The 60,948-nt window shown below is 42.9% G+C and overlaps 2 protein-coding genes across 5 annotated transcripts in view; one reads left to right on the top strand and one right to left on the bottom strand.

The window, feature by feature from the left end:
- LOC112553380 (neo-calmodulin-like) overlaps window positions 1-16,334 on the top strand; it is a 31,778-nt gene extending 15,444 nt beyond the window's left edge. The window contains exons 1-6 of one of the 3 annotated variants that reach the window (XM_025220553.1): window positions 1,565-1,885; window positions 10,048-10,126; window positions 13,162-13,305; window positions 13,699-13,874; window positions 14,270-14,333; window positions 14,500-16,334. In XM_025220553.1, coding sequence (XP_025076338.1) covers window positions 1,883-1,885; window positions 10,048-10,126; window positions 13,162-13,305; window positions 13,699-13,874; window positions 14,270-14,333; window positions 14,500-14,528 — 495 coding nt within the window. In that variant the 5' untranslated portion in view covers window positions 1,565-1,882 and the 3' untranslated portion in view covers window positions 14,529-16,334. Of the gene's footprint in view, window positions 1-1,564; window positions 1,886-6,723; window positions 7,139-10,047; window positions 10,127-13,161; window positions 13,306-13,698; window positions 13,875-14,269; window positions 14,334-14,499 lie in introns of those variants that run through there. The other 2 variants (XM_025220552.1, XM_025220554.1) reach the window with 2 other exon arrangements.
- A 1,104-nt stretch (window positions 16,335-17,438) lies between these two features.
- On the bottom strand, window positions 17,439-60,710 carry LOC112553390 (carbonic anhydrase 2-like). 2 transcript variants are annotated; one of them, XM_025220578.1, is made up of 8 exons: window positions 60,494-60,710; window positions 47,238-47,466; window positions 21,429-21,623; window positions 21,040-21,161; window positions 20,650-20,745; window positions 19,901-20,015; window positions 18,917-19,026; window positions 17,439-18,715 (listed from the first exon to the last, which is right to left on the bottom strand). In XM_025220578.1, exons 1-8 carry the CDS (start codon window positions 60,551-60,553, stop codon window positions 18,602-18,604), a joined length of 1,041 nt encoding a protein of 346 aa, XP_025076363.1. In that variant the 5' UTR covers window positions 60,554-60,710; the 3' UTR covers window positions 17,439-18,601. The 2 variants fall into 2 exon arrangements, with proteins under 2 accessions (XP_025076363.1, XP_025076362.1); XM_025220577.1 differs by lacking the exon at window positions 60,494-60,710 and adding an exon at window positions 51,571-51,736.
- Between the last annotated feature and the right edge of the window lie 238 nt (window positions 60,711-60,948).

Raw genomic sequence — 60,948 nt, forward strand, 5'->3', positions numbered from 1 at the left:
TCCTCTCGCAAACAACAATCATAGAAAAGGCAGGTGCGCATAGGTACAGATATAGATCAGGTCATGCCGGAGTGTGCTTTACCAGGGCCTCGTGAGTGTGAGTTTATTTTAGGTACGAAGCTATTGATCAGTCGACTCCGGGGGTTGGTGAGGCCAAGTCAAGCTGATGCCAATTAGAGAGGGAGTGGAAGGCTTGTTAAAAGAGAACCAAAATAGGAAAATAAGTACTTTTCTGGATGTACAAATATTTATATGGTTGGTGTACATTCATATATATATTTATCTAAAATACATTCGGCTCTTTTTCCTATGTGACTAAGCTTTTATTTAAGGGTCTCGCCTTTTTGTTTTCTATGCATGTAATGTGTTTAATGCTTGTATTGAGCATACACGTATGCTTCAAGAAGTCAGTATTTTCTCTCTGAAAACCATCGATCAGAACGAAACATGTTGTGGGGACGATCTTACCTGTAGTTTAGACATAGAATGTCTCAATACATAGCATTCACTTATCAATTAGATGTCTCTATCGTCCACATTGCAATGCACACACACACACACACACCATTAACCTCATTACATCCCATCACTTCACATCTACAATATTGACACAAAATCCAAAATCGTGTCACTGCCCGGACGGTATTCAGATGGATAGAAAGGATTATAAATACATTTTGGAGCGACCTTCAGTATCTGAATGTTTTGCAGACAAAAATATTTTGCTCCTGACTGGAGAGCCAAAGTGAGGAAAGGGCGATGTCACTGATTTTTTTTTTTTGAGGGAGAAATCAGATAAAGAAGTACCTGATATATACACACACCCAGAGCGGGAGAAAGAGAGAAAGTATATCGTTAATAAAATAAGGAGTGGTCTGGTTGATGACATAGAAACACAGGGTACATTGTAATCTATTCATTGGATGGTAGGGGGTGGGGTATGGAACTAAAGCAACTGTACAGGTATAGAGGTGAAAATGGCCTCTTTTGGGTATGCTAAAGATCACTCTGGTAATATAGTTCTAAATTGAATTTTTTTTGTTTTGTTTTGACGAGATGATCATGAAATAACAACGAAAAGGGATTTTCCGTAGCCAAGATGTAACAGAACTACAGAAAAAACTAAGCACAACTCACTCTCGGAGCATTAAACAACCAGAAATTGTAAATTCAAGTCGCACTAACCGCTCGGATCCAAGGCCAAAAAAAAAAAAAAAAAAAAATCATTCTACATCAATAACTCCTGTAAAAAGATATATTACTTTATTTCAACTATTCAACTATGATTGTGTATGTCCTACATCGACTGCCTGCAAAATATGCTAACATATTCAGCGCGTGCAGCTCTGAGATACGATCTAAAATTAGAAAAACTGTTTTTTGAACTCGACTGTTCTCTGCGATCTCAAAACCCAACCCCCCACCAGCATCATGACAGTGTCTGCACGCTTCTGTGGCGATCATCTTGCTTCTCCGGGTCTGCGATGCCGTTATTTCAGTACCTGCACGTGCCGCTACCGTTCTCCCTGCCGACACGAGGCTGGCACGCCCCAGGTGAACGCGCATGCGCACACGTGCAGACTGGCGAGCGTGCGAGTGGCGTGTCGGTGTGTTTTCGGTGGGACTAATTGAGTTTTGCTTCTTGTGCAGCCTCGCCGCCTGTTGTCGGGAAAGCTGTGCAGATATGTTTGCAGATGACATGACGTCGATGTGTGGAAGCTGCACGGCAAGTCTTCGAGCGACTCGGTGTCCCGGATGTGTTGATGAGATGTCCGGATGTACATATGAAGCGAGGCCCCGCGCGCACACAGTCAGCAGCACAAGACTTCAGCTGCATCCTTTCAGCCGTGTTCTTTGATATTTGCTGTTGTTTCTACCACCAATGGTAAGTCGGCTTACCTTTTCTCTAGTCAGCACCTTGGGGAAACCATTCTTGCTTTAGTGTGCATCGGAAACATGTTTTAGTACTTTCTAAATTGCACACTAGAGATGATCCATTCCCCCCCCCCACTCTTTGTATTGTTTAATGGGGACTCCAGTGGCCGCTTGTCACCCAAAACAGTGACAATGGACCCTCGAGTACAGGTCTCGGCCAAGTTATTTTTTTTCTGTTTATGCGACACCTGTTTACATGGTAGGTTTCTTGTCCTGAGTTGATGACCCAGTCCGCTGAGTCAGATAAGTATATGAACAACATTGAGAAAAGAACAAGAAAGGACTTTAATACCATTGTTCGTCATCAAGCAAAACATAATTACAATTATTTCACTCTATGATCACTAAAGGAGGTTTTAGCTTCTCACTCCCCTCTCTCTCTCTCACACACACACAGTTTAAGTAATGATGTGCTTTCGTTCTTTGACCCTAAATACAAGTATCGACTTTCTGCTCTGTAATGTAAATACACTTAAATATTATTTTTCTCCAGACCTGGGATGAGTAAGCCTCTTGGCTAAGTGTCAATGCTGTGTTTAGCTTTTTCATCCTTCTCCAAATCCCCTAGTAATCAAAGACTTTGCCGAGAGAGAAAAACTAAAAAAATGTTGGGCTGAACAGCAAGTGAAGAAAAACTGCACTGAACCCTGACAGCCACGTGCAACAGCCTCCAGTTTCACAGTTACATGCGAGTGGGAGGGAGAGAGAATGGAGAAGTAAAGATCAAAGAACCTGGGGTGAATATTATCATAAGTAATTTTCCTTCTCCCCCGCCTCCACCTTTCCTGCACTCTGTTCGAGTATTTCCTGTCGTCTCTGGAAAACACTCCACCCATAATTCTTTGCTCGTTACTTCGTGTCTTCATCCGCCCACCGATCGATTCCTCTACCCACCGGTAGTCACTCACAAATCTTTCTCGTCGATGCAAACAAGCAACATCTAAGATGTGTGATAGTACAGGCGACACGTTGTTGTCTGTTTGCACCTGAGATTGTTTCTTTGTTTACCTGCTTGGTTGATTGGTTGGTAACGGTTTTATTCCCTGCATTCGATCTGGGGCTGTATGAGCCTTGATATTATTATTTCCACTCTTTCGGCTGACGCTACCAGTTCTATATATATTGTCTTGTTGGCAGCTTACATCTACGCAGGTAGTTATGCGCTCGGCCTCGCGACGTGAAAGTATAATGTATGTACAGGGCATGACGCCCTCGGCAGCACCAAAACTTAAGTGCTCTCCGTTTGACGGTCGGGATAGAGTTGAACTCATTCTGAGCCGCCAAGAACCAGGCAACCTGCAGATTACTGCTCGTAGGAAACAAGTCGCTAACTGCTTTGTGTAGAGTGCTTGTTCTGAAAGCGTACCCGGCTTTAAACGTGTATGTTAACGCCAGAGGGTAAGTCATGATGGACCGGGAGGAGACATGAACAGGCCGGATCAACCCCACCGTAGTCATAAAAAGGGTAATTACTGTCAATCGCAAATTCGTGTTGCCATCATTGCAAGACATTGGATTGCAACGTATTGTAGATCGGGTAGCTATCCGCCTCTCACTCTGTTCACAACACGACAGCAGGTGTGTTTTGTTGACATGACAATCAGAGCAAAATCCTCCTCGGTTCACTTGACGTGTTTGGAATAGAAACAGTGGACAAGCCAGTGTGAAACAGCCTGTCTACTCGAGCTGTTTGTGCCACAGCCACCAGCACTGCTACAACGACTAACAAACAAACAGAGTTCATGAGAAAAACTACATGTATTCGACTATTGACTATCTCATGACCTTCTCTGTTCCCAGGTCAGTGAGGTTACACCTGCTTCATGGCTAAATATTTCTCGTGTGGCACAAACTTGGCATGGCCGTGAACTTTCAAGCAGGGATTAGGATGTCAAAATAAATAAAAACCTCTAAAATTTAGTCGGTGTGTTGTGTGCTACTGTTATTTCGACAAACTGTGACATCTTAGATACATGTGCTGTAGTTATAGAGCAGGCTTAAAGAGACGAGAGAAATGGTAAGCTGGGACAATTATTAATTAAAATTTTGGGCTTCAAATAAATCGCTTTCTTACGATCGCGTAAAACACAGCTTTGGGGCATCATGAAGGCTGCACGTGTTTGTGTACTCTTTCGAAAGAAAACAAGACGAACTCTACTGCGCGACGAAGGCTAACACAATCACCTTCCCCCTTAAAAAAAAGTCCATCAATGTCGCGATACCGTTAGCACTACCATGATTTACAGCTTGAGTGTGTGAAAAATACGGAAAGCTTACAGTTTACAGAAAGGCATAATTTACAGGAAATATGTAAACAGACTTGGCTTGCTTGCATTCAATCTTTAAAAAAAAAAATTAAGGTTACGTGCTTTCTTTGTGTGCGATTATATTACAAATTTTGCTCCCAGTTCAACCAATGTCTGTGCAAGGGACACCAGAGGAGGTTCATTCTACATTTCATTTTGTTGTTGTTATTGTTGATGTTGTTGTTCTTGTTGCTTTTGGCACACAGTGATCGTTGGTCCGACTGATTCTGCAATTGATATATCGAAGCAAGCAGTAGTTGTATTATAACACTTTCTTACTATTTGTAACATTATTTTCTGCCGTGCATCTAATTCACTCTACTTTGCATCCAGCGATGCATGGCAAACATTGTGGTGCCTCATTCACCTTTTCTGTCGTACATATAAACTAAAAATAGTAACAAGAACCATCGGCAGGCTGGTGTGTACCTGTGATGTCAGTCTTCTGCATCGTTGTAGTGCTAAGAATGATAGAAGACAGGAGACACCGATGCACGGTTTTGTAGCATGGTGCTAACCAACCGCCCCATCGTGCCTGGCAGACTTCCAGCGGAGTGCACTGTGTCAGTCTTGGGAGAAATGTACTTTGTGCTCTGATTACACACTGAATGCACCGTGGAGTGGTAGAATCTGTTTCTCAAGGAATGTCTTTACTTTGGGTGAGCGCGTAGTTTACGAGCAGCGCCTGCGTGAACAAGAGAAGCACAAGAAGACACACCCACAAACATTTAAACCACAGACACATGCTACTAACTCAGATACATGCACACGTAAACAGGTGCAAGGCACATATACACACACACTCAGCCCTCCTCCACACATACTCATATTATTCTCACGAAAAGATAAACAGAGATGCACACGGAGAGTTTAAATGCGTGTAATTGCGCCGCAAAGACCTCGGACCATTCATCACTCCTGTCAGTTTTGTACAGCTCTTCCCCTCCATCTCATTAATAACTGAAGTGGAAGCAAAGACGAACACAATTGTGCCCCGATGTCTGGTAACTCTCTATCGGAATGTTCCCATGGAAACTCGTCACCACATCAGTCATGCTCTTCGGCAGGCTCTTGTGCGTGTTTTCCTTTTCTTTTTTTCTTTTTGCCAGTGAAGTTACACCAGCGACCCACAGGAGGCAACACACCGCAAATAAAACCGTTAGTTTCATCTGTCTCCATAAATGCACTGAAAGTGTTTTAGGAGAAGAAATGAATGAATTAAACAGGAAGCACATGTAGCACTCGCTATTCAGGTTATCTAAATGATGTCGGTGCGGGGAAGACTGCGGGTAGAGAGATGATAGTGACGCAATTGAAAGATAGTTCTGTTAGTTTGCACTCGTGTGTGTGGGGTATGTGTATGTGTGTGGTGAGCAGACTTCAATCATTGCAGCATTCGTTGAACCGCGAGGCAAGCAGCTGCCTCCTCGTTGCTGCCACGTCTTTCTTCTGCTGCTGCAACATTATTTATAGGCAGAGGTATCCCAGTGGGCCCTGGGAAAGTATCTTGTAACTAGGGGAGCGCGACACTTTACGTCCTCCTCCTTCAACCTCCCCGATAAATCAGAAACTCATCACTGGCCTCGGTGAGCTCGATTCACCATTTGCTTGGTCTACAAGACTTTCTCTCTTCACACACACACACGCACTGAGAAAGGAAGAAAGGGGGATCACATGAATACACCCGACTCATGATCGCAAGAAAAAAAATTCTTTTTATTTTCAACTTTGTGATGCACCACCTCGCAACGTGATTCAGTACCATCGTTCGCGCGTAATCTCACAGGGGAGGTAAGCACGACATTCTGGGCGCGGTTAGCATCCCTGACATAAGAAGTAAGGGAGATAAGCTCGTACATCTCCACGGACCAGCCGCTGCCAGAGGAGCGCCGCGGATTATTTTTAGCGCCTCAACATGGAATCTTCCTGAATTAGTTGGGTTCCCCACTCCCGCCAACAGAGAACGCGGTACATCGGAGGGGCTGGGGCTTTCTTCTGCTTGATTCTTCTTTAACGAAATGCCGGCCGTCTTGATCCAGCCCTTCCTTCCTTCAAATTAATTAACCAAAAGGCAGCGGCTGCGTGACAGTAGAAGTATGTGCACGAGTTGTGTGCCTTTTTACACGTGTCCGAATTGACACAGGCGTGTACGCACGCACCACACGCACTCGCACGCGCGCGGCAGCAGATATTCACAAACATAGGCCAAATACAAATATTGCGCACATTACACAAACAAGCGACACATTAAAATAATTAATCCTATCATCCCCTCCACACTCACGCGTACACTCACACTAAGGGAAATAAATTTAGTCAGTATACACTACATATTTTGTTTCAGTCTTGATATATATATAAAAATTTGAGTGTGAGCATCAAACACATGCTATGCGTCATCAAAACTCCAGACTTTATTTAAATGTATAATTAGCATATATTAAAGAGAGAGAAAAAAACTAAGAGTCGACGGGAAGTGGATTATACCAACATTTAAGAGAATCAGACAAACGCACAGACAGACCCTTAACCGCATTGCCAATCCTTTAAATTAAGACCCCGGCACACCTGTGGCGCCCTCCCTGCCTTCACCGCTTTTTTCAAGCCCGAGGTCGTGTCACAGGCGATGGCCAATCAAAACGTTCTTGTCTGAGAAGTGGCTTCAGTCTGCGTTTGAAATCTCACACCAATCACGGAACTACCGGCGCACAGGATGTTGCTGTTACAAAATGACAGGAGGAAGGGTGGTGGAGCATCTCTGGTACACATGTCGCCACTTGACTAAACAAGTCTCTTCTCGTAGTTTGGAGACCCCTCATCTGCATCTTTATCATTAGGATTTTTTTCGAAGAAAATTTCAGCGTTCTGTGAATGTTATGGAGGATTCTGATGGCCAGGTGAGTGTTGGCACGCGTTTACAATACGTCGATTAGTCCTAGCTGCGGAAGTTTGAAATTCAACAAGTTGTTTCCCTCTGTACATGTGCATCCCAGTACAGACCTAACCTGAGCATTATTCAGCAGCTACAGTTTTTAAAATATCCTATTCCTTTGCGAGCCACGAACGAGGTTATTCCGTTTACAGGCCGATAGTCAGTGCAGCTCCCGTTACGCATCGAATCTCGCTGGCAGCAATGAGGTTCACCGAGACAAATTTATGTCTTGTTGATGCAGAAATAACTTCAATATCACAGAAACTCTAGCCAGATACTCGTACCTCTAAACTAGGGTTAGGTAAACTAGGTATTTTGCATGACTGTACATTGAAATTAATACTGTCTGTGATCTGTCCTGTATTGCAATATCGTCAGAACTACTAAATAAGTTATGTTTACCGGCTAAGGACTTAAGCTCAGAAATTTTCTGCCATACAATGTTAGACATTTAACCCTTATCGCAGACTTCAAATCAAACTTAAAAACACACCTGTTTCACTTTTACTTAAAGTGGTAAGTCTGGTATCGTTTTGCTTGATTGTGTAATGATTGTCATATCTGGAAGGTGCTGTGTTCATCGCATTTTATGAATAGTGTGCGTGACTCAATAAATGCGCCTGGTACCTGCTGAATAGCCGCCTTGTAGATGATGATGATTGATGATGATTGATGGATGATAATTGATGATGATGATTGATTGATCATCATCATTATCATCTAGCGAGAGTGGTCCCTCAAAATGTTTGGTTGAATGCAAACCGTTGGAATGTCAGTAATGCCATTAGCGTTTATCAAGACTAACAGTAGTTGGCACTGAGGATGTTTGGAGACTGCGGTGCTGGGGCCACGCGGCGGCTCAGCGTCTTGATGGACCGTTGAAGTTTTCTTTTCACTCGTGTTATCTACAGTTTCCTCGCTGAGGCTCACTCCTGCCACGGATGTGTGTTTCCGACATTCCGACCATAGCAGGTCTCATTGCCCTGAACTCTGCAACCTCATTCACGATAATCTCAAAACGGGTTTCTGGTCTGGTCTGGGCATCTTGCGCTCTCTCTCCTTCTTTCTCACTCTCATGATGTAATATAAATATGTGCGTATACAAGTGGATGTAATTATGTTTTTTTTTTATTTCAAGAGTACACTTTTCCCTCTGTCAACATGTTTACTTTGTTTAATCTTAATATAAGACACCTGTTCCATTGCTTACATTATAATATTAATGGAATGGCGTGGATACCCTGGTGTGGGAAGCTCACGAATCCAATTGTATGTCAATGGCCTAACAATAAAGAATTTAATTCTTTGAGTCTTGAGTCTCTTCTCTCTCTTTCTCTTAGCCTTGTTCTCTCTTCCTCTCTCATATTTGTTTATCCATCTTTACGTCTCTCTCTCTCTCTCCGTCTCTACCCTCTCTATATAAACATTTCTCTGAGTCTGAACTTTTCTTTCTTATTTTGCTCGTTTATTTGTTCCCAGTCTCTTGTTCATGTGTTTGCGTGATGCTTTTTATTCATTTATTCTTTTATTTTCTCTCGACTATCTACCCTATCTTTTTTACACTCATATAGAAGAGAGAGAGAACTAAAAAGCTTGTCGAATGCATGTTGACTTGTTGAATTATGCAGAAAATCGACGTATCTAAATGTTATCGTTTAGAAAGTAAAACACGAAATAAGGTTAGTTCACATGAAAGCCGTGTGTTTGGCTCGTAAGACAGATGGAACTGAGATCTTTCGAAAATCTCTCTTAAGAGGAGAGCACGTTGAAATGTGTGAGTGGTGTTTACACACAGACCTTGAAATAGACGGTGTTTACAAACTGCCTCAGTAGGCTTGAACTCACAGACAATTACAAGAAAGCAGACAGCGGCGCCCTGAACTCTTGTGGTCTGCACAGCAGACGTCCTACTTCATGCACTTGCTCATCTCAAATATCAATGTCTTCTTCTTCTTTATCATCATTCTCGTCATCGCTATCATCGTCGTCGTCATCGTCTTCGAAGGCAGGTGTTTATCATTTGTCTTCCTCGGCTTTGCTTCCGATGCCGAGTGTAGTCGGCGCCGCTCAGCAAAGACCTCGCCAGCTACTTTATCGCCAACAAGCAATGCAGGTCAAAGGACTGAACTCGTATCCTCCTTTCTCTCTGTTGCTTTTCCGGGTGCTTCAGATCTGTGGCAGCAACGCAGCTGGTACTCTTTGCTAGGTGCAGATGAACTTGCTGTACTCCGAAAAAGAAATTTTATGCATGGTTAAATGAATACGATCCAACAAGACGACGGCAAAGAAACAAAAAAAAAAAAACAAACAAAACAAAAACAAAACAAACACACACACACAAAACTAAACAAAAACAACAACAACAACAACAACAAACAAAAAAAAAAAAAAAAAAACAAACTGTGAGACTCTTTCTACTGCTAGTCGATCTGGATTCCTGCTTTTCTCATTTTCGTTGTTCAGTCCCGTTCATTAAAAATGTCATGTTCGTGCGTGTGGATGGTCTATGCGTCTTCTTTGAACGTTCATTTAACCGTGAATGAGGACTAGCGCTTCTAATACATCATTATGAAGTCTTCGTGTCATAATATATGCATTTACTTCTTTTTTTAAATTGACATATGCTCACCAGATTTTTTAGATAGAAAAACCAGTCTCAGGCCTATATTATATGGTAATACGTATACGTGCATAGGTCTCATGCATGGTTTTACACCTACTTCTTTATGTGTGATAAAAATGCTAAATCTAACTTGAGATAATTTAAAGGAGAGAAGAAAAATGTAGAATAATTTGGGTACAGTGGCGCATCGTGACTGTCGGGTCACGTGACTGACAGGAGGTCTGATCTTTCTTTGTCTTTCTGTATTTCAGGAGACGAAGGACAAACGTCAGCGGAGACCACCCAGGAGGTTCTGCAAGAAGCACATGTTCTCGGATGAAAAAATTCAAGGTAAGTTGAACTTTGAAACTTTGTTTAAATACGTGGTACTTGTGTACCTGCGTGGAGTTCCTTGGCTGTGGTCAGAAACCACAAAGCGAACATCTCGCTCTATAAGGTATTTCTTTTATAGTTGTGTGTCTGCACAATTTCTTTTCAGGAAATTTGAGCGTAGGTTTACCAATAATTTGTAACTGAATTGATCTCAAAAAGTACACAACTTTTCCCCATCTTTATGCGGTTATCAAAAGCACGGCTTATGAAAATATACTTTGGCTGCGGATAGCGCTGATGACGTCATACGCCGCTTTCGCCGTTGGGCTAGGAGAGTTCAGCGAGGTACAGGTTTGGTTTGGTTGTATCCCGAGAACGGACTGACATGTATTCACCAGATGTGGGGGATATTGTAGCTTGCACTGTGCATTACTCAGTCAATAGGGAACAAAGCCAATGCAGTCATAAACTTATATCCGGGCCTCATTAATGCATAAAATGTCGAATAAGTACATTACACGGTCGTCTGTTTCTGAGAGCCACCTCTGTGATTGTCCTTTTGGAATCTGTGAATGGTGTGCAATGCACTCCACGAACACCACTGTCGAAAGTGCAGTAGATGGAGTTCACCAAAAACGTTTCAGTGCTAACTTTCGGATAATGTTTGTCCCGCTCCCTAACAAAAAAAACAACAACACAACAACAACAACAACAACAACACTGATTGAGACTTTTCCATATCTTTATATTTCTTGGCTAGCGCATGAAGGCCTAGAAAAAAAAGTAATCAGCATTTATGGCTTGCAAAAAGGGGCTGTTGGTGTTAACTTGATTGTTTCTCTTTAAAATGTAAAGGACGATAGTGTGTGTGTGTGTGACGAGTGCGAGAGAATGTTCGGATGCTGGTATGATATTTGCAATTTAATTATCATGGCTGTCGCTGAATCATGTTTGTTGTGCATGGTCACTTGGCGAAACAAATTACTTATTTAGGTGGGAATAATCGGTAATCCCCATGACCATGCCATGCGGACTATAGCTCGATAATTCTCTGTACTTTAAACCAAAGAAACAGACGGTCACCATTTCCCAGATTTTTAAATACAAAATGACTTTCGCTTGAGATACATAAAGACCTACCTAACAAATTACAAAAGGTCTACACTCATTTAGAGCTAGGTAAAGTGCAAAGGCAAATCATAGCCTATGTGCTATAGGGTCAGTGTCCATAAGTGTCTCTGTGTATACGGAATGCCGAACGCCGCGTAAAAAAAATTCTTTTCGCCTATTCTACTTTTCCTGGTAAATCAGAAAGGAGGGGGGAGAGAACTTTCCAGCCAGAGACCCCAGCAGGTTTCAAACCAGAGACTTTCTGCACCCCAGAAGAGCCCTAGTCATGTGACTAAGGAATTCCCTAGTTGAGGTACATGAAGCGTGGTTGGCGGTATTTAGAAACGGAAATTTCTTATTGCTAGCATTATTCAGAACTGATTGCTGAACACGTTTGAGCACTAGATTACCATTGATTGAAACCTTGAGGGTGTTTAGCTGCTTTCTGATTACTACACGAGTTCTTCATTATCGACACATGACCGCGAAAGCGGAAATATGTACTTTCTTGTCAGGTTCAGGTCCCTCTAAAACGATGTGTTTTTCCAGCATAATGATGATTTTGCAAAACTTCCCAACCAGAAAGCAAGAGAAAACAAAGGAGCATTTCATGTTGTGAGAAGATCGTTTTGCTAGGACCACATGGATATGTTTACATGCACTCACTGTACAAGCGTGCTTGGGGTGTAAACCAATTGAAGAAAACCAGACCAAGCCATAATCAATCACATCTGTGAATCTGGTTCTCATCGGAGGCCATTAGCCCACTTTCTGCAAGTAATAAGTGCCCTGGATTAAGGAGGTCAATGGAAAACTCAGAGAACGTGTTTTACGTACAGCATAGGACTTCTTTAAAGGCAATATGATATACTTAGTTTACAGGTAACATATGGTTAAGGCAACATAATATAACATGTAGGGAGGAGACGTGTATGTCTTCTATTTCTTTTACTTTCTCTAGGGTGAACATCCTTCTTTCCCCGACCACCAGGAATCTCAGTTTTATCATCGACCCATCATTGCCTCGTGAATCCCATCCATACAATCTGCAAGTCTGTCTTCTCTGAACTTAGCAGAATCAGTCGCATCTGACTCTTCCTGTCAGCTTCTGGCAACGAAAAGCTCACGTCTGCTTTGTGTTGTCTCGGATTGATTACTGCCTCTCCCTAACCGTCTACTGAACAAGTTTCAGAGAGCTGAGAATAATGCCGCTCGATCTTCCGTGAACAAAAAGTAGATAATCATACATCCCTCCTCTGTGAGCTTCATTGGCTGCCAGTCGGAACTCGCCACACTGCACTACCCTTGTCATCACGGCCTTGTTCCAGCCTTGTTCCAGGTTACCTGTCTAACCTCCTGACATCTTTTGATCCGTCTGACTCTTTGGTCTTCTTGTGTTGCCTCCTCTCTGTTCCCCGCATTAGACGAGAGGAATTCAGCAGTCGCTTCTTCCTTCTCTAGTCCCACTTTGGAATTATCTGGCTTTTTTTTATATCGAACTATGTGTTCGAAGCTTTCAAGTCCAGCTTCAAAACAACTCATTAAAAAATGTCTTTCCATAACAGAGCGAATTCCTTTGCACGCTACCACGATACCATCCTTGTTCAGACACTTGTGTTAATTGTCATTGGCAGACTGTCGGTTTGTTGATTGTCCTTCCTTGCCGATTCCTTCCAGCAAAATTATATTTTTGTCATGGTATCGTCTGTTTGTTGACGCTTACGTTTGTTTTTGTATTTTGTTGTTTTTTCGTGTGGTTAACTGGCAGGTTTTCTTTTTTTTGTGGGTTTTTTTTGGCAATCTTTCGAGTACAGTTCATTGAGCTCGCATCCACATGGGTAAATGCGCTTGAAAAAGTCTCTTCTTCTTCCTCGTCTTCTTTCTTCGTTTTCCTTTTTTTTTTTTTCTCTTCCTGTTATACTTATATCAGTTCCTGTGTGCAGAGATTCGCGACACATTCAACATGTTCGACAAGAATGGCGATGGCATGATCACGTCGGAAGAACTGAGCCAGGTCATGATGTCTCTGGGCCACAGGCCCACTTTGGGCGAACTCAAGGCTTTCATCAGAGCCGTGGATACTGATCGTGAGTTCCTGTCATTACAAAATGGAAACTATTTTAACATCATTCGTAGAACACCTTGCATTCTTTACGAGGAAAAGATCAGTGTTAATAGGGGAATCTGAATTTTGTTATATTTGTGCAAAATGTGGGCATAGATGTCTAAATGTAGGTGTGAGAGAGGATAATGGTTTGTATGGTATTATGCGATAGAGAGAGGAAAAGATGAGAATAAGAAAGAAAATAGAAGTATACACTAGTGATGGTGAATAAATGATTCTGTTTGTGACATTTAAACTTCGTCGCTGTTTTTGCAGGAAGCAATAGAAAAAGTCTAAAAGTAACAGCGTTTTTGATGACGACTCTGTTTAACTTCTAGCGACACTCGTCCCACTGACAGTAAAATATTTGTCGCAGGAAGTGGCACGATAGACTTTGACGAGTTTGTGGACATCTTTGCACGCAAGGTGACAATGGACCCTGAGGCAGAACTGAAGGAGGTCTTTCGTGTGTTTGACAGCGACCATGATGGGTTCATCTCTCCTGCAGAACTCTACGGTGTACTTTCCAGGCTAGGAGAGAAAATCACCAGAGTAGGTCACTCTACTCCTATCATTTGCTCCTCGTACTTTTAAAACTTTCCTCCATGATCTCTACTACTTTTGTTCTCAAGCGCAATTTTTTATTGTAAACAAGAAGTTGAAATGGAACACAAAAAAAACAAAACAAAACAAACAAAAACAACAAAATAGAATTGAATCAAATCCTTAAGTTGGAATATGTAGGTGGTCTGACGAACAGGAATGTATATTAGCCATTGTAGGACAGAGGTAGGTCATTTCCAACAGCCTCAAAAAGCTATACTTATGTTCATCTTTCTTTTATCTTGTTTGTTTTTTTGTTTTTTGTTATGTAATCTCTTGTAACTTTTATTGCTTTATGTTTTGTAAGAGCCACTGATGTGGTTTTGTTCTTTTTGTGTTCCTAGCAAGAGGCTGAGGAAATGGTGAAGGAAGCTGACCTGAATGGTGACGGCAAGGTAGATTACTCAGGTAAGATTAATTTGGTTTGTTTGGGTTTGGTTACAAAAGGAAGCATATTATTATATCATCATCGTCGTCGTCGTCGTCGTCATTATTATTATTATTAAAAATTTACATTATTATTTTATGTTTTCCATTATTCAAACTAACGTTTCGTCTTCTTTGTTACTTTCAGAATTCCGAGCAATTCTTTCTTCGCGGTGAACACAAAATAAATTATCAGTACATCAGGAAGACAGAGAAATTGTGAACACATCAGTACCCTCACAAACTGTGTTGTGGAGAAAACTATGGTGTCTGTATTACACTGTGACTTTTGAACTGCACATCAGATTTTTACGCCCTTATTTTAATTTTATATATTTACATGTGTTTTATGCACAACACACATATCTGTTGAATATCAACACAAAACATTCATTGTACTGCGTGCAACTAAAATTTAATGTTTCACAATGTTTAATGTTTCATTGATGTAGGGGACGCTACTGTGAAATACTCACACACGAGTCGAACAAGAGTTGTATCCCTTGCAATGCGATGTGCAGACGATTCATTGTTTCGGGGGAAATCTTTCATTAACTTCTGGTATCTGCCTTTCTCGTTACCTGTGTCAGCATGGGAAAGCATTGTGTACATGCAAAGTCTAGTCTGCTTTATCCATTGTTTCTGTCCCCTTCCCCCACCTGCACAAAAATATCACATTCACCCTCGCCTAGCGCGAGTAATCTACACTGAACTTCACTACCGGCCTCATCAATAAATAAACATCGCCAGGGAATTCAGGCGAATGATGCAGGGTGTGTTGTCAGCAACCATGTTGCACAAACACGATGTTTACTTCGTGAAATGTGGCTAGTAGGTTTAAAGCTTTTCTAAACAATGGACATTAATGGACTGCGCTGGAGCTGCTGGCTCACAGGTTATAATCATTGTGAGAGCATCGCAGTTGCTCTCGGGGTGAGAGGTCAGAGGTGAGCCTACGTGCCTTCTACGAGGTGAATCGACGGGAAGGCAGGAGAAATAGTGAGATTATTCGCCAGACACCTATATATCCCTTGGCAGTTATTTTTCTTCTACACAAATGCTACATATGAAGACAAGAATTAAATTATGTGGATCAATCATTATCATGTCTTAAAGAACTAATTCTTGTGTCTTATTGTTTTACTTGTTGCAAATTTTTTTATTTTTTTTGTAAACTCACAAACACTGATGTTTTGTGTTAACACTTTTATCATTCTCACCAATCCTGCATTTGTACTCAGTGACTGCAAAAGGAAAAATTTTAATCCCTAAGATTTTATTTTTTATTCTTCTTATTATTAGCAGTAATAGTACTCGCCAGGATTGATGTTCAAGTCTGTAACTTAGCAGCTAAAATCTTTGTGTACCAGTCGATACGTTTGTAGTCTGCCAACATCACTATTTTCTCATTCTTCCTAAGCTTCGAGCTTTGATCGAAAGGATCACGCTAACCTTTCGATCCACGGCAGTCAAATTGTTTGCTCAAGCGAAAATCCACAGTGTACAGTTGGTCTTACATTGATGTTGAAAGCACTAATGGCGCTACCTGACCGTAACGATTTGGTTTCACTCACGCTTCGCCTACTTCCCGGTAATTGTCTGTTTGTCTGGTCCCTAATCTGGTATGTATGCTTTCTCAAAATATGAACTTGATGGATTTTATTTATTTTTCTAAGGAAACAGCAGGCAAAATATTTTTTTATGTGAAGAGAAAGCTTTTTCTCTGCTACCTAAAAGCCGTTCTCAACAGTTCAAAATAATATGGACTAACTTTTGACCAAGCCTGATAAAAGTTTTGTATAATTATCATGCTTTTATATAATTATCATGTTTTAAAAAATTTTGCTAAACTTGGTCAACGGTTAGTTTGTATTTGACCTGTTTAGAATGGCCTTAAGGGCTGTGTGCTAAAGTTGACCTCATCTGAACCTGCCTAAAAAATACTTTGTGTGATTTTTTGAATAAATTCCATCTATGAAAAAACTTTACGCTGTTTGTACGAGCTTTTTATGCGATATTTGCAAGAATTTGAAGCTCATAAAGCAGCTCTCACAAAGTAACATTATTTTGATTTAAAAACCAACATAAAAATGCACACCAGCGAGAGAAAAACAAACACATAAGATCCGTTTCCGTTCCGCGTACTCTTTTATTTCTCTCCCTGGTTACATACATGCTTAACACTTCAAACATTTTCTGCGCTGATCAAAATATGAAAATTACACGATTACAAAATGTGATAAAATTGTATCACATTGATAAGTAAGCAAACAACTTAAGTCACATGGGTCTAGAAAGGACAGTTGACTACTGAAGCTGCTTACTGCTCAGCTGTAACCGAGGCCTGCCCTTATAAAGTTCCAGCACTTAAACTGCGGTTTCACTGGGACTATTCAAAGTGCTTAAGGCACTCAATATCGCTGCCCCTAAGGGTCCTAAAACAACTTGCACTTCTGTCAAAAAATACTATTGCATAGAAGAAAAAAAGCACTTAAGAATCAATTATACTTATCACGTGATTTCAAAATAAACAAACACTACACAATCACGCTGCTCTCCAACATACGCATGCGCAAAATCACGTAAAATCGACTAGTGGGAAATTCGTCTCGAGGTGATGGGTGGACGCATCCGTTTTAAAATGTAAATAGACCTTTGTCCGGTGACGAGGCGGCCATTTTGTGCATGCGCGTTGAATGAGAGGAAGCTTGCAACTGTGAATTTCTATTGTGCATCTATGTCAAACAATGGAATGTATCCTAATTTTAGTTTTAAAATTGATATGCCTTCAATTAAAACATACTTTAAAATATTTTCTTCCCTTTGGTGCGATGCAAGCCTGAAAAAAAAATAATATCACAGGCTGGCTAGGCAGCACGAAAGTAGCCAGTATCCACTCGGTTCAGTCCCAGACTACAGCTTGTTACAGTTACTCCCATCATTATGCTAAAAATCTACCGGCAGTTTTATGTGTAAGATGTCAAAAACCTCTTGCAGACCCCTTCTGCCGTCTCTTCATTGTGACACCAATGGTATAAAACATTTCCCGACTGTGTTTCGAATTCGTTCGTTATCATTTTTTTTTTAAAGCATGGCGATCAAGATCTTGCTGGTCATTTTAAAGCCAAACTTCAGACTAGACATAATTTTTAAAAAATACTAAGGCTAAACCTAGGTAGCCCTGTGATGAAAACTAATTTCCTCTATAAGACTCAGGCTCAAGATTTCCAATATCATGTTAATACTTTCATAACAATGTCTAATACTCAATGGACAATATTCGATTTACGGTGGCTCTTTCAGATGCAAATGAACAGACCATTCAGAGGCAGGCAAACCTAAGGATAGAAGAACAAACGTGTTCTTAAGAACTTGCACATACTGATTGAATGAAAGACTGGAGTACATAGTGGGAAACCAAATAACAAGAGATATCACAATTCGCTATAAAGCTACTTCCTGGACATCATCAAAAAGCAATCTGTGAATAGCCTGTCTTCATCTTGTTCACATTTTCACCGTTGAGCAAAATAACATTACACAACCATGTAATACCTACAATACTTGAAAATACAATCCTTTCCAGACATTGAGGTGTGCTTGCTTCACTGTACCCGACAACATGAATACTAATTCGCCTTAAAAAACACAGTCAACTGCCCGTGGAAAATGCTAAAAATTTGAGTGGACATGATTGAAAATTTAGCACTTCTCACTGAAGTGCAACTTAACACTTCCAAGTGTACAAATACATTGGTATCCAGTTCACGAGGCGGCTACATTTCATAGAGATCGGTAAGAGCGAAACTGGATATAAATTTGTTAAACTGTGGCATAAAACAACAGGATTCGATCTTCACAACATTAGACTTCCAACAAGAAAAACTTGATCATATATTTGACATATTTATATGATATATGTCACTCTTTGCTACCTATGAAAACACGGGTATCTTATATTTCATTCGAAAGCGATTCATCTAAAAATAAAATTCAGGTGAACAGCGAAGAAGAATTCTGTGTAGGAATTGTATAAAAGTGTTCTATCAAGTGGATTTTAAGAAACAAATATTACTCGAGTAAAAAATATACACTTGATTTTTCTTTCAAGCTGTTGGCTAGAAGGGCTGCGCTAACAATCACAGTACACAAGATGAGGGAAGAATAAATGGTTCTGATGAAAGACTTCAGAACAAAGCAAATAACAAGATGTTGTGCATGACAATGTCAGAGATGTCATCGTCAGAACATCAGCGGAAGGACGCACGAACGGTGCGCGTGCCGATGTAGCAACAGGGCCGGAAATTGTCAACCATGTCATCGCTGCTTTCATCGCCAAACTTCAGCGACCTCAGGGCTGCCAGCTGAAAGAAGAGAATGAAGGCACCAAGCAATTAGTTTGCTCTGGGCAACTTACACTTGCCATCCCTGTTATGTTATATAATATGCTAATGAGTGGAATTAGTATACCAGCACATACTAAAAAACTAAACAAAAGAAGCAAAAAAACTTTTTGCAGACCAAACCTCTAGTCCGTTACACCATTTCATATGATAAAGTCTTACCTGTTCAGGTGAAAACTCCAGAGTTTCTTGAAAAAGAATGAAAGTGACGCTCTCGAAGCATGGAGGTGTGGTCAGTGAGCCCGGGTAGGTCCAGTACCTGGAGGTGTCATCTGTAAAATGACATCAAACTACAAAAGCCGTTAAACATAAGTCTCCACAGCGGCTGACAGTGACATAACCTCTCCCTGTGAGTGAGGCAATGTCACATGTGACATCATGCTAAGAGCCTCTGTTTCACTTCATTATCATGTATCTGTAACACGATGGAGGAAGTGGGCAAGAAGACCAGGATCTTACTAGTTTCACTGAGTTTTATGAAAGAAAACTTCATACGAATGATCTCTATGATGACGCACCATGCGCAGCAACCTTTTCAAACTCAATGTGTATACTTTTTTCTGTCTGCAAAATTTCTCACAGAGAAGAGAAATACGTAATAACTTATAATTATTTATCTGCAGAACAAATCAATTAATGTGCGGAGAAATCTTTACAACCCGATCATAAGAAAGAAGCTTAACTTTGTTTGGCGTGAAATTAATCTCCAAGAATCATCCATATTAAGTGTGTGGGATAAACCTTTGTATCTGGCACAACCCGCTAAAAGGAAAGAAGCTTAGCTTTTAAAAGTTTAGCACGAGTGTATCTTCAGGAATCACCTTTATTTTGTGTGCGGAATGAATCTCTATATCTAGTACAACCAGTTCAGGAAAGCCTAACTTTAAAAGTTAAGCACGAGATTAATTATCGGAAGAGCAGACTACTTGTGTGTGAGACTGCGACATAAGATACTTGACCATAGGAGCAATGCAATGGCTTGGGGATAGACATACTAACAATAGTAATATTGGTTATTCCATTGAGATACTAACAATGGCAGCGCTGGTTACCGAAAATTCTAATTTTGTAAACACAAGACCGTAGCTTGTTATGACAACCGTAGTTTCGCTGTCTAAGATGTAGGAAGGTCTCGTGATTACTTACTTGGCAAAAGGACTGCAGGTGAAAAGTGCTCATCTATTGAGCATGACTTGCCCTTGCACTTGATCCTGTCAAAGTCCTTGCACAGAAGTTCGAAGCCAGGGTGAGAGTTGCCCACCTTAACACAGCAAACATCTGTTTCACACTTTGCTCGCGGACATGGCCCTACGTGTAATTATGACATGGCCTTACGTGTCTTCAACTTTATCAATGTGATATTTCTTTTAAAGGAGAACCAAAAAACAAACAAAAAAAAAAAAAGACTCAGCAGGCCAGTCATCCCAGCAACTGTCTTTAACATACCGTAGTATTTTTAGAGGAAGCCTTTCACTTTACATTTTAATTGCTATTTTTTAATATTGACTCAAAATTAAGCAATGCATCATATTTGAAAGAAGCCTGTATTTTTATTATTACTTGAATTGTAATCTGTGTACTGACTGTGAAAAGTGTAAAATGTTTCGACAGAAACTAAACGAACGAGCGGTCACTTAGAGAGAGACAAACAACTTTCGATATTAAATTCACCAGTAATGTGAGCACAATAAAAGTCGTATTTGTTCCATTTTAGAACAGCTGTGGTTGACGGCGGTGGCCATAAAAGTCAATATAAATCTCTTTTAACAAACTCTTGAACGAGAAAGTCAACAGTTTTAGCAGGACAATGATACTGATGTTGTTAAATCAAATTAACAGACTCTTTTCATCGCCGATGAGATATAATGCATGATGAAAGGGTTCTCATTGACTACCTTGATGAACATGCACAGGACAGCCAGCCCGTCCTGCTTGTCTACCGCCTCCTCGAATGTCTTGTACTTGCTGGTGTTCCAGTGAACCAGGTGAAGCTGAAAGAAGAAATGATGAAGTCAGGAAATCGTTCTCTGCAGCTGTGGTGCAAATGTCATGAACTTTTGTTCAAATGTTATGGACTGCGGCGATAATATTATGGAATCTGCGAAGCTACACCAGTCAGGTGTTTAATGAGTGTTACGTACAATACTCGATAGGACGAGGCAGTTTGAAAAGAAAGAAAACTAAGAAGCGAAATCTTGTTGTTAGTGGAGAGAGAGACCCCGAAGACTTCGAAGTCAGTCCTAATGTTCGGTGCATCGCCAACTTTGACCCCATCCCATACTGACCTCTGCCGCATACACTTTGCCGTCGATGGTGTGCTCTGCTCCACGGTCATCCTTGCCGCCCCAGTGCAGGTGAAACTGGATCAGCCGGTATTCGTCGTCGCCGAGAGGGCCACCAGTCAAGGCTAAAAGTGAAAGATCAAGTCATGACAACAAAATATTAAACCACACTTCTCAAGCTCACAACAATCAGACTTGTGATGAAATTTTAGCAACCTAATTATTTTTTTTCTAAATCAGAAAATCCATTGACCAAGAACTAGCCCCCTTCACAGCCGCGGGTCCGGGTCCCTGTTCCCCCGCCTCCTCTTGTCAGGCCTGGTACACCCTGAGACATTGATCCCACCAGTTCCCAAGGGACCTCACCCGAAGAAAACAACAAGCAAACCTACTCGACTTCTCTTTGCAGTTGGCTTTGAATGTGTGTCCGTTGTTCTCCAAGCACATGCATTCTTCAGGGTGGTAGTCAATCTTGAGTGGCTTCTCCACCAACTTTGTATCGTACTTCGCCTTGCCTGTTGCTATGTTGATGGGAGACTGTCGCTCGCCTCGCGCCGCTGGGTAATGGTGGGACCACGAGCTCGGCCCTGGAAACACAGAGACAAGTTGTCACTTCAGCATTTCACTGGAATTCAAACTGCGGAAATAAAAGTGATGGTAAATGATAAGGTGAAGGAGAAAGTAAAAGTAGCCAGTCTTATAGCAATAAGATCGAAGGGAGAGCGAAGGTGAGTGGTCCATCGAGTCTAGGGCGCGGCATGTGGATATCAGAACTCCTCTCCTACATCCTTTTTCTCTTCCCCGATAAATCATGTAATCGTTTATGGCAAGCTGGTGGGTGGACAGGTCAGTTGACTGGATCGAGCATGGGTTCTTTGCTCGAGTCTAACGCTTCAGCAACCAGGTTACGGATTGGACTTATACAATAATAGAAGGGTTTCTGTTTCTATAGTGTTTGGTTACAAAGACCAAGGAACGATTTTAAACTTTGTTTCAACCGTTACTGTTTTTAATAACAAATAATATTCTTCTGTTCACGTTTCACACATTCGCCCACCCCACACCATCCATTGAATGTTACCGTTTGCATTTGAAAGGCTGCGCAATGCTAAGCTTTATTTATGTTAGGCTGTCGTACGTTCCCCGTCTTCCTCGTGTATCATGTTAGAAACAAAATAAATAATTGCAAGTGTTTATAACCTCTCTCAGCTCTCGACGCCACAAATAACGAGGTATAAAACAAAATTTCCCGGTCCTTTCCTCCAAACATTAAAGATAATAAACCGAAATACGATCGTCGGGGTCCTGACGTTCACCCAAGCCTGGCAGACGTGAATAAAAGGTCCACAAGGGTGTCCTCCCCACCCATCCTCCCCACCCCATTCCACCCCCTCCACTCGGTCTCCATACACGCGAAGGAGAAAACGAAGATCTGGTCCAAACCACTTTTTATGAATGATAATGAAACGACGACGATTGTTCACGAGATGGCTTTGCTTGAAGGAATGCGCACGCGCTTTGTACGTTTGGCCACGTGATCAATTGAAGTCGCCGCCAGTCGGCGCCAGTGATGTATAGCGTTACGCAGCTCCAGTCACCAATGACAAGGCGGCAGTGAACATGATCTGTCGTTGGCTGTGTGACAAGCAGCTGACATTTTCTTGAAACACGAAGGTTTGGCGTTCTTGGCGACTTCCCACTCTCCTTGTTCTTTCTCCGGCTTCTCCCTGCTCTCGTTCACGTTTCCATTCTACTTGTTATTGTCTACACGTCCTGCGGTAATTTGAGAGAGAACACTGATTCGCAGTGTTGTCCATAGGAATGGGAATCCCATGGGAAACGTCCCATGGGATGGGATGGGACAGCACACACTTGTATTTCCCATGGTAGTCGATACTTGATATTGCAAAATAAATTTACTGTTATTTCATTCATCAAGGATTTAAATCTGTCCTCTGAATCATCTATTGTATGTGAAGTAGCAGGAATTATAGAACAAAAGCCGAAAAGTGGTTTTCAGTGTTGTCCATAGGATTGTTAATACCATGGGAATCCCATGGGAAACGTCCCGTGGGATGGGACGGGATGGGACAGGCATAAATTGCCATGGGACGGGATGGGACGGGATAGAAAAATATGTCCCATGGACAACCCTGCTGATTCGGCTTGTTTCTTGGGCTATCCGTGTGCAAGGCAATGAAATGCAAATCAATTTGTCTTCGACGATGTTTGACGAGAGCATTTCAATATCCGAACGGTTTCTTGCGCGTGGGGTTGTCTGCACCTGCGGTGATGTCAGGCTTTAGGTCGCTGACAGACATTGCTGGGTGTTGCGACACAAGGTAGGCAGGTCACGTAAGGTCAGGGAGCTTTTTAAAAAAAATCGAAGGAAAGTTCCAGGGAGTGTCTAGAACTTGTTTCCTACGACAAAGCATTTCGGGTCAATCTTACAATATCTGCTGCAGTCAAGAGTGACAACAGAATTGGACCTCAGAGAAGAGCAGATTAACTGCTTCCAAGGATTATCTCATACATTCAAGTGTTAACACTGACAAACAAACAGTGTCACTGTCGGAGCTGGACTGGATTCATGCCAAAAATTCATCGACAAAAAACCAAACTAACAAAATTGCGTATAAATAAACCACATAAATAAATATGAGTGTAAAAAAAGCGAGAGAGTGGCAGAGAATGGGTTAGAAGAGTGAGATTTTATGATACAGAGATTTTATAGGTGTGCAAGATGCATATTAATACTAAAGACGACCTGGATGAACCAGCGCCATCTGTTTCCTGTTGTGTTGATGATATGACTTATTTATCCCTGATAGTTGAGTGTGTGCACGCGAGGATGTGTGAGCATGCATGTTGCAGCCGCCTTAGCCTTCTGGTAGCAAGCAAAATGTCACGAACCCCTTCAGGAGTCGATGGGTGCTACAAAAGGTGAGAACACGTAAGGAAGTGATTGAACCCTGTCTCCATCGATGACGAGGCTTATACCTTGCACTCACTTTACTGCAAATGGCAAATATTCTAAACCCAAAGTACTTTATTGTGTGCGATCTTCTACATGCCTCAAGTGTTTCTTAGCGTTGAAGTGTATCATAATAATCACCAAACGGTCGTCTAAATTGAATATGTATACATGCATTTGTGAATACATTACAATCTGTACCATCTCTGTTGTTATTAGAACATGTTTCAACATCCTAGAACACATTCAGGCGTTGAGTCCCGTTCTGATAACAGAAAAATGGTGAAATTGAACATTTTAAGGTTTCTTAACTGGGCATCAAATATATATGGACGGGTAATTGAAGACGTTTGGAAAGTTTTTTTGTTTGTTTGTTGTTTTTTTTTGTTGTTGTTTTTTTCTTTTGTTTTTTGCTTTTGTTTTTTGTTTTGTTGCTGTTGTTTTGTTTTTTTTGTTTTTTTTTTGCGTGACGGTTATAGAAGAACTTTACCCAACTTGGTCAAAAGTCCATATGTTTGTCCGGTGAAGAACGGCCATTAACGTGTCGCAAACATTGTCTAGGTTTTATTTGAAGCTAAATCTTCCTCTCAACCACTACCTTTAAGGCTGATTCTCTGGGGGTAGAATAGCCGTGATATAGCCCTAGTTGCTGGCACGGCATTAAACACAAACAAACAAACTGCGGGTAGAAGGACTGTGGCAGGCCTGCTGAATGCTGTTAACTCGTCCTGCCATACAGGAGGTGGCGGAGGTCGCCATCACAGGAACAGCAGACGGCAACACGCGCTCGCGACTAGACTGACGACCGCGCAGAGACTTTAACCTCCTGCTGCCATTTATTAACCTGCTGGGCTTAATTTCCTCTCACGGGGCTGCACTAATTTGTCTGCGGAATCGACTGCCTCTCAGGAGACCATGCCGCCTTCCTGGTGACGGGGAGCACCTGACGGAGCCGCAGCTGGAAGTTCTCAGCATTTTGTGGGCCGCTTGTGGCCCGTTTGTTGCTCAGTTTTTCTGGGACTTTTATGGCCCATACATCGCACCAAACAGCGGGGCGCTTGACATGCACGTTTTCTCCTTTTCCTCTCAGGCTTCCGACCGATCGACATTGTCATCATGTCGTGCAATGCTATTTTTATTTCCGTTTCTATAGCAATTGCACACACCGAGAGGAATTCCTTCCAATAAAGTACCTGACGATGTTCCGCCTAACATTAGTGTCACTGGCCTGCCGCTGAGCGTGACACATATAACAGGTATACTAGATATATAGTAGTATACTCTTGCAAACTTTCTTCTTGCGTGTGACATCGATGGTTTCTTCGAAGAATACAATGATCACGTGAGGTCAGAGGTTGATCTGAAACGCGTCTTAGACACTAGGCACAGTTCTAACATTTGAAGACTAGCACTCACAGCTAACCATTTAACTGATTGAACATCTCAGTATCTATCAGAGCAACACATTTAACATCTATCATTTAATCTCGACCAGACTGTGCTGCTCCTCCTTATACAGACAGAGCCGTGAGGATACCATTGTCCTTCATGATGCTACTGTCATTGGCACTGATCCTAGAGTTGTTTCATACTGTCATTCTGTCACAGACTGACACAATGAAGGAGCTTGAAAATTCAGCAAAAAGTCTTTCTAATGATTAGTCTGGAACGTGGACAATCACGGGAGTAAAGGTCGTCCTCATCATACATTCCGTTTTCCAGTTACCTCGATCTTCTGTTGTCCTATCCTCAACCCCCTCATCACTCATCCTCTAATATCATATTTCATGGATGTTAGCTCGCAAGCAAAAAGCTCGGAGGCAAATCGCTCATTATCTCGATTATCGGTAAACAACACTCACGCTTTGCGTTCTGGATGAATCAATGCTTCACTGTCATGTCGTGGATGGAGAAATATGTTTGTGCCATCAGCGCGCCCTCCGCATCAAGATGTATTGTGATCACGTGATCAATGAAACTTCCTGACCAAATCAGCGTGGAATCGACCGAAATGATTGTTAACGACCACGACACTAATATTTCTCTAGCAAACTCAAAAAAAAAAAAAAAAAAAAAAAAAAAAAAAGCATGATACTCCGGAAATTCCTACGAGCAAAGCCAGATCCCTAACAGCGAAGCAAACTCCACAAATCACAGCAAAAGTAACTTGCACAAATCCCCAATCGATAAAGACACCCGGATCACAAACAACTACCGGCTGCATCAGGAAGCAGATTACCGTTAGCAAGAACATGACAAACAGACAAGAATTGTTGAATGACGGGCGATGAAAATGTCAGGTGTTAATGCCATTACAGATCGCTCACAGCTTGCACCAAGCTTTTCAATCTCTCCCCGGAACGTTTTTTTTTTCCCCCGCCCCGAATGCCGAGAGTTATCAGCACAGATTACTTTTTTTATGTTTTTCCGAGGATGATTATATGGTGAGTGTCAAGGCTGGGCAAACAGGGCGACCCGATGCCTGCCGACGCAGTTACGCAGCACGAGACGCCATTGCGACATCGCGGTCGCCAGGACCGTTATCACCAGCCGCGCATCCCCCTAGCAACGCTCCTTGTGTCAACGTAGCGAAAAACGACTGGTACTGCTCGATAATAACAGATGTTCGACTGTCTGTGGGACGACAGGTGTGCACATGAGAGTGTGAGACAATAAATTTTATCCACCATATTCACCATCCCATTATAGTATAGAGTTCTGTCCCTTGGCCTAACAGGTTGGGATGAGGGGAAGGGTCAGCTCTCCCGTCTTTGTTTTTCCGTAGTGGTCATGTTTCAATTTAGATAACAATGTTGGACTTTCATGTTTACGTGTACTTTTGCTGGGTTTTCTTCTCTCTTCTGTTTTGCAGATGGATTGTATAATGTTATCTTGAAGTGCGAACTTGTGGATCCATAAGCTGGATTTCCACTCTGGCGTGCTTCACTCGATTCGGCAGCTCTCTCGCTCGATTTTGTCATTTTCTTTTTCGATACTACCTTTCTTTATCCTTCCTTACTTAACCTTAAGTGTAATACCTGCGCGGATTGCTCTGCCACACGTTTCGCGACCTCCTTGAACTCGTGAGATTAATAGACCAGCTAGGCGCAGGCAAGATGTGTGAACATATTTTCTTGTATTCAAGTCAGACGGTCGCCTTATCGATGTTGCAGCCATTGTGCTGACGAATCTGAAAAGTCGAACCGCGAAGGACAAGAGGAACACACCGAAAAAGAACAAAAACTGGCATGGCTTTCTTGTTGTTTTTGTTTGCTTGCTTTTTGCCAGCCAGACAAAAACAGTGACGAAGAGAGAACCCACTTCTCTCCCCTTTCTCTCTCTCGCTTGCTCGAGCATCACTTATATGAACGAAAAACATCAATATATTATTAATAGGTCACCAGCTCATTTTATGTGTATTGAAATAATATACATTCAAGATTAGTGAAGATACCTCTTTGCTTTCAGAAGGACAAGTTCAGACACTTCTTCACTTCTTCGTGTAGTTTCTTCACTTAACACTCGACTAATGCCGACACTTCACTTTCTGCAGACTAGAAGAACTAAGATGCTGTGTCACTACTAACACGGCAAGCTAGGGTACATGCAGTGCAGACACATGCAACTGTCTACATGCACAGTGCTGTGGATGTTGCACAATCACGTGACAAGTCGATGTCAAACATGTCCAGAAATGCCACAAAAGCCTCATCCATACATTCGTCCTCTTAACATTCTTCTAGGGACAGTTCAAAACACACACAGTCAGTCCTGGGGGTAGTTGATGATCTTATTTTATGGAGGAGACCAGTCTCTGGCCGGATGTTGTCCGCGCACGTTCGTGCAAGAGCGGCTGGCAAGTCAGATAGGTTAAAAAGCATCCACACCGCCTCCTATCGTAATTATTTCTATCAGGATGCATCCTGGGAGAAATGAAGTAGGGTTCTCACATAAGCATGCTTCTTGTCTGCTAGCTAGCATGCTGCTTCCTGGTGCGTGCATGAACGAGAGACAAAAAAAAAAAAAAGAAAAAAAGAAGGGGCGACAAAGCTCGTGTTTTTACACGCATGCATACGTGTGTGAGAGAGAGAGAAATAAAGAAGTTAAAGATAGAACGACCATGACTCGCACACGTGTGTGTATGTAAGCACCTGAAGGTCTATCTCACCTCATCCACACGTTCAAGCAGTCGGTCTTCAACAAGAACAGTGCAAGCAAACACTGGTGACTAAGAAAACAAACATTTGCTTACAACAGAATTCTTTGCTTCGTCTTTTTTTGCGTATTATACGATGAACATGTTTAACCATGTCAGAATGTTTACACACTACTCGGCCGGCCAGCAGTGAGAGTGACAGTTGAGAGTGAGATCGGGGGGAATGGCGAGGTTAAGAAGTTATGTAACTCATTGCCCCACCCTTTCCTCTAGTAAAAAATAAACATTAAAATTCGTCGTAAAATATTTGTGACAATTCCTGAACTCAGTCACCCTTAGTTATTTCGGTCACTCCCACTCGCGGGCAAGTCTCAGACCTGATGGCACGAAGTAAGAAATTCGACAGCTATCTCCCCTGACACTCACTAGACAGCTTTAGGCTGCTGATTATAAATTATTTAGGCAAAGGAAGTAACGGTTGACAGGGTCAAGGGTGGCGGCGACAGACTGTGTTTCGGGGGTGCATGAGAACTTGCGAAAGGAGGGACAGGAAAAACGGGGGAGGGGAGAGAAGGAAGGAGGAAACTGCGGAGACAGGACGTCAAGCGGATCTCGAATGAACCCCCAGGTGAGACGATCGACGATACGGCGTGTGTTATCTACCTGCACAGGTGAGGTATGCCGCTTAGTTTGTCCCCTTAAAGACAGCACTGGTTCAATGCAGCCTAGTACACGAATTTAACGAACGCTAACTAAACTTAAGATTTAAAAACAAACAAACAAACAAACAAACAAACAAACAAACAAACAAACAAGAGATTATTTACATACAGCTTCTATGATTCGGACTGGGACTTGTCTCTGGGGTCTTCTAAACTTACGAGCTCGCCTCTATTCCCACAAAGAGCAACAGTGTGAGCAGACTTTTCGCTGATAGTTCTAAGCTAAAAGTAAAAAATATAGAAATGGCAGAAATCAAAAATATTTTTAAACCTGAATTTATTGACTGATATTTCCTGTCATCAAATGACTTTACGATCTATAGACCGGAACTGTGACTCATAAAATCTTTCGAATATGAACAGGCAGAGCAACAATTCTAATATTCCATTAACTTCACAGAAAGAGTCACAGGATATGAGTCTTTGTGTTCTGTTTTTGTGTTTGTAAAGAACATTGAAACTGGCCGGGGTACCGCTCTACACCAGCTACCCTCATTATTATTTTAAGATGCCATCAAAAATATTTTCAATGGTTCTATTAAAAAAAAAAAATGTAATGGTTTTTTGTTAGGAAAGTAAGTTTCTGTTTTCTATCGGGCTCACCGGTACACAAAAGGTTTTAGCGCGGTGTAAACACAACAGCTTGGCGAAATAAGCAGCTGCACAAAGTGGAGTAATCAGAAACAGTGTGGAGTGGCGAAATCAGCAACAGCACAAAATGGCGAAATCAGTAACATGCAGACTGGCGAAAAACAGTCACATTACTGAGTGGCGAAAACAGTTACAGTCTGAATAAAGCAGTAGCAAACAGGATAGTAAAATCATCACTAGGAGAGAAAATGAAGCAATGGTGCAGGGTGGCGAAATCAACCAAGCGTGGCGAAATCAGCAACTGTGCGTCGGGTGTTCGGCTGCCTGACAGCAGCAAGCTGCCCCTGACATGAACTCGACATATAACTGCGCATGCCCACGCGCATGCATGCATGCACACTTCCGCTGTTTATTTTTCTTAATCCGTTTGTTTTATCAACACGTGTCACTTTATCAGCAACAGTTTAGCGGGCCAAGTGACGCGCCCAGGGGAACGCAACCCGGCGAAGCGCAGGAAGTGATCGAAGTCCGCCAGAGTTATGCCGCTCAGCCGCATCGCGTCGCGCACAGCACGTCGCCGCCGATATCCCTCCCGCCCACCCCGCCCCCAGCTCCCCCCTGTCGCCAAGCGTTAATGTCTTCGATTTACTCCGATTCCTTCCCATTAACGTGTCTGCGAGCAGCCGGCAGATGGCGTCAGTGCAGGTGTCCACAGCGCCACCTTGCTTACCGTTACAAAATGCGGTAACGTCGGAAGCGGCGGCAGCATCACGGGGTGGATGGAAGGATTGCTGGCTGGATTATTAGGTCGATACTTCTAATGGTCCATGGTACCCTCGACAGTTTCTGTCACGAAGTTGTCAGTACTTAGATATACACAGCCTCGCCTTTTTCTTTCTTTCATTCTTTCTGATTCTCTCTCTCTCTCTCTGCGTTTGCGTGCATGCGTGTACGAGCGCGTGTGAATCTTACGTGTGCACATTCATGTGTGCATATCTAGGCGTGTGTGCGTATCTGTACATGTGTAGCTCAATCATGTTTGTTCTCTTGTTTTTTTCCCCTCTCTCTCTACTCATCCGCATTACAAAAGACATCTGGAGAAACGAATTTTCTTAAACTGAATAATTCTCAGAATGATAGCAAACATCACTGAAGTGTACATATTAGTAATTAATATTTACTCCATTGTTTCTACATGTCATTTACCATCAACATAATCGTCTCGCACGTGATTGTGAAGAAGGACCTCCTACTCCAGCCTTGTCACACACACACTTCCAAGGTTTTTTAAAAAAAAAAAAAAAAAAAAAAAAAAAAGAGATAAGTAGCTACAGCTTTCGCAAATGTCGTGAACGCAGGCAGCTGCTCGCAAGATCTCTTTTACCGCCGTTGAAATGAATCTTCTAAGGATCCACCCTATTCCCTCCTCACACCCGTCCCCCCTACACACCCACACTTCCTCTCTCTTCAGACTTCCCACATGCTCCGTAGCAAGTAAACCTGTCTTGTAACTGATCCTTTCTTTAACATGATCGGTCCAGAAGAAAAGAACTGTGCCTGGAAATCCTGATCAATGCACGATTGTTATGTACCAAAGCTGGGCGGTTTAATTGTTCCTAGCTTCATTAAGTTAGAAATGCAGAAACATTTTTTTTTTAAACCTGTATTTTCGTCTTAAGAAATTCTTCAGACGTACAGGCCATAACGTAAGCTTCAAGCAAAAAAAAAAAAAAAACCAATAAAACAACAACAAACAAAAAAAAGAAAAAAAGAAAAAAAACAAACAAAAAACAAAAAAAAAACCAAACAAACAAACAAAAAAAAACAAAAAAAAAAAACAAAGAAAAAAGCAAAAAAAAAAAAAACTGCCTGGAAGAACCTCCAGAAACACCAGACGAGAAGCTTGATTACAGCCCCTTGTAGCTCGTTCGCGGCATAAAGTCGATGAAAGCTCGCTGCTGGTGTGAAGACTGCTGAAACAGGCGCCGACCGTACAACCAACCACACCAGCAGACTCGCCACGGTTCGTAAGCGGATTGTACAAAGCTCGTAAGAAGATTGTCAGGAGGTCGTAAGAGGATTGAGCGGCAGGCCGCGAGGAGATGGCCGAAAGGGATCGGACGGCCATTGTTGCTGGAACGGGATTGTGATTATGGGCTGATAACTCTCATTGCGCGTATTTGCGTGCGAGTTCGCTTCCTTGTTTAATTACTGCGGGTGGAAATTGCATCCGTTTCTGACCGGTGGTATAAGTGAGATAGATTACTGGCCCTCGCTTTATAGCGAGTGCTTACAGCAGGATTTAATGGAGCTGGAAGCGGGTGGGCACTTTCCTTCGCTGTTTATCATACATTGTTTATCGTGTTTGAATGTACAAGTAGAATGTTGGCAGAGCTTCAACAACCTGCTGGCGACTAACAGAAATAGTTTGAACGCAAATCTGAGAGGGAAAAAAAATCGTCTGCTTCCTTCATTACAATCAACTATGCCTATATAACGACCAAACATAATCGGGTAATGCCAGGATCATCATGTCCTCTCATCACCATCCACTTCCTCCTCCACTGCGCTCAGCTCTACCCAGTCAGGCAGCAAAATAGATTGCAGGTGGCAAAATATATGGTTCCATTCTAAGACAAATGCCAGGACATGTGACATTTCACATTGACCGTCCGTTAGTTACCTGACGTAACGACTTTTGACAGAAACTTCGAGAACTCGGTATCTCAAACAAGACCTGCAATAAATAAATAAAGATTTCTGTAAATTTGTTCAAACGTCTTGGCTGTAGTCGTATTTTAATCAGAAGATAACATCACTCTATCTCAGAACTCTGAAAAATCTTGGTCCCAGTCGTCAGATGATCACGAAGCACTCCACAGTCACAGCACTTGGCACTGTGGAGTAGTTGTTCATACTTGACACCCGTGTTTAGCATAAATAAATACTCGCTCGTTCATCAAAGGAGAAACTTCAAATCAAAATAAATTTCTCCCTTCGGAGACATACCGTCCTCAAACCTTCCCCCTTCTTGAGAACTCTTCAAAGCGCTATATTTAGACCTTTCACTCAAAAGGCGACATATTTCTTATCACAATGAGGATCCATAAACATAGAGGACAAGACCGGTACTCCAGTGAAGAGATAAGAGTGATTTCCGATTGTTACATTAGCCAGGCGAGGGTTTACAAATAAAACACCCTGACCGTCTGGATTTATGAAGACCTGTTCTGTTCCTGAAGTAGGTTAGTATGTCTCCTCATTGTGTGTAGTGTGAGAGGACATGGCCACCAGCTCCAGTTTCAAAGAAGAGCAACAATAAAGGCGTGACAGCCTCGTGGCTTAAAAATATCTGCAGATGACAAAGCCGAGATCAAAGGATCAGGAGTTACTTAAAAAGGGCAACAAACTGTCAGATCCTACAAAAAGATACAGTGACTTGCACGTGAGTAGCTTGTCACACCGATGTCATGTCACGCCATGCCGGTTGAACAATTCGTTTTAATTCTTGACTGACCATTATTTTGACCCGAAGATCGTCTTCTAGCTTAGAAATGTTGTTCGCGGTTTAACTGACCAAACTGTAAGCCACGTTGAAAAGAGGGCGCCACTTTATTCCAACTCCCTAACCACGTGACAGTATCAATTTACGGGCGGTAACCCTGCCCGGAGACAGCCATCACGCCGGCAGCAAAGTGCGGATTCCAGTCGTAGACTTGCCAGTTCGATAGTTTAGACATCGTCAGTCAACGCCCAGTCCTCATAAACATGTCAGCCTACTTCTGCCAAACCTTTTTCATAAAAATGTTTAGACTTGTAAGTCTCCGGGTGACAAATTAGTTAAAAACAAAAACAGAATAACACCCAATGTCGGTGACTGACACTCGGAGTAAGTTCATATCTACGCAGTTGTCTGCCACCTCTCTCACAACAGGTATCGAACTAAGTTGTGGGAATCAGCACAGTAAATACATTCATAGTTTCAAGTGAGAAATAATATTATGCTTTACAACGAAATGGTGCACAGACGTGTGGTGTCAAAATAAATTTTTAACCCCTTCCCTCCAAAAAAAAACCCCAAAAAAACCGAAAAAAATAAACAAAAAGCACCTTGCATTTTGTAAGAGGAAAGTACCTGCTTCTTAACACACCTGTCACGAGGAGGTCACACGTCTATAAAAAGCTAAGATCAAAGTACTTCCGGATGTCGACTGCTAGAATGTTTTAACACTTTGCACTAGATGACCTGAGGATTGTTTCAGATGTTTCACACAGGGCTTTGTACACATGGACAACAACACGAGGTGTGACGAGAACAAAGGCGACTTGCGGTAGTCTCTGTGTGTATGTGTGTGTGTGTGCGTGTGTCCCAAGCAAACTGTGGTTACGGACACATGTCTAGAAGTCATGGCAACGATCAACAGATCATCTACACTGATTAGAGGACAGTAGGAGTTCGGCAACAACACGCACAGTAGTGGCGGCCCGCCATACAGATAAGCATCATGTACTTCGGCGAAACATGTATGATTAACACCTTAAACTCGCCTTTCTTTCTCTTAGCAGGTTTTTAATTTCCTTCCCTCCGTACACCCCAAGGTCCTTGACTGTGGCGATACAATCATCGTGCAGCTCGATGGTTTGAGGTGCAAGCCTCGCCGTCAGGCTGTCGAGGACGTCTCCGCTTTTCTTCCCTCGATAATCCTCGGCTTTGGGGCTTGAGCACGGACAGAGACACATCTTTTGTCCTCTCAAACAAGAGGAGAACCATAGACATGAAATACAAGTTTGTGGGAGTATTGAATAGGACTGAGAGAACAAACGCCGAGCACAAGCCCGAGACCCTGTCTGTGTGTGACATACACATAACACATACACCAATGGTTACTTCTGATATTTTTCGTTATCATTACAAGCGCGTCACTGAGCATTTCGCTGATTCCCTTCAAAAAGTCTTTTATGAATTTTTTCCACACTTCCTCTGGTCAAAAGGACAATAAGAGTTTATTTTTTTTTAAAAAGGAAAATCTAAAAAGATTGTGCCGTGCTAATCCACCAAAGACGGCCATGCCACTTGTGTCGATCGAAATGTGGAAGATCGATGCCCTTAACTTTAAAAAACAACTCTGAAAAGGCTTGGGAAGGGGAGGGAGTTGTAATTAATGCCTTTATCTTTGCACTTCGTTATGCAGTCGACAGCAGTTTGTATTTCCTTCTAACCTGGCCAGTCCCCAAGTTCACTGACCCGACCCCTGGTTCACCGGAGTGTCATGCTGACAGCACTCCAATGAGCCGTGTCTTCCAGTGAAATCTTAGCCCACGTGCGTGTCTCACATACATACAAGCGGTTGCTCCTACTGACATGTTTTTAAGAAAGTTTTATGTTCTTGACCTAGTGATAGCGTACTGGGGCCGTGTGCACAACCTTGCTAAGTCGATTCTAGTTAAGCTCTAATATTTTATGCATAAACATCGAGCTAGCACGACTCTGTATCCAACCTACAGTAAAGGGATGTTCAAAAAAAAAAAAAAAAAAAAAAATTAAGAAGAAGACAGAGGTACAGATGGTCTGTCAAGGGTTACTGAAGCAAGCGCTGGCGTTAAGGGTGTCATGGTGGCGAAGACAACCCCGCGCCTGATGCATGGCAAGTGTCGGGAGGATTGTAGGAAGCGCTTTGTCACGAGCGGCTGAACAGACAAAAGTCAAGGCAAACCGTTACTCAGGCTGGTGTGTTCATTCAGCGACCAGGAGGGTAGGGGATGGAGGGGAGGTTCAGACTTGTTTAGATGGACGTGATCGCACGTGGTCAGGTGATGATGTCAGAGGTTAAATACTCCAGCAGGGGATTCGCTTACGTCACCGAATAACTTCCACTCTCGATGTTTGGTTCCAGACAACACGACAGGATTTAGCATATTACCCGTGATCAGGCGACCAGTGGCCGCAAGGGGGCAGTGAACTGTAAGTGGTTCACCAGGTCAAAGACAGGCAAAACCATCACTCACTTTTGCTTTCGCTTTGAAAAAAAAAAAAATTCAGGTACCTATGTCTTGGGTATTGGTGAATATTATTTCACTCGGAGCGCAGCCCTAGGCAAGCCTTCATCTCCAAAGTTTAGCATTCAAGTCTCTAAGATTATTTTCAACCGTCAGGTTTAGAGCGAAAAAAACTCTTCTTGCTCATTTCTGTTAGACGGATCCTTGAAGTGATCATTAGAATATTCAATAAACACAGAATTCCTTTTACCCGCCTACACTTGCAGAAAAACACCAAAACACCAAGACACATCCACACACACAATGTCAAGGACTAGACGTGTGAATGGGCGGTTACCTGCCCTGCCTAACCCCCAGGGTCACATCTGGCGCGTGGCGAGGGGGAGACGCGTCCATATTGTCTCTGTGTGTTTTATAATTGCATCTACACAATTCATCACCATTGCTGTAATTTCTCTTCTTGGTCTCCTTTTTTATCTATGGTTCAGAAAAGTGAATATTAGTGTCATCGAATGCTGTCCAATTTTAAATTTTTTTTTATTTTTTTATTTTTTTTTTTTTTTTTGCAAAAGAAAGGAACAAACAGGATGAATACACACACATGGGGATGGAGATGGAGGGAGAGAAAGAGGGCAAAAACGAAGTGACTATTGATTTCCGCTTGTGAGAGGCATGCCTGCTCCGGGCCCAGAAATTGGTCAGAAGCTGTTGCTGGCCTCACCAACTGTTGCTTGCCTCAGCAGCTTTTTTGGACGCACCGGTCGCAGATTGAGCAGATCCATTCCCCTCACTCCAGTCTTATCTCACTCTGGGCAGTTTAATTAGGCTTGCCAATGCTCGCCATTTTATGGGCATTCTTCCTTCTCCGACATCCGTAGTAAGGCAGATTCTGCCTTTCATTTTGTTGTTGTTGTTTTTTGTTTTTGTTTTTGTCATTGAAAATATCATGTCTTCTATGTGATAATAACAATTTCATTAGCTTGGTTTTTTTTTCGTTCTTTATAAAAGGCTCAGTGGTGAAAAGACACAAGCCACAAGAAGTTATTCTGAATGCAATGTACTGTAATGAATGTGTAATGAATGTATGAGTGTAATGAATATCTCATTTTGTGGTCTTCGTCGTCATTTGCTTTCATGTGGACGTGGTTTCTATAGTAACGACTAATTTATTTTTGGGCAACAGATGCATATTGACGACGATAAGGGCACTGGTGTTGGTGGTGATAACGATGGTTGCTGGTAGACATGGGGGATGCTAGATCGCGTGACCATGTTGCGAGACGAGTAGGGAGGAGGGGAAGGGAGAGGGAAGATGAAATGTGGAGGGAAGGGTTCTACTCCAAAACGAATCGATTGTGTTGTACCAACTACTCCTCGTCGCGGCTTTGCAGATGAAAGAGCGGGATGGGGGCTTTACCTCCCAATCGATTGTCGTTGGCAGGCTGGTGCTGGTGCTGGAGTCTCGGAGCCGCCCTGTGAACAGCCTGCGTGAAACTTGACACGATGAGCCCCTTCACCCAGTGATTGCGTCATGGTGTGCATGCGGGTGCCTGCTGCATTCACAGCTTACTTATCACTGCTTGCTACACTGATGTGCATGCAAGCTTGCTTATCACGTGCTTACTACCCTGATGGTGCCGAGCATTGCCCCTCTCTCTACCCCCTGGGTGAATGGCTGTCAGGAAAAGACAAGAAATACATCGTTTATAGCCCAGCGTGCAGTCTCAAAAATGGATTAACGAATGGAGTCTGTAAGCGAGGCTGTAGCGAGAGGAAAAGTTTGTGGTGAACTTATCAGATGACTCTCCTCCTAATTGGCTCTGGCTTCCAGTAATCAAGCATTAGGTATCGGGCAGGCGAGGAAATGGCAAGCTCGCACTGATCGGGAAAACACTGCACATGTCGGTAATAGCCACCTGCAAAGGGTGTAGGACTTTTTTTTGTAGGGTAATGGGGTGTCAGGAGGCACAGAAAGAGGACGACGCCTGTGTTGTCTACTGTTACCGAGTAACGAGGTCAATGGTCAATATGGCGGACGGAAGGACGAGCAGAACCAGAGTAAGGGAAGGGTTCACAGATTGGAGGACCATCAATATGAACATTGGTCAGCTGCCAACTGCTGCTGCAACACGGTTATTGCAGTTTTCTCCCCTCCCCCTGTTCCACAATGAAGCAGGAAGGCAACGACTGTTCAATTTACTTCACCAGACCGCTGGCCTTCACTTCTGAGATGTCCAATGATTTAATGTTCTACTTTACTGCCTGATGCCACTCCATAATCCATAAAGATGAGTCTCGGCATGAACGTATTACTGCCATTAGGGCAAATTAAATGTCATTGGCTTACGCGGCATTCATTTGCATATAATATACAAGATGTACGCACGGACGCTTTTATTCCTCGGAATGTTGAGGGCAAAATACAAAGTACAAAGAAGAAGGAATAACCAGGTTTTGTGTACAAATTGCTGGGTTGCGTGATCCTGGGATACTAGAATGCTGTGCCTAACAGCTGATCCACAATCTTTTTTGCCCGTAATTACACGGCGACAATTTATTGTAACGGCCGCATGTTACGCTCTTCCCACAATGCACCTGCTCTGCACGGAGACGATAATCGCAATCGCCGTTGGTACCGCCTTTCCTGACAATCAAGTCTCGTTAGGAGTTCACATCGACCATGACGTCTCACCTCAATTATCAGCTCGCATTTTACATCGCACTGGCATCTCACTGTGCTAGGGTGGTGCCTAGCATAGCCTAGTGGCTAGTGTGCTAGACTGCGGGGCAAAAGGTCGTTTCGTCGAGGCCCACTCGGGAGATCGCCTTCTGACCACACAGCAGCCATCTCTAAGGGAGACTAATTTATCAAGGGAGGCAAACACGACAGGAGACGGGTGGGCTCTGCTTTCCACATACCGTGTTCTAGACATTGCAATCAAGGCCGTTAGCTTATGTGACCCTTTACCTTTAACTTTCTTTTTTTTAATTGATGATTATGGCAGAGCAGAGGCTGATGAAATTTGCTGGACGGGCGAAAATGCGTTTTTTGAACAGAAACTGTGTCACGTGGACAACTACTGAAGGATTGGGTGATGCCTCTTGGGATTTTGAGCAAGAACTTGATATAGGAAAAAAGAAAAGACATATCCTCTTTAAGGAGACTACCCCTCCCTCCACTCCCCCACAAAAAAAACACCCAGACATAACAACAGAGAAGGCAGCAACAGACGATAGGTAATGGATGGCAAGATGTAGACTGGATCTCTGTCGAAGACAAGTGGAAGACCAGGTTCCTTTCTTACCCATCGAGATCGGGAGTGCATGGAGGGGAAAGGATAGGGGAAGAGCTGTATGTTTATGCATTCGGAGTCTCCAAAGAATGTCTGGAGTCTCTCTATTCAGGTTTCTTTGCCTTTCAGTTATTGATTTCACGCTGCAACTCCAGTCCTTTGTTGTTTTTCCTTCCATCGATAAAAACATATTTAAAAGCTCGTGTTGTTACTGTAATGAGGGTTCTATTCTGCCAAAGACAAGAAGCAGGCGTGGCATGGTAATATATTTTATCAAGGATCGTAGATTCACTGGCAGCTCTCCCTGTTTTTGTCTTTTAGGTTTTTATTGTCTTTTAGGTTTTTATTGTCTTTTAGGTTTTTATTGCCTGTTAGGTTTTTTGATACGCTGATGTTAGCCGAGCCCAGCGGCCTGTGGGCGACTGACGAACGTCTCGACCCACTGCCGAGCTGTTATCCATGTCTGTCTGGAGGCCAAGAAAAGCATTGTGAAAAATTAGTGAGTCACTGAAAGGTTTGCCAAGGTTTCTAAACGCTAGCATCCTTCCAAATCACTTCTTCTCTTTATTCCTCCTCTCTTTCGTCTCTTCTCGTCCATGAAGGCTAGTCGATGCTGCGGCCTTCCCTAAGCTTCAAATCAATTATAAAGAATGAAAGAGCGAAGAAAAACAAATCACAGTGAATTGCGTTAACAGGAATGAACTTGTTACAGCCGCACGAAAATCCTCAAGAAACATCTAGAACGACACAGCAAGCATTTCCGAGTCAACCTGGCTTCTCGCACCTTTCTGCACGCTACTGCACGTGCGAGGGCTGTGGCTGGGGAGCTGGATGTGGGAAGGGGGGCATGGACACATTCTCTGCCACTTGGCACACAACTGATGGCATCGCAAGTCAAGTCTGCCAACCTGGAACTGGAAGGCATTGCTTGTTGTTGTTGTTCTGTTGTGTGCACTGTCACTCTTCCTACACCACCGAGAGCAAGAACGACGGACAGTTAACACGGAAAGAAGCGTTATCTGCAGCAACGATGGCAACGATAAGACCTCGATGGTAAGGTCGCAGTCACTGACAAAAGAACAACACTGCAGGTGACATGCACCCTCTTTCTCCACACTAACCCACGCTCATCTACCCGGATATACGCAGTCATATGCTCTGTTGAGTTCAAGTATAAGATAAAATCTTTGACCTCGTCAATGATTCAGTCAGCTACACTGATAAATACCGACATTCCATCTTCTATCACTGACAAAGTCCATGTTACTCTGAAAGAAACCTGCCATTTAATATTTTATCTGTGCCCTTATGTTTAGTTAGGATTTTCTTGTGATCATTTAGTCAAAAGCCTACTTCAGACTTCTACCCAGATCCCAGTTTCTAACCAAAACACAATCCCATGCATGCACACACCATTAAATTGAAAAGCTCAAAAGTTCTAAAAACTTTAAATACAATAAATGATAATTTATGCATAAAATCCGCCCACTTTTCCTTGTGCTCTGAATATTTCAGGAAAGTGTGTCGCGTTACACTAACACACTGCAAGCCTGACGGACTGTCTCCGTGAGAAGGGGGTGCTGTAAAATTAATTTACTGTATATTTTATCTCCCACGACTTTTAAAATCCCGTGGCTACGGTTGCGATAATGTGTACACTGGTCATCAAATGTCTTATATCTCTATAGCCCTCGTCGAATTCTCGCTAAGATCTCGGCAAGTTTGTCGGCTGCTTTAGTTCTCAGCAATTCTCGTCAAGTTCTCGCTAAGTTCTTGCAACATGTGGCATGAATCGCAATAAAATTGTTCGAGGAAAAGAGGAAGTCAAAACTACACATTACGAAATTCTGTGTAAGTTTAGCACGGCTGAAAGTAAACAAAACTTGGGTAAGGACATGCAAACTTCCCCACAGGCCTGAGTATACATCACGTGGTGACAAAAGGTAGTCAGCCTGGTGAGCCGGAAGGTGTTAAAATACACTTTTTTTTCGAACGGGACGGGTAACGAAACATGCCTATGATCTCCAACAGCCACGTCCCACAAAGCTGTGTAAATACAGACACTCTTGCCCAACCCTCCCTACCTGTGCTTTGAAAGCTTTGAGGAGAACACAAAACGATCGTACGTTGAAAATAAATTCTTCTGTGTAACCCATTGGCGGCGAGTTGTTTGCAAAATGAAAAAAAAAAAATGTCCTCGTAGATAAGACTCTTTCACATACTCTGTTACCAGTGGCTTTTCATCCTCCATTTAACTGTCAAACACATTACCTCCGGTGTGCGATCAGAAGCTAAGAAACTAAAATTAAATCTCTTGCCGTCCATTAACGCCGAGCAACAAAAGTCTTAACAAGGTGAATGCAGGGGATTGAAAGCAACAGGTAATAGTCTGAATCAACAGCCATTTTATCTACATCCTCAAGCACCTTCCCTGGCCTTTCCCTGACCTAGGCGGTCGATTGGTCACGTATGTGATGACGTATGTAATGACGCGCACGCTTCGCACCTACTTTTCATTTTCGCACGTGCTCCTGAACAGCCCGGTATATGCTCCTCCGACAGCTCTCCAAATTATCTTTTATTAAATAAATAAATTGTGCACGTGTTCTTTTTATGAAGTAGGAGTGAGTGGTTGCCAAAGGAAATTATCAAAGGGAAGAAGGAAAAGGAAGTTAAGATCCTAAACCACGCAAACACGTGGATCCAAGGATAGTTTAAAGTTCTATAAACAGTGCAAATATTTACTTTTCAACTGGCACAGCACTAAGATATTATTTTCAGAAATCTAGGTGAATAACTATCCTGCCCACCCGATCTGAGCAAAGTGATAATCGCAGGTTTACATTTCGAGAAAGGTATTCACCTAGAGTCGAGGGAATACTATCAGTTTAGTTTTGTCCTTGTTACTTCTCAAGGAGCAAAGGGCCGCAAGGGAATACTATTGCAGCCCTATAATTAAGGAATGTTATATGCTCTCTTCTACAATCTCTTTACAAGTTCTGCAGTTGTCTGTTTTGCACGAACACGCGGGCATACATGCAGGTATTCACCTGTGCATGCCTTACTGGGCGTCACTGTGTACAGTCTTATTGGCTATTGGCTGCTTTCCTTTCAAAAGGTGGTGGCTACAACGAGGGATCTCCACCAGCGGCTGGTCGACATCTGTTGTGTACCCAGAATTGTTTGTATACGCAGCAATTCCTGTCAGGTGTTGGCTTTGTATTGCCTCACCCTCTGGAAACCTCTGGAAAACGAGAGACGTGACAATTGCACATTCCAGAGCATCTACGCAGAAGTCAGGTGAGCAGATCAAGGAGTTAGCTGCAACTGCAACTAAGCCGGTGATGGGAGGAAAGGGGGGAATGTGGGTGAGTAAGAGAGGGTGAGAAGCTGATGGTAAACAAATATGAATGACATGCAATTGAAAACACCGGGTTGCAAAACTTTACAAAACACCACACCGGTGATTTGCATCATGACTTTTTTCGTACCCGTTGACCTGATTGACACTTCTCTTTTAACTTGAACAAAGCTTGGGCATTGAAATCTGTAGCAGATACGAGAGTCAAACATGAATTCAAACTCTTTGTGGATATTTTTTTTCATCTACCCGGTCTCACCCGGTCTCGCGCACAACAATCATCACAGGAAGTGGTTCCTATTCGGAAAGAAGTGCACCTAGTGGTCTTTTTGAACTAGCGAGTCGGTGAGTACGGGAACTAGAGTACCTGGAAGAAGTCCCGACGACCTGCCCTGTAAACAAACATCGCATCCAGAAAAACATGAGCCCCGAGTGTTCGCTGAGTTACAGACCACCACAATATCCAAACTTTTATTATGTCAATATATAGAGTGAGTTATCGGTCACCGCAATATCAAAAAAAAAAAAAAAAAAGACACTTATGTCAATATATACAGTGACAATTTTTGTGAAATAGATCTTCGTGCTCTAAAAATGATCGCAACCCCATCCCCCACAAACAAATCATATTACCCACAGCTCAGTACCCACACAGACACAGACACCCACACCATGAACTGATATCTCTGGACTGCTGGCAGACGATTTTTTTCCAGTTAACTGCTAAAACGAGGCATTAGACGACATAGCTTCCGGTTTGTTCACATTCTTTGTTACGGATCGCCGAGACTAACAGCGGATCATTTCGCAAGAGGCCAAGAGTGAGTCTCGGCAAACAGACATCAGTCCGTCAATACACGTCCATGCCCACACCCTCTCTCGCACACTCACACACGCACACGGTTCAACACCTGCATGGATCTCTCCTGTATAAACAAATACAGCCGCCCTAGAGACATACCCTGTTTCGTACGCACGGGTACACACTTGCATGCACCCACATGCACACTGTATGGCTGATGGACTGCAATCGTATCACGAGAACTCTTCTTGGACTCAAAAGCCTGAAAGGATTTGTTGAACGAGGTACATAATAAGTTATACGAGACAAAAACTGCGACACACAATGCGCCATAGAGACAAAACTCGGCCATTAAAACTGACTGTGAGCTGAATGACCTCCCGTGCAGCTCGGGTCTTTCTACCAAGTTTACAGTGTAAGAAAATCTACATCACCCAGAAGGAGACGTAGGTCTGAAAAGAATACCGTTAATCAAAGCGGATTTGGCACTACCTGTATTTGCCGACAGTCGAGATGGGAGGCTGACCCGCCATGGAGGTCGCAATGAGTGCGGCGCAGTTTACCTCGGTCACCCAGGTACGACCTCCAACAAAGACATTGAAACGACCTTTGAAATACTAAATACACCGATCACGAGTGAAGTACATACATACATCTCGCACCATGGTTCTGACTCCAAGCCAAGACCTTCTCTTGGAACAGTCTGACTAAATCGAGGGCGATCGTCTTGTCTCCGTACTTACGATACGGAGTCCAGACCCACATCCCCGGATGTTGCTTTACCCCTGGGGCTGTAATTATTAAGCGATGGCAGACATATCCCGGGGGTTAAAATAAAGAAGTGCAATGCCCACGGGGTCTGGACGCTGCTTTGTAATTACGGAGACTAGACACTTACAATTTTTTTCCTATCTTGACCAAGGGCAACGACCTCCCTTCCCACTCCAGGAGTGTATGCACGAGGGCTGAAATGGCGCATGCGTAGATGTCTTTCCGTCTGCAGCTCTGATAGTGCGCAAGTGTAATATCAAGATGGTGTTTATAAGCGTGCAGTTATGTAAATCAATGTTTCTGTGAGACTACTTTTCTGCGATCCAGTTAGAGTTGCATTTCCCTTTCTACCCCGACGAAAGGTTTCTATCCGGGGTTGTTTTTTTTTTTCGTGTCAACATTGTACATCAAAAGGAATAAGAGAATGGATGAATTTGGTAAATAGCAGGTGACGCAGGAGCTAAAGTACTCGAGAAGATGTTTGTCAACCAGTGAAGATTTCATCGATGTCATTGGCTTAATTTTAACGCATCGGGATAGGGAGAAATGTCAAGCAGGGTATTTGTGCCAGAATCGAAAAACAGGAACTTGGAAGTTCAAACACAAGCACGCGTGAACAAACACCGTGCTCAGCTCTCCAAACCGAACGGCACAGGCCGTTGCTTCGCAACACAATCTTTCAAACGGACAGTTATAAACAGGTTTTGTTAATGCACCTACAGCGGAAATGCTGAAATGACAGAACACACTGGGCTTCCAACAACTGAAAGCTGCACAGGCATTTCCCCTTTCGATGTGAATCAACGGAAATCGTTTGCGGATGATAGTTCAGTCTAAAATAAATAAATAAAACAACAACACCCCCCACACACACACACACACACACAAAAGTTCTGTGTAAAATATAAATGAATGTTTAAAAACACTATGCGTGACACGGCCCTTTAAGCGGGGACTGATAAAGGTAAATTGCTTTTCGAAAAAAAAATTCCTGGTATTTTTCTGTCCTTCTTTCAGCTTCATAAAGCTGGAGACCTTATTAATGAATGCTTTACATTTAAAGACTGTTCGATTCTCGGCAGAATCAGGCCAGAACAAAAGACCCTCCGACCGGTTTGTGAACAAGTTTAGCCACGCACGGTTAGTACAAGAGTTAACAAAGTGTCAGTCTAGGACAAAGGATTCAATCGTGCTGTTAATTAAAAACCCCTTCATCCGGTTTACACACACAGACACACAGCTTTTATAAATAAGTAGGATTTTAAAAATTGTGAGTACAAGTGGACTTGAATACAAACCCACAGGAACGAACACATGATGCATAACATATCTTAATGGTAGTTTGCAATCAGTAAGTTTTATTTTAATCCTTGTAGCCGAGTTTGTTTGTTTGTTTGTTTGTTTGTTTGTTTGTTTGTTTGTTTGTTTGTTTGTTTGTTTCATAGATACTTCAACAGAATCGGCACCGCTCCAAGCGACAAATGGCTTTGTCTTGTCTCAGGATCAGCACTTTGATAGACCTCCTGGCTCAATGTCCCTCCGTGATACTGGTGGTTTTGGTGATCTGTCACTTATAGTAACTGCCAGCTCTATCGCCTTGTAATCTATTTGGGTCTACTGGCTTATCCTGTGATCTACACTGGCTTACATGCACTCTCTTTGGCTGTACTGACATAAGCTTGATAGTATTCGTCTCTCACCAGATGTAGCTTCTGTGCAATCAACCTCTGGCCATCGAGGATTTTGAAATGCGCCAAGACACCCAGGCCGTTGAATGACACGAAATTTATTGTTGTTGTTATTATTATTTATTGCTTTGTCAAAAGTAGTGCTTTCAACTAATGCGAAAATGTAAGAACATGTATCTGACTAAATAAAAGTGAAAATAGCTTGCATGTGATACAAACTTTCCCAATGACAAGTCTCTAAATGCTCATGTAATAATAAGCGTTTATTAGGCGCCTATTCAACGGGTATTTGAATTGGGGAAAAAAACGGTACATAAATGCAACACGCGCACGCACACACAGGTGTACACCTGTATGCTCGTTTGAATAAAATACTGGAACTCGAGGGCCAACAAACTGTCATTCACGCTGCGAGCAATGTTAAACAGAACAGTGACCTCTGTTCAAATATTTGCTTCGGTCTCTCATTCTTACATGCTTGATGAAATGCTCCGATCCATCCGGCCGCTGGTAGTACAACCGTGCTGCGCATACAAAAACTATAAAACAAACGGCGACCACGGACTGTAATCATGCGTGACAGTAATTACCCGCCCTTGTGTCACAGACCAGCTTTGCTTAATTGTCGTTTCTGGACCACTTACAACGATCATGTTTTTAATATAAACTTTGAAAAAATATTTTTATATAAATTTTTATTCTATTTTTCTCCATGTGTAAAAGTTTCCTAATTAAATGTAATTCGCATTTATATATGTTTAAACGTAGATAAGTACGTGGTTATCCTTAATCTTGAGGTTAAATTCTAAGTGGAGAGTGACCCTGTCCTGATGAGTCGTTTATCACTACCTCCCGGGTCATTTATCACGCTAGCCTGTTCACCGCACGTTTCATGCCGCACTCGCTTCCCCCTAGCGAGCAAGGCACCTCGCCAACAGCTATGCTGTGTCTGTTTGCCCTCTACCACACAGCGCACCTGGAAGGACTCCAGCCGCTAATGCCACAGGTGACGGGAATGAGACAGGTCTTCCTGTAACAAACAGGCTTTGTCCCGAGCCTGGGCACTTTGGAGAAAAAAACTCTACAAGTTAACGGAGACTTGTCACGTTAAAAATGCGTTACCTCGCAAGTTCAGTTTTTTTTCTTCTTCTTTCTTTTTTTCACCCCAAAACTCTCTCTATCTCTCTTTTGTGTGTGTTCCTAACATCTTGAAAATGAAGAGTTTCAGAGTTTTCAAGGAAGCTCGAACACTGGAATAAAATGAATCTTAGAAATTCTAGATGATAAAGTAATTGGCCCTATACAAGTTTTCAGTATAAAAGTTTTTTGATACTTTCAGGTCATCGTCACTTCGCATGTCAGAACTGTCTCCGACTCACCAACCTGCTACGTACACCACCATTATATCACTTTTGTGTCCATGCCTGTTTTCGTGAAAAAAATAGTTTTAAAAAAGTTTAAGAAACTAATACGCGTGTGGTGTCAAAAGCGGAGGTAAAGCAACCATGGCTTAACGGTCTACAGCACGAAATAATTCGTTTGACCATTTTTTATCCTAGAAACTGCAATAAATATTTTACAATCATATGATATGACGCATGTGTTAACGCATTCAAGCGTGCCTATGCGCCATGGGCAAACCTCATTCTTCTTTTTTCCCCTCCCTCTCTCTGCACAGAGAGAGGCAGGAGAGATGTTACATCAACTGTCACAACTTTTAATTTATTCTCCATTTAATAAGTATTGCAGAAGACAGAAAACAATACAAAACTAAAAGAAAACTGTCAACCACAAAAAGAACTTTAAAAAAAAAAAAGAAGAAAAAAAATCTAATGTGATAACTCACCATTGGTAGAGCCGTATCCCCAGTGAGCCATGTCGATATCCAAAGGCCAAGTGGAGACTGTTAGCGACGGAGGATGTACTCTGCACGCCGCACGCGGACGGAGGTTGTAAGTGGCAGTACCCGCGTGCCAAGTGGAGTAGTTGCCTTCGCGCTCTCGCACTGGAGCCTGCTGACTAGCGGCGACGAGGCGGCTGCCGGACCTTTTATTGGTCCGTGATGGAGCAGGCACCTGCGGGGAAAATGGACATAGGGTGAGTAGATATGGCGGGGGTAAAAGTTCGGTAAATACACTCCACGCGGCGGACAAACCGCCGAGCCAGTCCGTGACGTCACTGACCAATCAGGCGGCACGACCTTTCGTTGAAGGGGGCGTGACGGGTCCTTTCTTGGGCGTTGACTCGGGGGGATCCTTTAAACGATTACTCTGGAGGTTGATGACAACCGCATTACTTTAGTGATGTGTCAGATCTGACATGTTGGTGTGTTGTGATGAACACGGACATGATGTCGACAGCAGGCGCGGCTTGTCAGTTATATCGTTTACATTTTCCTCACGTTATCAGACTCGTCGTGTTGTCAATGTCGTGTATGAGTAGTGAGTAGAAACGAGCAGCGAGTATCGCTCTTCATGAAAAAGAATGAGATCTGAGCCTTGCTTTACAGTGAATGTATCGCTGAAACTTGGCGTATATGTATACACCTCGGGAGTTCCTCTGAAGGGAGAGGACTCCGCCTGTCTTGTGAAGGACGCTTCTAGGACATGCACGGAGCTCTGGGAGCTGTGTAGTGTGTGGGAGGGGTGGGGAGGGGCACGACAAGCGATAGCTGCGTCAGGATTGTCGCTCTTTGTAAAGTCAACGGCAAGGTCAGTTGAGGTCACCCGTGAGAACAGTAAGTCTTGAGAATGAGAGCGAGAGAGAGAGAAGGGAAGACAGAGCGAGCTAACGTAAAATGATAATTACTGTACAACTGTCTCAAGAAAGAGAGTGAAGAGGGGAGGGTAGTCACTGAACCTCGTTCAGCTTCAACGCCTGCCCGTTCCAGACTACAACCTCCATCCACCCCTCCATCTTCCCAGGTATCGACCCGAACCCCCTGTTCTCATCCTCTCATTCTTTCTAACGTTGCCTTTTGCTTCCCACAACCGGTCGATCCGTTTGGCAACCACTTCCCATCCCCCTACATTTCCCCTGCGCCCCCAAACCCCTGTACCATCTCGTCTCCTCTGTATCCCTATCGCTGATTGGTTCTTTACGACCACAATTCTGTCTAAAGGATTGGTAAGCTCACCCCTTCCCATTTATAGGTCAATATGTCTATTTTTAAATCGCCTCCCGACTTAGTAAGATTATATAAGGAGGGGAAGCGGGGGGAGGAGGGAGGGACTGTTAATAAGTGATGCCTCGCTGAGTTATATGTAGAACATATCAGAGACTTCACCCAATCACACACACTCACACACATATATATTTCAATACAAACCCTTGTCAGGATCGATAAGCGGGACCGCGACTCATTTCTTCAAGGAGACAAGAGAGTACTTTCCCCTTTATTTCGACACCGCGCGTTCGAATTCCTGGTGCGGCTCGCACCTGCTGACCTACATCGGGCCCATAATATTCCCGTTAGCTGCCAAAATAAGAGAAAAAAGTAGTGCCAGACAGCCGACAGCGCTCGTTCAATGAGTGTTCTGTTTGTGCTTAGCCACGAGAATGGATTTCAACTCTGGTCACGCGAGCGGGTCTAAGCGTAAACCTATAACAAACTTCCCTGAATTCCGCTGATGTTTATCTCTGTGTGTATAGTCTGCAAGCTGTAACGGGACCAAGGTGTGGTTGGTGAGAGAGAGAGCGTGCGCGAAAGTGAAAGTTGTTTTGTCATGGCCCGTGAGGAGTGAAAGAATGAGAGAAGAGAATGCATGTGGTGCAAGAAAATGGAGATAAATGAATTAGTCATTACACAGTTTTCTGTTACGTAAATATGATCAGGTTTATTTGCTATTTGAAACTTTGTATAAATAATAAATAATGAAAGATATATCGCATACCCACATTTGTAAGCAGTGTGCTATTAGCGCTTAAAACAAGAGACATGGACACCAAACGAGGGACGGGAGATTGAACAACAATTCTGACTTGGACTGAAGACTGGTGATTGATTTCTTCTTTCAAAGGAACATAGGAGGACTTCCGTTTTAGTGTAAGCTTGTTTGTCACCATCCAGTCTTTGACTCCGCTAATACAGTCTTGTATGGTGCTAGTAGCAGAGTGAGACACCCGGCTAGTGGAGCTGTACAGCTGCGTGTTGACAGCATATGATTGATGAGAAACATAGTGAGACTGGATAAACGACGAAACTGGTTTTGTGTACAAAATGAACAAAACTGAGACTTGGGGTATCCCACAGGAAAAGCAGGAGGTAAAATATCTACATAATCAAAAAGGCTTGTAGGCATTGGGTTTAATTGGCAAGCTGTTGAAAGGCTTTTAGAATAATTGCCTTCACATCGGCCTCAGAGACTGATGAAACTTGGTTAGAGAGCATCCCGGGAGAACATCACAAGAGATGCTGTCAGGCGCCGACATCGAGCCTAACGATGATGGAATGTCTGGTATCTTGCTATTGAAATAATCAGTAACAATTTGCGGCAGGGTAGGCAGCGGACAATGGTGATGCCGTGCGAAGTCCAGAACTTCCATTGCAGATGTCAAATAGCTTTTTAGAGGAGGTGCAATTAATTATTTGGGCTTGGAGATAGGACATTTTGTCATTGTGTATGAATTTTGCAACGTGGATGGTGAGTCCAGTCTTCCGTTAAACACGCTCAGCTCGCCGGCGAGTGCACTTCAGGTCATTCGACAAGGATCTGCGAATACTACATGTCAAGACACCGGGACGTGGTCATCAACCACTCTGTGCAAAACAGTCCAATTGATGAACAGATGGTGGGTGGAGCAGCATATCTGAAGTTGTGCTCTGAATGCCAGTCCATCAATATTGCATAACGAGCATAACGGTGTAAAACCTGGAACCGATGATGGGCAATGGCGATCAGTGCGCCTTAGTGGTCAGACGAGAGATCTTGAGAAAAATCAACTGACTGCACTAACTGGTCATCAGGTCGATTAATGACCCACACCAAGATGTGATCTCTATTGTTAGTAGGCCGTAACACGGACTGGACGAGACTGTAGTAGGCAGAAAAGTCCAGCAAAGAAAACAAAGAAACACAAGTTGTCGAGCTCCACCTTCAAGTGAATGAGGCGATTAGGGCAGGTAACTCTACATAATTACAATTATACAGAAATATAATAAAATACGCTAAATGAAAGTCGAAACACAGCCATGGTTCAAACAGGACACATAGTGATTAGCTGGAAGAGGTCAAGCTGACATATGGAGGGAAGGTCACGTGCATGCATAATTTTCCGAAACCGTCAATACATGTGGGAAATGTCGCAAAAAAAAACCTAATAGCTGACAAACCGAAAATGGCTATTCTCAACAGACATTTTCCCCAGCAGTCCTACTTTTATCCTGTAAAGATCGATGCGACTCCCACAATTAATTAAACGCACCACCTCGACATTACTAAGTGCTGTCTCGTTTGACATTTTAACTGGAATACTTTTTTTTTTTTAATAGCCTCATTAGTTTGGATTCGAATCTGCTGTCTCGATGTCTCGACTAACGACAGAAGGACATCTACACGGTGTCGACGAGCATTTTTCCTCCCACTTTAACTTGTGCTTGTGTACATTTGACCCCGAAGTGGAATGGGTACGCAAGAACAACTTATCGGCCATAAAAGCGGCTGAAAGCCACTACGGACTCTAGTGCCGGGTAGGTGAGCTGACGAATGTATAAGCAGGCGCCAACGGCTAGAAACAAATGACGTAGCAAGGTGTTGGTGGTTTAACGACTTTTTTCCCACCGCACCGAACAGGACAACAGCTGACATATGGGCACTCGACAGAAGCGGTCTATTGACTATTGCCGACAGTTTGTACCTCAATGCGTTGCCTTAATCTCCATTAATCAGAGCGCAAATGAACCTCACTGTACCCGGGTTCAAAGGTCTTTATGTTGTGCACAGAAAAACGAACCTATCGTGTCACCCAGTTGATATTTCTGAAAAAAAGTCTCGCATTATGTTTAGAGGTGGACCTACATAACTAGGGTATTTGGTAGGGGTACACACCCCAGGTAAAGTGGGGGAGGGGACTCAATCCACAAACACATCAATCGGAATTCTTGACATGCTGACGGCAAGTGTCTAGTGGTGCACGCTGGGAACGGCAAAGCTTTCTTCCAAACAAAATCTTTCGCTCACCTTTTTCTTTCGCGCCATTTTGGAGGCTGAGTGGGCGACTGGGGTCCGAGATCGTTTCCGTGTGCTCGTGAAATCACTCATGATTGATGAGATCGATACAACAATACAGACACGTGATACGACCAGACACCTGGCTTGCAGCGTCCTTGGCTTGACCTCACGGGTAGTAGCCCTCGCGCGGCCACCCACCCACCCCGGAACACTCGTGCAGACGGAGGTCCTGAGTGCACAGGTTCAAGATGGGTTCAAGTAATACGAGAGTTTGAGTGTGGGTGTTCTCCTTGCTGTAGAGGTTTTTTACGTACTGCAAAGGGGTTCTGTGTATGGGTTCGAGTAATGATCGAGGGTTTAGAATATCCCCCTCTCCTTGCTGTGTTACTCTATACACTACAAACTGTACGAGTTATGTGTGTGATACTGAGTTTATTAATATTTTCTCCGGGAAAAGTAAAGAGAAAAAAAATCATAAATAAAGCAGGCAAAGATTTGTTTGCTAACGACCAGTGATAGCAAATAATATGGAGCAATATCTTTAGCCGATATTGAGCAACATCTTCCACAACTCTAAATATTTTTAAACGATAAGTGAGCGTTATCTGAATACAAAAGTAAGAATCTACAGAGGCAATATCTTTTCGTTCTTATTCTGTGAAAGTAAATGCTGGATGAAACTACAGGCATTACCCAAAATAGTCCTTCACTGGACAGGCTGATAGCAAGAGGAAACGTGGTGGGCCGAAAAGAAAAATGCGAAGGTCAGTAGAGAGAGAACTAAAGAATTAGAAACTATAATGGAACAACATTAGCTAAAACAGACAAAAATGGAGGTCACTAGTGACCTTATGTACCGCGTAGGAGTAAGTAAAGTATGTGTTAATGCTTAAAACTGAACTGTCCCATTTACAGAGTATAATAAAAAAAAAAGAATAATGTCCATACAGGCTGAACCACCCAGGATGACATTGCGGGTCTACAGTTCAAACTGTCAACAACAAAAACTGATAGACAACAGAATATATGCAAAACTGGCTAAGTTCTATGTAAATAAAGTGGTTCAAAATCAAGGAAAACACGCACTGACCTTTTCAGAAAAGGATGTTTCCGGCAGTATTTCTGTAATTCGCTCTTGTGTAACTCACTACTGCGAGTCAGTTATGAGCTCTACACCTCTGGTCTTCCTCAAAACATCAGCTATAGGTGCAATATGTTAATTAGATAACGACTCCTAGGTCACTGCAGAGGTGTCAGATGAGTAAGATAGCTTAGATAAATGTTTACTTATCAGACGAACTCTTCCCGCAAAGCCATCCTTCACACGGTTTGACCAAGTGGAAAACCGATGGCAGAGTCAGTAGGACAGTCTGCTAAGTAATGTCCACATTTTTGTCTTGGGACACAACCTACCCTCAGCTGAGGAAAAATCTTTCAACTGAAATAATATACAGTCTTCACGGGGAAGTAACTAGTCTTTTCCTTGGCCACGATTTTTGTCGATTTAGTTAAACCGTATGAAGCGGGCTTAACATGCCCTTTGAGTGACGGTTTCATACGATTGGAATGTAATGTCCCTGGGGCCATGGAGCAGGTGGAATTTGGGACAAAAACAAGTTTTTTTCGGAAAATATCTTTTGTCGATACTCTCTTGTATTTGTTTCCGGTTTCTTTCCCCTTATCTTCCATCTCGATCGAAGAAGCAAGCTGCAGTGTGTCGCATTACGATGCAAGGATGTTTTTAAAATGTGAAAATTGGATTTCACGAGATAAGAAACTTGATGGCCATTTGTGACTATAATGTATGGATACCACTGTAATCTATAATGATAAATACAAACATTCAATAACAATTTCTTTGTACTGCATACCACATATAAGTTATTGTAACCATTGAGTCACTGTGACAGGGGTTGTACTAATCCCAAATCTGAACGACTGGCAATATTCAAACAAACCTCTTTCATTGCCATCATGCAGCAGACCCTCGGTGCTGACGAGATGAACTTTAACCTCAGTCCCTCTATCAGTAAGCTATGAGTGCTGGTCCAGGGACTACCATTAAATCAGAAATGAAAAAAAAAAAAAAAAGTTTTTAGCTTACGAAGCTTGAAGTGTCGAGTCGAACTCATAGAGAAGATTACTCTTTGTTGCTGCAGGCACTTTCGCCTAAGTTAACATAAGCTTTAATTAACGGCTTGCCGTTTTACAAATGACATGTAACGGGCCCCACACATTATCAAGAGTATTCACCAAGCAGTGGTGTAGGACGATGCTCAGCTGTGAGGTGAGAGGGGGTGGTGGGGGGACTCCATGCTATCAATGAGCGACGCTCGCACATTATGAAAAAAAAGAGCTATCGCAATCACAAGAAATCATATATGAATTAGATAAATTTTATAATCATATTACTTACATTTACGATTTGCAAGTCTGTTTAAAAAAAATCCCTGCATCATCTGTTAATGAACTCTATTGTAATTTCATCTTTAAACATGTGCATGATGAGACAGTTATTCAAACGCTTCTGTGTCCTGGAACTTATCAGATATGTTTTTATTGGTTGTAAGGCAGAAAAACTGTTACCGTGGTAACTAGGATAGTAAGATGCTTTGACTGTTAACTGAACAGTCCTTTTGTCTGGGTTCAGATGATGATATTGGCAGAAATGCCTTTCAGTCTGGTGAAGTCAGTGTCAGAGCTATGGATTCTAGTGATATTAATGGACTGTCTGTGCTCTTGCAAAGTGCTGCCTCAAAAAGTAACCTTCCGATCTGTCTCGGCATCTGTCTTGATGGGGAAAAAATTCCTTTTGATATTTTTGAATATGTCTACAAGGAGTTAATACTGTTATAGATATTATATACTTTTCAGTTCACGAGTGATTACAGACTAGAAGAATATAGATTATCAACAACAAGTAGACTAGACTGAGGTACTTAGTGCCATGGTAGTGACTTGAACCTGCTTCTTGTCAACTTGTGAGAGAAAGAATTGTGATAGCTGGGATGTTTATTGGGGGCCTACCCCTAGGATGAGTGAAGCATGGAAGAAGACAGCTAAGAAGGTGATAGACCACCACGAATTATGAACATCTCCCTGGCAGGTCACTCAGCCAACGCCCAGGAAGGCTTTTACATCTACCCTTCCCTTCACCCCGACACATCATCACCACACCCCATTCCAGTTATCTCCTCTTTGGCTCTCTCTCTCTCCTCTTCTTGCTGGAGATATACTGAAGCAGTAAAGTATCGAATCAAATCTCTTTTTTCTTTCTTTTTACACTTTGTGAGAAATCACATCTCGAGCATTGGCCCAAATGTGGGAGGGGGCAAAAAAAAAAAAAATAGTCTTGTCCCTTTCGCTATGATTTTTGAGGAAGCGGATGCCCACGTTGCCCCCTGGTGCATGCCTCACTGCAAAGTAAATAAATCTGACAGGTATTAGCCTCGTGCGACCACACGTGGTCTTATCGGAGCCGCACACCACGAAGTACATAAAATGATATGTACATACCTCGTGATATCGAGGTAGTAGTAGCACTACTCACGATGTACAATATGCTACAAATCATTCTCACGAGAGAATATTAACAAGACAATATACTATCTACAGTATCATTTACTATCCCGGCAGCTCATTAAGTAGAGCACTTGCTTAATTGTGTATCCGATATTCAGGGTTTAAACGATGCCGACACAGTTACAGCCATTCGACTCTTCCCATAAAACTAATTGGACTTTTGATAAGCTTTAACCGCTCTCTTGACCTAGGAGTATAGGGTGTAATTAATTGTCCTGCTCTACAGGCAGAACATAAGCAATATTTACGCAGAGCCAGAGGGGCATGGTACCCGGGCCACAATGAAAGTAACACGAGTGGTAGAGGTCAAAGTTCGTTTATTGTTAAGGTCAAGTTTAATCGCTGTGATGGGGAAAAAAAAAGTAAATGCCCTTCTTCTGTCCTAGAAGACACTGTCACTAGTGATGAAAGTTGCGGAAGATGAGTGACCATGATTTATGTGCGAACGGTCACCGTCTCACCTTCACTGCTTTATGTATGCTGCGTCTTTATTTTAATCATCGGCCTTGTAAGAGCCAGCCTCAGCAATTTTACGACTGACAGACTAATTGTTAGTTTATCTCCTGACAGAATTTATAGCTGACGACCTGCAGCCTGAAGGAGCATTAATCATCTGGCAATATTCATGACCGACAAAGTGAATGTGCAATCACCATCTCACAGGTTATAGCGGCTCCTCCTGCAGCTTTTTACTTTCGTTTTAATCACGGTAACACCTCGAGGCACGTGCAAACCAATCGTTTACACTTGTGTCACGGGGCATAAATTAGTCGGGGATATGTTGTGTGATGACATCGACGACATGCAAAGTCTCTCTCGTGCTCACCTGCGGCTAGACTCTTCCTCTCGTAACAACACCTTTGTCAGAAGTACAGGTAGTGCAGCTTCAATACAATGTCAATGATGCCATTCGTTTACCTGTCACCGTTAAGTTGCTTCTCTCTGCCCCTCCCATCTGTGTAAGTGCGTGTACTCGTAGATACATGTGAAGGAGAGAGAGCATCAAAAAAGAGAGATAAAGATCGTTGTCACAGAGCAGATAAACAATAAATTCGTTTGATTGATAGATAAGCAGTAAGAGAGTTAAACAACGGACCCAAACAGTGGGCAATATTGTCAAGAGCTGTGATACTCTCCCATTTTACCAGTCTTCCTCTTCTTCTAAATGGCATTAAGAGGAAGGACCAAGCAAGTAAGGGACAGATACAAGCCTCTGATTGTTGGAGGGGCGACCTGTAGCACACTCAGGTTGACAGACAGCTGCAGGTCTGTACATGACGACCCACGATTCCCACCACTATCCCCTTCCCACAGGTATGCCATTATTTGCTCATCGCCACGAACGGATCGTGTTCCAAACTGCTGCAAAACAGCAGTTTTGCGAGACATCAGGTCTGCAAGTAACTTAATATTACTATTTTGTTAAAGGAGAAATCAATCCTTGTGTTGCTAACCTCCTGAGCTCCTGAGTGAAAGATGTGGTGACTTTCTTATTATAGCTTTTTGTTGCGAGGCCTTAAATATCTATACATTACATGCTTACTCCCCACCACCACCACAACCACCACCAAGACACTTTAAAGATATTTCTGCGCAAAAAGAAACCTGTGCTGGGTATGCCATCGATACCCAGACCCTTTCATTAAGACATTGTCAAAATGTCAGGACATACAAATTGTGATTTAAAAAACATAGTTGCCATTTTAAAAGGCAGTTCTTGTTCTGAAGTCAGTCAGTATGACCTCGCAATCTCTTATTCCTTGTCTGAAAGCCTAACAAAGGGATTTTTTCGAAAATGTTTTGGTCGCTAACCAGATCCACCCGGAAAGTAGCCCAGCCTCACAGAGAACGCCTCTCACCTCAAAAGCTTTGGGTTCGTGCAATGACAGGTAAAAGGTAGTAATCTTCCCCTCGTTCTCCATATCCAGGTCTCGGGGGTGGGTGGGGTGGAGGAGGGAACTGATAGGGGGGAGGCAAATACGGGGTAACAGAGGAATTGTTCTTTAGTCACTTAACACATAATAACAACAGGACATGAAGTGTTGTAGCTTCACGCGCAGTGCGCCTCGATTTGGAAAAAGATCGTCGGATCGAGGCTCGCCTGGATCTTTGACTAGAGAACTCTAACAGGGCCTAAGCAGCAGAAATGGATACCTCATTTATCATGGAATGGAAGAACTGCGACTTCCACGGGTCGTAGTCTAGACTCGATAAAGCTTATACATCACTGCCTCTATGGAGTTATTGGATCTTTTATCTGTTCTTTTAACAGCATGCTACCACGGGTTACGCGCACATACACGCAGACATGAGGATTGTTATGCAGACTGTTCAGTCAAAAGCGCTGTAATCCCCACTGGGATGCTATTCGTCAAATTCGTGAAAGATCGGCAAAGCCACGGCGTCACGTGACACCACGCGCATTACAAGAGTCGCCATGACCTTTGACGTTAACTGCAAGTCGATTGTATGCTCCTTAGCAGCTAAAATGCTGCCGAGCAAACACGGCTTCTGGCTGCTTCTAACCTGTCACCGCACATCTGTCCGTCTGCTGTACGGTTAGGGCATCGCTTTCAAAGCTAAGCTCGGGCGAGACAGAGGTGAGCTGGGGCGGCACGCACGAAGTCCACTTAAGTCCGCGGATTAAAGTCTTTACAGCCAATCCGTGCTCGTGCCTTTTACCAAGTGCTGAAAGGCAGCAAGGTCTCCGCGACCCTTCACCCCTCGTTGATGAAATAGCCTCAGATCATGACCTTAGTTTGTGTTGACCAGCATGGTGTTATTCGTGTGGCCATCATGGTGTCCTAGGCGTGATCCTTGATCTGACTATAATGTAATTGTAATGCGTCCTTCGCCTCGCTCGTTTCCCCCACCACCGCCTTTTTTTTTTTTTTGTAACACATTAAAACCTTTTTTAAAAATTAGAATTTTTTTTTCAAAACCTTTCCCGTAAGGCTAGCTGTTGAGTGTTAAGACTACACTACCTCAACCAGGTGCAACTGTCCTCGTTGCTACAACACAGATGTGGTCTGATGGTTTTTGGATAGCAATGTGCGTGTCAAGGACTAGAATGAAAAAGATGAAATAATGCTGAACATACGAACGTCAAGACATTTGGAGTTCAAGACTGGAAGTTATCATATGAATTGAACAATCTTTAAATGTCAACAATAGACGTTTTTAATAAATTAGGACACGTTTTTGAGGGTTACAGACATTTTCGAGGCTTTAGAATTCACCATAGAGCAATTAATTTTAAATAATAGAGCCTTCTACCTCAGGGCGGAAAAGAATGGTTGGACCAGGAGAGGGAGACGAGGAGCACATGCTGTGCCGGCTACCCTAGTGATCTGGCTTCGCTGATTGCTTCCCCTCTGACCTGACAGGTACCCTCATCTCCCTCCACTGTGACGAATCATTTTTTTTCTTTCCTCTCGGACAGTAGAGGATTGTATATCTACGTGAATTATTGTTCCTCGTTGTCGAGGGCGGTCCGGTGGCGCAACGGTTAGCGCCTGTCGCCAATACAGTCAGTGTTGGCTGTACTGGGGTCAGCTCTGGTCTCGGGCTCGCTGTTCTTTCTCTTCATGTGGCATCTGTCTACAAGGCTGGCTTCCTTAGTTGCTGGCTCGGCGTAAGACACCTATTCCCCCTCCCCACATGTCAAGTTTTCAATATACAACCCTACCACCGTTATTTCAACAAAAAATCTTTCAAAGGCAAAAGAAGGTGACATCCCTTTAAAGTGTACACACACACACAGACACCCAGTATTTGTCTAAGCTACGACCGACAGGAGAGTTGAGGTCATAGTAAGTGCATCCCTGACCTTTTGTGAGCTCACGCTATGTGCGCATGGGGACAGGCTTGTACCTAGAGAACGGAGACCTGTCTCTGAGTGGGTATGCATTATAAAAAAGAGAGACCGTTTGTATATCTGTTTACGCGTTTTATTTATCTGCATGTCAGACAAGGCTACGCGTACGTGTGTGTGTGTGAAAGAGAGAAAGAGAGAACAGAAAGTGTCTGTGCCCGCACGCATGCTTCTAAGTCTGCGTGACTAAGAGTCCTTGCGTGTGACAGGCATTCTGTCTCGTATCAATCATCTTATTTACATCACCTCAGTCTGCTATTCTTCCTTTCCTGAGACAGGATTTAATTTCCTTCAACAGATCCAAGCAAATGCCACGGGATTCAGATGCATGTCTCTGTGGGGTTGGCCCAACTTCCGTCAGCGGGAAGATAACTCCTTGTCCTTTGTGTTCTGTGAATTTATGAGAAGTAATGTTTCCGGTCTTCGGCTCTGTCCTTTTTTTTAAGACAGCTTGCACAAAAAGTTGTAATAATCTTTATAGTTTATCTCTCTGACGCACGCGTGCACGTGCACACATCTTTTCTGTTTTTTTGGGGTCTGGTTTCTTGGTTCACGTTGGTCTTTGTTTTGTTCTATGTCCTGTCAGTTCTTTTGAGTTAATGTAATTTTCATCGTTGGTTTCCGGAGGATGAGATTTAATTTCCGTCAAAACATAGGTCCATGTAAATTGTCCAAAACGTCATCTGCGTGTGTTGGAAACATCATAGCGTCTAGCTTCCGGTTAATTTCCTCCTAATGTCTTTTCTGTTAATTTTCGATGAATCTTCTCTTTTCTGTTCTCCGCGTTAATAGAGCTCTGATAAAGTCAAATCGCAACTTGCATACACAACACACATACGAATCGGAAAATACCAATAAAAATACACATACGAATCGAATAAAAAAAATGACAGGTATTAAATATCAGCAGTGTACGCATAACAAACGCGCGCACACACACACAGTCAGAGCGCTCGAGACTTCAACAGGGCATTGCAAAGGTCAAGGTCTTAAACTTGCGATGACCCGTAGTCTCGTCTGCGCCTCGTGCTGTGTTCTCGAGTCAGCAGCGCCGTGTCCGTTCCGTGTAGTGCTCTCACAACATCAACAAGCATCAATACACAGCTTGGCTACGATTCACTGGCGCTGACAAGTTCAAGGTAATCTGCTCGTATCATCCGTACATCGCACAGCTTGTGTTACTGGTGGCCTTCATACCTCGACCTTCGTGAACTAAACGCGGTCACACGGCTACGAAACTATGCAATCGAATGTATTTTTAAAGCATTCAATATTAATTAAAGATTTTAATATACTGCTGACGATTCTATACTTAAAGCCATGCAGAGTGAAATGTCGACAGAACGTATAAATAAAGTAGAACAGACCAACCCAATTTCAAAATTAGAATGTTTTTCGGTGCACATAACCCGACCTTGGCCTCTGCACCTTAAAAGTATGTCAGCGAACAGATGTGTAAACACCGAAATTTCTTACCTCCAAGTAAGGCAGCCCGCGACACAAAATACTGATGCCATGATACCTCAGACTCGGCATGGTGATGGTTGGTGTGGAGACGAGCGACAGCAGATTCTAATTCGAGAAAAGGTCCCTAAAATTTCGGCCTGTGTTCCGTCAGGGGGGTCCCCTGGCCAAGGGAAGGGTGGTTATAGATTTTTCTGTCGTCTGCAAAGCGCCGGTCTGTCCAAAAGTTGGTGGCGTGGCGAAACGCGGCGAAAGTGCAGGGATGCTCCGTTAACCTCGTGACTCAGCTTCGCTGTGAGTTGTTGTGAAAATGTCGGCTTGAAAACCACAACCCACGACAAATCTGTTTAATTCGTCTTCAGTCCGCAGCTACTTAGCCCACGGTACAATAAATTAGAGAGAGCACCCGTGAAGTAGGTGAGCAATAATCTCTACAATTTGTCGAAAAGGAGGCTTATATCGTCGTC

The sequence above is a fragment of the Pomacea canaliculata genome, linkage group LG12, assembly GCF_003073045.1.
Source record: "Pomacea canaliculata isolate SZHN2017 linkage group LG12, ASM307304v1, whole genome shotgun sequence".
Taxonomy (NCBI): Eukaryota; Metazoa; Mollusca; class Gastropoda; order Architaenioglossa; family Ampullariidae; genus Pomacea; species Pomacea canaliculata.

What these genes read in the sequence shown, in the direction of transcription:
- LOC112553390 (XM_025220577.1), bottom strand. Translation starts at nt 51,651, where the DNA reads ATGAGTGATTTCACGAGCACACGGAAACGATCTCGGACCCCAGTCGCC. An exon ending in CAACTGCAAAGAGAAGTCGA is followed by an intron (nt 21,162 to 21,428) that starts GTAGGTTTGCTT and finishes TTTCACTTTTAG; the next exon opens with CCTTGACTGGTGGCCCTCTC. An exon ending in ACCTGCAGTCCTTTTGCCAA is followed by an intron (nt 19,027 to 19,900) that starts GTAAGTAATCAC and finishes GTCATTTTACAG; the next exon opens with ATGACACCTCCAGGTACTGG.